General features: G+C 38.2%; 1 protein-coding gene across 2 annotated transcripts; it reads right to left on the reverse strand.

The window, feature by feature from the left end:
• Positions 1-30,740: 30,740 nt before the first annotated feature.
• Positions 30,741-54,806, reverse strand: RBM46 (RNA binding motif protein 46; the record flags this gene model as incomplete). 2 transcript variants are annotated; one of them, XM_079773046.1, is made up of 4 exons in its annotated part: positions 30,741-30,940; positions 51,427-52,209; positions 52,687-53,154; positions 54,656-54,806. In XM_079773046.1, the coding sequence occupies 4 exons, from the start codon at positions 54,804-54,806 to the stop codon at positions 30,741-30,743; spliced, it is 1,602 nt and encodes a 533-aa protein (XP_079629172.1). The 2 variants fall into 2 exon arrangements, with proteins under 2 accessions (XP_079629172.1, XP_079629173.1); XM_079773047.1 differs by lacking the exon at positions 30,741-30,940 and adding an exon at positions 36,727-36,782.
• Positions 54,807-72,089: the final 17,283 nt, after the last annotated feature.

Below are 72,089 nucleotides of genomic sequence, written 5' to 3' on the forward strand. Positions count from 1 at the left end.
AAATACCTTTTTAATTTCACCAGTAGGAATGCATTCCTGACATTAATATGTCATTCAGCAAAGCAACTTATTTCAATTGATTTTATTTCTTTAACACAATTAGCACTTACTGTGTGGCAGATACTACTCTAAACATTATTTCACACATTAATTCATTGAATCCTCTTAGCAGCTTATGAGGAGGTCACTAATATTATCCCCATTGTACAGTTTCAGAAACTGAAGTGCAGATAGGTTAAATCCCTGGACTGTTATAACTAGTATATAATAGAGCCAGGATTCAAACTGAGGCAGTCTGTTTCATAGTTCATGATCTTCACAAGTCTTCTGCCTTTTGGGGTAATAGAAGTGTTTATAGAAGTTACCTCTAGAGTACAGGTTTCCCGATTAGAGTACTAGCTGAATCAATTAGAATACTTAATCAATTAGGACTACTTGGGTTGTAGCTTAACCTGACTAATAATGACAGTCATGATGTCTGACTCTGTACATGAAATATTTTTAAGTAAATGACCAACACAACATTAGTTATCTTTATGCTTTATTAGTACATCAGTGGAGATTGCTGGTTTTTACAAGAGATTATTCGGTGATAATTTAGGCTTGTAGATCGTGTTTCTCCAACTCCACAGTGTAGCCCTTGGGCTGGTAGCCATTTTGAAGTACTTCTTAGGTATGCATAGAATTATAGGACCTATACATAAAGGGACTTGGAGCTCAACTAGTCTAACTGCCCTTCTGAACTTTTCGATTCCTTGTCTACATCATCACTGTCAAATAACTGTGTAGTTTTTGCTTGAACAAAAGCCACTTGGAGGATGTTCACTCTCTTGGGGCAGCCATCTAGTTTCTACCTGTAGAGTCTTCTTTATGTTTAGCAGGAATTATTCTGCTCAAAACTTCCACCAAATTGTTCATCATTCTATGTGGTCATTAAGAGGTAGAAATCCGAGAAACAGGACATGCCCCCACAATACTGTTATATAACAAAAACATAATGTTTCCCAGAGTTGCACACTGCCCTCATGAGGGATGGGGGTCGCTGGAGAAGAGTTCATTGTGATGGGGGTGACAGCTCAGCGAGCCCACAAATGCAAACTCGGAGAAGACAGATCTGTGAAGACTGGTGTAGTCAGGGAGGATTCTGGCAGAGGTGCTACCAGAATGTCCACGTTCATAGTAAGCAAATGGTGAATTTCGTTGATGGATGAACTAAACTGATATTAGGCAACCTGCTATCTGAGCAGGGTTCCTTGATCATTATTCCTGACTTCTGCTTCTGATTGATTTTAACTCAAGACCCAACTGTGAAATGCCCTAAAGGTGGCTAATTACTAATTTCTTGCCCTTTGAGGCAGAAACAGAAATCAGCAAGCCTTGGATGATTGTTTCATGCCTCTGAGTCTGTTCCCAGCCAGCTGCTGATTTGGAATTGCGAGTTGTTGATTGTTAAGTGGTTCACATGAAGCTAGGCTGCTATACATTCCTGAGCAAGGTGTGAATAACAAATTACAGATTTGTCCACGTTAGAAAACCCCAGTCTTAATACTGATAATAAGAATAATGAAAAAAATATTACTAATAAGAATGCTTGGGCAGTGTTTTTGTAAACACTCCATACTTTTAACTCAGATTCACACAGCATGCTGTATGAATAGAGAGAATCACAGACATTGTAATGCTTCTAAAATCAAACATTTAGTAAATATCAGATCTGATACCAAAGTCAGATATTCAAAGATCCAATTCAAACAGTAAATCTAGAACCAACAATGAAAAAAGGCAGATCTGTTCACTTAAGGCTTATGCATTTTACAGAGTAAAAATTGCAACTCAATAAAAATATGAGAGCCAGAAAGAGGTGACTGAGCCTGGAATGAAGGCAAATAGTAAATGGAGAAAAAAATTAATCTATGGAGCATCTCCTCTGAGATCTACTCTTTGGTCATTGGGTTGTGAGCATCATGTTAGTATCCCCAGTTGGAAATCAGGGATCTGCCTTTTATAGATAAAGAACTAAGTCTCAGAGAGGTAATGTGCCCTTCTGGAAAAATCTAACGATCCCAAACAAAATGTAGGTAACTGCAAATCCATGTTCTTTTTATATTACTAGTTTTTCCCAAAGTGTGCCTAGGATGCCACTAGCAGACATAAGATGATGTTTGGTGTAGGTGTACATTCTCTATGTGTTCATTGAATATGAACTTGAGAGGATAAAACAGCTTTATATTTAAGGGCATGATTCAAAATGTCTTTAAAAGTAAATTTGTGAAAACAGATCCAGAGACAGCAAAGCATCGATCACACGGTCAAACCTCAGAGGGAAGGTAGGGGAGGGTGGGGAGAGATTAACCAAAGGATTTATATGCATGCATATAAGCCTAACCAATGGGCACAGACACCAGGGGGGTGAGGGCATGAGTGGAGGGGGTGGGAATGGGGGGATAAGGACACATATGTAATACCTTAATCAATAAAGAAAAAAGTAAATTTGTGTTTTTAAAAGTTGCTTAATTTAAAGAAAAATATTAAATATTACAAATAATCATACAATTGGTTTGCAGATGTGTTACCACATGTTGACACAGCAAAAATCACAGTGGTAGCATGGGATGTCTACCAGTAAAATGTGAAAAACCCAGAGCTGCATCACGCTGCCTCCCCACAGGCAGTAATTAACAACTTTGTCAACAGCTTAAACTGAGCTCCAAACTGTTCACAACATATTCTACACATGCTAAAGGAAGTAATTCCAGAAAAGCTTGAATCAGATTTTTTGGCACAAATGGAACTTTAAGTGATTTCTATTCATAAGTATAAGCCACATAAATTTTTATATATTCTCTCACCTCCTGGCAGGTCCCGTTTGTCTGATTCTGGGTCATTTGATTTGTCCTAATAAGAATGGTGGCCTCTGACGAACCAGAAAGGTTGGGAGATAAAAGAGAAGAATGTTGCCCCATAGACTATCCATAAAAAGTAACAATTATAAACATTAATATTTTTATTGCTGCAACCCACTCAAAAAATAGTAAATGGGCCAATGCCCTCCCCCTTGTGAAGTAGCAATGAGAGTTCAATGATAAAGAACAAAAAAGCCATACCAAGGGGGTTGGAGAGCCCAAGGCACTGAATTATTCACTCATTCAACAAATATTGATTAATGGCTATTATGTGGCCAAGAACTTTCCTATTTGGGAAATGTTCAATGGTGGAGATAAAAACACCTAGTCCTCAGAGTAGTGTACTTGTAAATGTTTTAAATAACCAGCAATCCAGAAAAGGGGGCGGGGGATTTGCCAATTACCGTGGTGTAATACTCCCACCCTGCCTAACTCCAACAATCCATGTGCTGTCCCTAACTGTGAAGCTGGAAAAAGAGCCCACGAAAATTTCTTACAGTTAACTCCAGCACACCATTGAGTCCTTCTCTGTTGACACTTGGAGAAAGAGAGAGACACGAGTCAAAAAATCAGAAGAAAGGGCATTTTATCATTTATTCTTCATCCATGTACAAGGCATTGCGTTCAGTGCCCACCCACATCAGGGAGGGCAATCTGCTTTACAAAGTCTACTGATTTAAATGTTAATCCCATCCAAAAACACCTTACACATGCTACAGGGATAAACCTTGAAAACATGTGCTAAGTGAAAGAAGCCACACACAGACGGTCACATATGCTATGGTTCCATTTATATAAAATGTCCAGAACAGGCAAAAATATAAAGACAGACAGTAGACTAGCAGTTGCCAGGGGCTGGAGAGAGGAAGGAATGGGGAGTGACTGGTAATAGGTACAGGATTTCTTTTCAGTGTGATGAGAATATGAGAATGTTCTTGAATTAGATGGTGATGATGGATGTGCAACTTTGTGAATATTCTAAAACCCCTGAATTGTACACTCAAAAATGACTTTTATTTCAACAAACCTGTTATCTTAAAAATATATAATCTATGTGCTTGCCCTTCTTTAGGGACAGTATGCATTTAAAATCTTATAAATATAGAAATTATTCGGGGGAGAAAAAAGGGTTCAGAACTTGAAACTCCCACCTAAATTCCAATAACATATTTCTAAAGATATTAAGAAATGCATCTAAGGTACAGTGTGAAGGTGTTAAAATTCCTGTTTTGTTGAATGCTCTCATTCTTTTAAAGGAGACTCAAAGTTTAATACAATTCAAGGATTTTTAGGGTCAGAATGACATGAATTCAATTTTTAAAAATTCGATCTTTGGTCACTGGAAGAAAAATAGCTTGTTTGTCACAGAAAATGTGGCACATAGTGGTACAGAGCCCCCATGGCTTCTGAGCCACTTCTGCAAAGCAGAAGTGAGAGGAACACTTACCTACCACCCCAGGGGCGAGGACTGTGCTACTTGGCAGAAGGAAACAGCTAGACACTTTGTTAACAAAGTTGTCCTTTCCAACACTCCAGTCCACTTACGGAGGTGGAACTATTGAATTGCCGAACAGCTCTCCATTTGAACTGAAATGCCTAATCTTTGGAGAATTGCCCATTATCCTCAGTCTGGGCAGAACAATGGAGGAGCCTGCAGAAACAGCCCTCATATCTGATCAAGGACATGTGGTACCAATCCATCCCCAGAAGCAAAAGGAATTATACTGGTAAGGTTCTTTTTGTTGTTAGTGCTTTGAAAAAAATCGCATTTTCCTATGAAATAACCAAATCTATAGGTGTTCACTAAAAACATATAGCCTTTATTTCTTTCTCTGATCAGGAAGATTATGTGAAAGGCTTGTTATACTGCCTGCCTCTACCATATTTGTTCATTACTCTTCATTTTAATGATATAATTAATGCCTCAAAAATAAAAGTAAGCATATTACATGTGATTTCTTGCTTTGTGGACACATATTCTGTGTGTGTGTTTTTTTTAATTACAAAACAACAAAAAGCCCAATATAAAACGGCCCACTGTTCTGGTATTGCAGTCCCACATGTTTCATGAACTAGCTCTGTGACCTCGAGCAAGTCACCTACCCTCTCTAGGTCTCAGTTTCTTTTAACATAAAATAATGAACATGAGCTAGATGCTCTCTATGTCCTGCAAGTACTATGACTTTAATTTTGCATTTTGTCTCAGTGGATGCACACACTGGTTCAAGCCGCGTGGCCTGTGGCCTGCAGGAGGGCAGGAGAGATGTGCTTTGGTGCTGCTTCTAGTCACTGGTGGCTTTGCCTTGTTGTGCTTCCTTCAGAGTCTGTAACAGCAATGAGACAATCACAAGAAGTAGCAGCTCAAAAGGTGCGCGTTTTGCATGTCTTTTCATGTGAAGGGCTTTCTATTGCATTGATTGCTTAGCAGCTCAGAGCCTTATGTGTTCTCCATCATGAAGACCTCAGAGTTGGCCTTCGCAAGGAGAGAGTGTAAATCCTATCATTCAGGTAAGGGGATGGGGTCCTTCCTATGGAAATGGGTGAAATTGTAATGGAGCAACTGGAAGAATTATTGTGAATGAATCTGAAGCCACAAGAACCCAGATCTGACATCCTAATTACTTTTTTTTTTTTTTTTTTTGGCAGGGGTCCGGGGGAGATCATTTATTTAGGCCTGCTACTTTACATTTTATGCAAAATTAAATTCTGAATATATTAAATAACTAAGCAGGGAAAGCTATAAACGTATTAGAAGAAAATATGGGAGAACATTTTGTGATTTTTGGACTGAAGCAAGCTGTCCTTTGTAAGACACACACAAAAATTCACAAATTTTAAAACACGAAAATTTAACTAATTCTTTTATACATAGATGAACTGTGGTTGAGGTTGAAGACAAATAATAAAGTAGGTAAAGGATTTGCCATACATATGATAGGAAAAAAAGGGTAATATTCACAAAATGTAAGTATGGAGCCCCTCAAAGTTGATTGACAGAAAGATAAACTACTTAATAGAAACATGCATCACAATTACTCTTGAATCACCCTCCTAAGAGTCTCTTTCCATCTCTGAATTTCCAAGAAAGTTTGAATTCTATAGTTCCATTTGTCCATTAAATGGCTTTGCTTAGGGATCGTTTGGAGGCCTCAAATTCAACATTCCTAAAACTGAACCTCTTTTCCATCTCCACAACAAATTAGTTTTCCAATCCTTGATGCCAACCTTTGCACATATCATATCACAGGTCTTTCCTTCCCTCTCCAGCCCTTCACTGCTCTGCTCTTTCTGCCTGCACTGCCCATCACCTACTCTACAGCACAGTTTCCTAACAGGCCCAGCCCCAAGGTTGTTTTCTTCTTTCATCCTGCTGCAGGAACCATCTTCCAAAAGCCTAACTTCGATCATGCCACTCACCTTCAACTATCCTTCACAAACTACCAAAATGCACACAGCCTCTCTGAGATGGTCGAGTCCCTCCTTTGCCTGGCCTCAGTCCACTTCTCCAAACAGCCCACTTCCGCTGCAAACACTTAGGTCTTCTCACTTGGAATCTCCCTCCCCTCTGTCTCTAGGAAGGAATTACCTAACTCCGTGGTCGGCAAACTCATTAGTCAACAGAGCCAAATATCAACAGTACAACGATTGAAATTTCTTTTGAGAGCCAAATTTTTTAAACTTAAACTTCTAATGCCACTTTTTTGAAATAGACTCGCCCAGGCCATGGTATTTTGTGAAAGAGCCACACTCAAGGGGCCAAAGAGCCGCATGTGGCTCGCGAGCTGCAGCTTGCCGACCACGGGGGTATACCATTTGATCCCTTTGATTAACGTCACTTACTAAAAAGGGGAAGAACTTTCCAATGTTTTATCTGACTACTGAATATTATTTTCTTTGATTAATGTTAAGTGGACCTAGTATTGGTAAATGCAACATTGGTCTATGGAACCTGCAACACAGCCTGGCCAGTGGGCTCAGTTTGTTGAGTGTAGTCCCATACACCAGGAGGTCGCTGCTTCGATTGCTGGTCAGGGCATATGCCTGGGTTGGTGTGCTGTGCCAGCACGGCCAAGGGTGAACCTGAGTGGGGGCGGTGAAGGAACAGACAAGAGAATGAAAGCTGGGTCTCGGTGGGACGCTGTCCTCTCTTACGGAGAGCCTCTCTGATGGAGCGCTAGCGACAGCGCCATGAACTATAAGCCATGTCTTTATTTTATAGCCAGGTGCCACAAGGCAAAGTAATGGCTTGGTCAAGATGTTTACAACATTCCTGTGGGTTTCGAATCTACTCAATTACATGCACCTGAACTCTATCAAGCCCACATCACTCAGGCACATGGGGCCACGTGTTCGGACCATAGATTCAAGCTTACAACTATAGCTGTTGGCTATAATTGTGCTGGGAGGGCTCTGCCCTCCAAGCTGGGACTTGCACATGGCCATGAGAGGACTCTGCCCTCTCATCAGTCCAAGGCTTGGACCTGTCCAAATACTGTAGCCGCTCTCCACAGGTTGGAGGCTTGATTCCCAGTGTGGGGTGTGCAGGAGGCAGCCGATCAATGATTCTCTCATCCATGTTTCTATCTCTCTCTCCCTTCCTCTCTCTGAAATCAATAAAAATATATATTTAAAAAAAATAACCTTCAATACAACTTTTATCAAATAAATCAATATTTATATGATATTATTTACCTTCTTCTGTTCCATTAACTAGAATATTAAAAGAATGTTTTAATCCTGTGCTTCCAACACCATAAGATTGGTGTGGGAGTTTTGACATGATGATTTATAGCCCTCTGAAGAAAAAGGAAAGGTAATTAATAGTGGATCAGCAAATTACTTATTGCTTTGCCTAAAAACATCTATGATGTTTTTCATATTAATCACCTAATTTATTCATGAGTAATCCAGAGTGATCGCTTAAGTATTTAATTATAAAAAATATAGAAGATCCAAGATGTGGCAGATTAGGTAGAAGCTATACTCACCTCCTCCCAGGACCAAACTAGAATTACAACTAAATTATAGAAAAATCATCCAAGAGACAGCTTTGCTCTCTCAGAAATGGTGACTGGAGAGAAGCCTTATAACCGAGGACTTACAGAGGAGGCCACATCAAGACTGGTAGGTGTGGAGGCACGAGAGGGCTGGCCCAGCACTCACAGGCAGCAGCTGAAGTTTCAAAAAGATGTTTCAGCTGCAGGGGGTTCCACATGAAAAGTGTGGGGCCTAAGCCCCAAGCAGGGCTCCCCTGCCCAGAGCACCAGAACCAGGAAAGGTGCTAACATAACATCTGGATATGAAAAGCACTGGGTTTCTGTCGTTCAGGGAGAGATGGTTAAAAATGCTCGCAGGCACCCTCTTAAAAGACCAATGCACAAAATTTCCTTTGCAGCCACGGACCCTGGGCTCCAGGAGAGAAAGGGCAGAGCTGAATGTAGCCTCATAAGGAGTTTCTAGAGTTGGTGGCTCTGAGAAGAGAGCTGAGAAGTCAACCACCAGGAACCCTATGCAAGTCATTCCCCCATACTGCAGAAGCCATCTTTCTCCTCGTTCTCTCAATTCTCTCCAATTTCTCTTTTCTCTCCTCATTCTCTCTGTTTTCTGCAATCTCTCTGTACTCTTCTCACTCTCTGTTTTCTACATTCTCTCCATCCATTCCTCGTTCTCTCCATTTTCTATGTTCTCTCCATTCTCTCAGTTTTCTGTGTACAGTCCTCAGTCTCAGGGACAGCAGTCCCCTCAATGTAGCAGCAACTTGGGGGGTCGGGGGGGAGAGTAATATCCTCACCCATTGAAATCTCTTCCCCACCCATCCAGTGGAGTTTATCCCTGCTGAGGAGTACAGCTGGAATCTCTTTTAGTGACTGAGCCTAATGGACAGCCTGCAGGTAGAGGCGGATCTTTGGATTCCTTAAGACTTTTGATGACCTGCCCCTAGGCCCAGTGCTAGTAAAAGCAGACCTTCAACCCTAGCCAGTTTGGTTCAGTGAATAGAGCATTGGCTTGCAGACTGAAGGGCCCCAGGTTCGATTCCGGTTAAGGACACATGCCTGGTTTGCAGGCTCAATTCCCAGTGTGGGACATGCAGGAGACAGCCAATCAATGATTCTCTCTCATCATTGATGATTCAATCTCTCTCTCCCTATCCCTTTCTCTCTGAAGTCAATAAAAAATATATACTTTTTTTTTTTATATAAAAGCAGACCTTCATTGGTAGATTGGTCCTTTCCACATGCACCCAGGCCCAGCAGAGGGAGCTACAAGCTGTGGATCACTGACAGCTCCAAAGAGGTTGCCAAGGTACAGTCACAAAGAGCATCTGACATTGGCCTGTATCAGTCTCTCTCCAAAGAGACGAATACACCCAGTGGCCAGCCTCTAACAACAACAGAGCAGTATCTAATAATAACTCATTTCTGGTGGTGGGGGGCTGCAGATAGCTCTTGTTGGTACTCTGGTTGTTAAAACTCACACTAGTGGTGAAATGGAATGGTATGCTGGTGAAACGGAATATACTCCGTTGGTGGCAGTGTCTTAGATATTGGAAAAGTAGGGAGGAAATCATAACTTTAAGAACAATGGAAGTGACATCAGAGGAATGGCCGTGTAAGAGTCCCTCTGGTTTTCTGAACATGAAACACAGCTCTGTTTTTCAGCTCTCTGCCAGGTGGGGGGAAATGGCCTGTGTTCCTTGGGAAGGTGGGCATCTCCTTGGTAGGTGTCTCTGGTGTTCAGGTCACCTTGGTCTCAGGGGACCAACCCCGAGGGGAATGTGGTGGGTGATGGGGTTCCAAATCCTTGCAATCCCAGTGCTGTCCCCTGCGTCTAGATACTGCTGGTAGTGTGGCTGCAATGTTTGGGAGTGGGATGAGCTGGGGGAAGCTGGCCGCTGCCTTTATTGCTTCGCTCTCTCAGAAATGGTGACTGGCAGATCTTTGCAGCCTCCCCTCTGGGTCTCCACCCGACCCTGGGATTAGTTACCGGGTGGGCATGTAGCTCAGGGGAAAACACTGAATCTGTAGTACCAGTTCTTGGGTTTGCAGATAATGTGCTCAGCAACCCGACACTCACTGCTACAGCTTCTTCTGGGGCCTGCTGCTAGCTGGAAAGGGTGCGGGGAAGCAAACTCTGGGAGCGGGGAGGGAGGCAGCCAGGCTCCATGGCTTTGTTTCTCTGTTTAGAATGCTGATTGCCAGGTCACTGGGCTCAGCTGCAGCGCCTACTGGTCACTCCTTCAGGAACGCTCACTGTATCTCTCTGCTTCTCCCCGCTGGACGGAATGCCTGTGCAACCTGATTCCTCCTCTTTCCAGGCTGAGGTCCGTGAGCTCCGGGTTGTGTGTCTCTAGCACCATCTCAGCTCTTCTGTCCCACCTCCCTGGATTGCTCCCACTTGCCCATCCTCATATGTTTCCATGCGCAGATCTCTCAGATGGGTTTGTGTATTAAGCAGGGAATCCTTGGTTGAATTATAGCTGTTCAAATTGTTTAAATTTGAACAAAATGAAAAGACAACCCATGTGAGGAACAGGTTAACAGTGAGGCTCAACCCCCAACACAGATGCAAGGTGCTTGGCAGGTACTGATCACACGAAAGTGGAATTCGCCTCAGCAGGGTTTGGTGCCGGCCCAGACCGCCCTGTGGATACCCTGCTTGTGAAGCTCTGTTAGATGCCGCTCTGTTGTTGTTAGAGGCTGGCCACTGGGTACATTTGTCTTTTTGGAGAGACTCTGATGCAGGCCACTGTCAGATGCCGTTTGTGACTGTACCTTGGCAACCTGTTTGGAGCTGTCAGCAATCCGCAGCTTGCAGCTCCCTCTGCTGGGCCTGAGTGCCCTTGGGAGGGATACCTATGGAAGAGAGGAAAAGGTAGCAGGGAGAAGTTGATCTGTGATGCAGGCCTGCTAGCCTCAGCCAACCCCATGGCAAGTTCTGATGCTAAAAGGGGTCCTCCGTATTATCCTTCATTGAGTTGAAATGGTTGTGCCTTTATATTTTTGCTAGAACAGGCACTGGATCTCAGTACAGCCTTATTCAATTATCTTCTCAAACGTCCCCCTCTCCCCTATATAAAGTGACATTTCAGTTTCTTTCCCTTATCCCTTTTACTTTAGATAATACGTAATAGTTTAAGGTCCTTTTTATTTTAAAACAATGAGGACAGGATTACCTTTTGCCCCTCAAAAAATAAAAAATAAAAAAAAAGGAATCAAGCAGACATATATGAAACTTTTATTTTTAAAATAACATAATCTTTACCAAGCCAAATTGCTGATTATTGCAGGCTTCAATTTTTCTCCTCATAAACTAGAGGGTGTTTCCCCCTGCAGAATAAATCAGGTTATTACAGAAACTTTTGTAGAAAGATACAGCTGAAACAGTCATTATTTTTGTTGGAGAGAGAACATTGACCCCACCTGAAAAGGGATTCTGAAAAACAGCAGCTTGGAGCAAGTGGCCACTGTGCACATTCCCCTGCACAAATTTTAACAAATCTAGGTGAAGAGGATGTGCTTCTTGTTTTCTCCTCCCCATACACCTCAAACCAAAAGAAGCACAAAGCATAAAATTTCCTCCTGGTCTGACCTTAGACTACCCATGGGGTCTTTGTTCATTACAGAGCAGGAAGATTTAAGGAGATGACTGAGAAGATGAAGTAACTTGTCACTGATTTCTATAGCACTGTGATGATTTGAGATTCATTTTATTATTATTACTACGAGCCAGGTGCACGATTCATGCACATTGAAAGGAAAGTAATTAGAAGAAATATTTTAATATCGCTATTTTCCCTTTCTCTATAATGGAAGTGTCAAAGATGAAAGAAAATTAGTAAAATGTATATGAAAATAATATATAAATTGATTAATAAGTAAATAATAACAACATTATATAACAACAAAGACATGATATAAAAACAACAAAAACATAAAAACAACAAACATGATATAAAACAAGAAAAACATGATATAAAAACAAGATTGATAAAAACAATGACTGATAAATAGATTAAACTTATTCTAATATCTCCCTGTATACCACATTAAGAGTAAGAACACTTTCAGAGCCCTAACCGGTTTGGCTCAGTAGATAGAGCGATGGCCTGCGGACTGATGGGTCCCAGGTTCGATTCCTGTCAAGGGCATGTACCTTGGTTGCGGGCACATCCCCAGTGGGAGGTGTGCAGGAGGCAGCTGGTCGATGTTTCTCTCTCATCGATGTTTCTATCTCTCTATCCCTCTCCCTTCCTCTCTGTAAAAAATCAATAAAATATATTTAAAAAAAGAACACTTTCAGAGTGCTTGACTAATTTCCTTTGTGATGAAGTATTTACAACTTTAACTTTAACATCACATGCTCTTCGAACTCTAGAGAAAGCAACATATAATTGACCATGTCCAAAAATGGGTTCAGGTAGGAATATTTCTACTCTGTCTAGAGTTTGTCCTTGTGATTTATTAACAGTTATCACAAATGCTGGCATCATGGTAAACTGTCTTCGAATTAATTTAAATGGGATGCCAGTGTCAGTCAGAGACAAGTCAATTCTTTGAATCAGAACAACCTCTCTCTCCTTTCACAGATCCTGTTAATACTTCAGCTTCGATTGTTAGGTCGAAATCTATTCTAATAAAAGAGGAATATGCTAATTAGACCAGAAGACCTTCCAGAGACCTTCTGGAAAAAGCCATGGTGGTGGGGCCGAGGCAGAGGCAGTTAGGGACGATCAGGCTAGCTGGGGAGAGCAGTTGGGGGCAATCAGGCCAGCAGGGGAGAGCAGTTGGGGGCGATCAGGCCAGTAGGTTGGGGCAGTTGGGAGCAATCAGGCTGGCAGGCAAAGGCGGTTAGGGGCAATCAAGCCAGCAGGTGGAGGCAGTTAGGGGCGATCAGGCCAGCTGGCAAAATGGTTAGGGGTGATCAGGCTGGCAGGCGAGCAATTAGGAGCCAGTGGTCCTGGATTGTAAGAGAGATGTCTGACTGCGGGATTGGGCCTAACCTAGCAGTCGGACATCCCGCAAGGGGTCCCGGATTGGAGAGAGTGCAGGCCAGGCTGAGGGACACCCCCACCACCACCACCATGCACGAATTTCATGCACCAGGCTTCTAATAAATCTAGTATCATTACAAAGAACCCATTTACTATTAAGATTTCTCAGTAGCATGATGATTGCACCTACTTTCAATTTTAATTTATGACATGGCATTCCCAAAGGAGTAATACTATTAAGAAGTTTGATGGTAAAATTTTCCTTTTCTTCATCATACGTTGAATCGATGGAATCATCACTCAAATAGGTGTGAAAATCTCCATGAAGTATGTCAATAATTTCTTCATTTAACTTATGAATGTGCTCATTTTTGGGGCAAAGAATTGCACATTTAAATATATTTTTATATTATCTATAGATATACTATTTCCGAAGGTAGCATCAATAATAGATCCATTACAAATCATTTCATGGGGAATTGCACTAATATCCAATCCTAAATGAAAACTGCTATCAAGTTTGCCACCTCCAAGTTTTACTAACCATTTGCTATAAGCAGAATCCTCTGATCTCATATTTGTTTTACTAGTAAGAGACAACTGTCTGAAACATCCCCAAACATTACAATACTTTTAATTCGTTTGTACTATGGCCGATTGCATAGCATGGGGTACAACACTGAGACATTGTTGAAAATCCCCTCTGAGAAGGAGAACTATCCCACCAAATGCAACATTCAAATTCATAATTTCTCTTAGTAATCTATCTTTGGCATTTATAGCATGACTGGATGCCATGGTGCATTCATCAATAATCAGAAGTTGGGCCTTTTTAATGGTTTTAGCAACTTCACTCTTTATATCAAGTCCAGAAATTGCAATTCATTTAATGGAGTTGGTACTTTATATTGGGAATGAAAGTTTCTTCCACTGAAAAGTAAATTTGCAGCAATTCCTGTAGATGCTGTGGGTAAAACAGTACCACCACAACCTCTAATATAATGTATTAAAACTTTATAAAGATAGGTTTTTCCACTACCACCTGTACCAGTGGTCGGCAAACTGCGGCTCGTGAGCCACATGAGGCTCTTTGGCCCCTTGAGTGCTCTAACGCCACTTCTTCAAAATAGACTCGCCCAGGTCGAAACCAACTTCTGTGCATGGGCCATGAAGTTTCAATCGTACTGTACGTGCGCGGCCGCACATGGTATTTTGTGGAAGAGCCACACTCAAGGGGCCAAAGAACCACATTTGGCTCACGAGCCGCGGTTTGCCGACCACTTACCTGGACCATCCAAGAAAAAGCATTTTGGGTGTACAGTTTTATCTTCAATGGCTGAAGTTATTGTCTGAAAGGCTGCCAACTGTTCATCGTCCAGAGAATTGATCAAAACCTCTGCCCGTTCAATGGAAACTAAAGAGAAAATAAACAAATGGGACTACATCAAAATAAAAAGCTTTTTCACAGCAAAAGAAACCATCAACAAAACAACAAGAAAGCCCACTGCATGGGAGAACATATTTTCCAATGTTATCACCGATAAGGGCTTAATCTCCAACATTTACAGGGAACTCATACAACTTAACAAAAGGAAGATAAACAACCCAATCAAAAAATGGGCAATGGACCTAAATAGATACTTTTCAAAAGAAGACAGAAGGAAGGCCAAGAGACACATGAAAACATGCTCAAAGTCACTAATCATCCGAGAGATGCAAATCAAAATGACAATGAGGTACCATCTCACACCTGTCAGAATGGCAATCATCAACAAATCAACAAACGACAACTGCTGGCAAGGATACTGAGAAAAAGGAACCCTCGTGCACTGCTGGTGGGAATGCAGACTGGTGCAGCCAATGTGGAGAACAGTATGGAGTTTCCTCAAAAAACTAAAAATGGAACTCCCATTTGACCCAGTGATCCCACTTCTAGGAATATATCCCAAGAAAATAGAAATACCGATCAGAAAGGATATATGCACCCCTATGTTCATAGCAGCACAATTCACCATAGCTAAGATTTGGAAACAGCCTAAGTGCCCATCAGCAGATGAGTGGATTGAAAAACTGTGGTACATCAACACAATGGAATACTACACTGCTGTAAAAATGGAGTTCTTACCATTTGCAACAGCATGGAGGGAACTGGAGAGCATTATGCTAAGTGAAATAAGCCAGTTAGAGAAAGATAAATATCACATGATCTCACTCATTTGTGGAATATAATGAACAACATAAACTGATGAACAAAAATAGATCCAGAGACAGAGAAACATTGATCAGACCATCAAACCTCAGAGGAAAGGTAAGGGAGGGTGGGGGTAAGGGGGAGAGATCAACCAAAGGATTTGTATGCAAGCGCTTAACCATTGGACACAGACAACAGGGGGGTGAGGGCATGAGTGGGGGGGGAGGGAGGGAATGGGGGAATAAGGACACATATGTAACACCTTAATCAATAAAGAAATTTTAAAAATTAAATAAATAAAATAAAATAAAAAACTGTAAGCTTAAAAAAATAAAATATGAAAAAAAACCTCTGCCTGTTGTCATATAATGGTACTAGATTTATTATCAAAATACAATTCATCACATGTATTTGTATTTGTTAATAAAGGATAGTCCGGAAGTTTGAGGTATGTTGTGCCAATAGTTGGTCTTTAGACATATTCTGTCGATGCTGCCGCTTTCTTTCAGCTTCAGAATGTCAACAAAAACAACCAAATTCACAATTGACAATGACAGAGCAAAACACATGCAGGTGATTGCTGTTGGCACCAGCAAGAGCTTTATATGTATCGCACATGCACAAGTCAACGTTTATTTTTAAATTGCCAGTGGGTGTTATATGTACTGGCCAGCCAGTCGGTCGGTCACTTAGCCTTTTATATATATAGATAGATTCTCCCATCTCTGAGTGCACATGTTTATGCATTCAACTTTTAACATTTTGTTTGTCATGCACTGGGTATTTTGTTTTGATGAGTCATATAGAGTAAGGGTCTAATGATATTTCTTTTCCAAAGTTTAAGCATATTTCCTAGATATATTTTGACATTTCATCTACACTGCCCTACACAGGTTTCAATCTGACAACTAATTTCTTCAAAGATTAAATTTTCAGATATTCAGTGAGTAATGAATGTAACAGCTTAGTACAAGTGGCTGCCCCATACCAAAGAAATGCTCTCCTACACTTGATACAGGAAACAGAAATAATTCTGGATATTTCAAGCAGAAAGAGATTTAATATAGGAAAATCTCTACCCGCTGTGTTGCCTCACAACATATATTATTTGCATATATTATTTTTCTAGCTGGAATACTATGTCCCCCTTCTCTGCTTAGAGAACAATTTTTCCTAGTTCACATAGAATATTATCCAGAATTACTCATGTAACACCCAAGATCATTAATCACTGTGTAGGACTTCAGTGATTGTAAAGGTAAATTTAAAAGTACAAAGAGCGGCTACTCAAGTGGAATTGGCATAGGACAACTAGGCACCCAGTTCAAATCAAAGCTCCTTCGATGAATAACAATTTGTTTTGCATTCTTCTCTCTAATGTTCTCTGAATGTTGTCTCTCAAACAATAGCTATTGTTGAAGAACGTTCTAAAGAGCCTTTTATAATAGAGTACATATCCTGTAGTTACATAATCAGAGCTGAGGTGCCTTACCTTAACATTTATGCTATGTAGGATTTGTGCAATCTTGATGTTCATCTTATATAGTGAGTACTGAATATTGGTGTGGAATTTAGGGTTCTTAGTAAGATCTGTTATTAAGCAATCTAAAAGCTTTGACCTAGAGCAGTGATTTTCAATCTTTTTCATCTCATGGCACACATAAACTAAATACTAAAATTCTGCATCACACCAAATAATATATTTTTTGCCAATCTGACCCCAAAATAAGCATAATTTTGATTAATTCACAACAGACAGCTATGATTGTATTGGCTGTTGTCATTTTTTTTTTAAATTTTACAATGTAAGGGAAAAGAGGTCAGTGACTGTAAGTAATCAGGTATTGTATGTTTTTAAAATTCTTGCAGCACACCAGTTGAAAATCACTGACCTAGAGGAATCTTTTATATAGTGGTCTGTCAGTACAGACTACTTACATCATCTCCAAGAAAAGAGAAACAATGTATATTCATCACTGTAAACCCAACATTAATTGTAAAAATAGGAATGAGCAGGAAACTACACTAATAAAAGAGAAACATGCAAATTGACCATCACTCCGTTGCACCCACCAGCCAATCAGAGCAAGTATGCAAATTAACCCAACTAAGATGGCGGCCGTCATGGAGCTAGAGCGAGCAGGAGGCTTGGGTTGCCCCTGGCAATGGAGGAAGCCAAGCTTCCCGTCCGCCCTGGCTGGCCCTGGTCTCCACTCAAGGCTACAAAGTTTCAATTATAGAAGATAAATAAATCCCAGATAACTGCTTCCAGCCGGCCCTGACCTATGCTTGGGTCGCCAGGGGCATGGCCGGCCTGCAAACCACCACAGGCCCCTCTCCCAGGCCACCCCACACCCCAAGGGAACCCCACCCTAATCCGGGACACCTTTCAGGGCAAACCAGCCAGCCCCCACCATGCACCAGGCCTCTATCCTATGTAATAAAAGAGTAATATGCAAATTGACCATCACTCCAACACACAAGATGGCTGCCCCAAGTGGACACAAGATGGCTGCCAAAAGATGGCCAGCAGGGGAGGACTGTTGGGAGGGACCAGGCCTGCAAGGGAGGGCAGTTGTGGGCAATCAGGCCAGCAGAGGAGGGCAGTTGGGAGGGACCAGGCCTGCAAGGGAGGGCAGTTGGGGGTGGTCAAACCTGCAGGGGAGGGCAGTTAGGGGTGATCAGGCCATCAGAGGAGGGAAGTTGGGGGCGACCGGGCCTGCAGGGGAGGGCAGTTGGGGGGGGGACCAGGCCTGCAGGGGAGGGCAGTTAGGGGGGACCAGGCCTACAGGAAAGGGCAGTTTGTGGGGACCCAGGCCTGCAGGGGAGGGCAGTTAGGGGCAATCGGGCTGGCAGGGGAGCAGTTAGGCATCAATCAGGCTGGCAGGGGAGTGGTTAGGGGGTGATCAGGCTGGCAGGCAGAAGTGATTTAGGGGCAATCAGGAAGACAGGCAGGCGAGCAGTTGGGAGCCAGCAGTCCTGGATTGTGAGAGGGATGTCTGACTGCCCGTTTAAGCCCGATCCCAGTAGGGGTCCCAGATTGGAGAGGGTGCAGGCTGGGCTGAGGGACACCCCTCACCCCCGTGCACGAATTTCATGTACTGGGCCTCTAGTAAAATAAATAAATATATGCAGAATGAATGGATACAAAGGGTCTACACATTTAATACATAAGATCCTCAAATTATGAGTGAAAGGTGACTTGTAGCCTATTGTTCCTATTTCTCCTGAGAATAGCTTCTATTGCTTATTGCTTATTTTAGAATGTTAGTCTCGTGGTATAAAAGGTGATTGGAAAGGTTTAAATATGCAGAGAGACACCAGACTAACCTGTTTTTACTACATGACCCTGGAATTCTAGTTTCAGTAACATCTATCCATATGTTTTCTAAAATTTTCTGTCTACACCATGTCATATTTTATTTTTTTTATGTTATTTTTCTCTATAGTATTGTGATTTCCTTCAGGACCATATTTATAGGCATCTTTCAAGAACCCAGCACATAGGCTGTGTTCAATTAATACTTATTGATTTGAATGTAAATAATTCTCTCTTTGGGTTATTATCCCTGTGATCCTCTTTCCAGCTAGTCATGAGTCCTCTACATCCCTGAGATAATGAAGCAACTGAGACTTTCACTGATTTTTTCTTTGTAAGAGCTTCTTTTTTGTCTAAGAAGTTGACAAATCCAGGAGATGACTTTGTAAGCTTGTCTCTTGGTATCTTTCCAACTTTATGTAATACCATGTCTTGTCTAGGCAGGATCTGGGGCTGAGATCCTTACAAAAAGTGAATTCAGGTGTATAAATCACTGGGTCATAGAGGGGCTATTTCTTTTTTCATTTATAAAATGTAGCATATATCATATTCTTATCATTTGGTTTTTCACTTACAACATATCCCGGACATTACTCTGTATCAGTTATTAGAGTTTTTTTCTAATTCTTTACAGTTACATAATACTCCATGATGTAGATGTGGCAAATTACTCAACATCTTTTCTATGTATGAACATTTAGGTTGTTTTCCATATTTTACAATTACAAATCATGCTGCAACAAAGAGTTGCACATATGTGCTTTTATTTCCATTTGCCTGTTATACATTTGCCAGCCCCTTATATTTTGCCTTTATGAATCACTTTATTTTGGGTCTGTCTCTTATATAGATACTGTATTTTTCTGTGTATAAGATGTTATTTTTTTTAATCATTAGACTGAAAATCAAGGGGTCTTATATGCAGAAGTCAGCTGAGGATGGAGCCCTGCAGGTGCATAGCTGCCCATACCTTGTCAAACAGGCTTCCTCCAATTATGAGCCTTATTGTTACAGACATCAACTGATGCCATAATTGGAGGTGGAGGTGGAGAGTGCACAGATGCAACAGGGACTGCAGTGTTTGAGCCCATAAAGATGTCAAAAAATAAAAATATAAATACCTGGTAAGCGATTGTATTACTCTGAAAAATGCAAACTGGATGTAATCAGCTATGCAAAAGAGCATGGAAATAGAGCTGCAGAGAGACAATTTGGACCTCCTCCCACTGAGTGTATGATCAGACAGTGGAGAAAACAGGAAGAACAACTCCTTAAGATACCAAAAAAGGCCTTAAGAGGAAAACCAGCAAAATGGGCAAAATTGGAGCAGAGACTTAAGACTTAGATTATGGAGCAGTGCCAGAGTGGCTTATATGTGTCAATCGAGCTTATTCAATGACAGGGAAGAATGTTTGCAAGTGAAATGAACATTGTTGATTTTACAGGAAAGACAAAATGGCACTTCAATTTCATGAGGAGAGAAGGGTTGGCCATGAGAACAGGAAAAAAGTTAGCTCAGAAAATGCCACCAGTTTATGAGGATGATCTCACATATACAGACAATGACTCAGAAGACAGCAGTGATACAACAGAAGTTGAAGAAATTGATATGTCTGGAATAGTGATGAAGAAGAGAGCAGTGATGCAACAGAGGCTGAATAAAGTGATATCCTGCATAAATCATAGTACTGGTATGTAAACATTACCTGAGGTAATTATTAAATAAAAATGTGTTCTGTTTTATTTTTAAAATATTGATTTCTTAATTTGGGGTTGGAAAAATGGGGGTGACTTATACATGGGGCATCTTATACAAGAAAAATATGGTAATAGAGTTGAAATCGGTTTTGTGAGCCAATTTGAGATAAGCCCATTCACAACAATCTTACTATTTTAGGATATACTATAATTCCTATGTGCATTGTTATATTTATGATTTTGCTTTTCTCTACAAAACGTGTTTTCTTTGTTCTTTTTGTTTTAATATTATAGAAGGTTTGTAAGTCTTCTCTGATGGTTATCTCTTTACTTACATATTTTATAAACTTTTAGTCAATAACTGACCTTGACACTGTACAATCTGGTTTAGGTCAGTTATTAATGGCATCCTCTGATTGCTACCTATCATTTATACACAAAGAGCTTAGTCTTCCTTCCCTTTTCCTTTCTCCAAATTTTAGTGTCATTTTTTCTACTTTGTTAAAATATATATCTATATATATAAAAGCCAAGCAACCAGAATGACCAGTCACTATGATGTGCACTGTGGCTGGCCAACTGACCTGATGAGGACGGGCTGGCCGGCCAACCTTCCTCCTCTCATCCAGCCTGGCCCCCGTTCGGCACCCCCCATCCTGATCTGGGGTGGGGCCGGCTGGCCAAGCTCCCGCAGTCCCTCCCCCCAACTGGCTGGCCCCCATAGGCCAAGATCGGGACAGGCCAGCCAGACCCCACCCGTGCATGAATTCATACAATTGGCCTCTAGTAATATCCTATCTAATAAAAAAGTAATATGCAGATTGACCATCGCTCCAACACACAATTTGGCTGCCCCCATGTGGTCAAAGATCCTGCCCCCATGTGGACACAAGATGGCCACCACAAGATAACAAGCAGGGAGGGCAGTTGGGAGGCACCAGGCCTGCAAGGGAGGGCAGTTGAGAGGGACCAGGCCTGCAAGGGAGGGCAGTTGGAAGCGATCAACCCTGCAGGGGAGGGCAGTTAGGGGTGACCAGGCCGGCAGAGGAGGGAAGTTGGGGGCAAACAGGCTGGCAGGGGAGCAGTTAGGCATCAATCAGGCTGGCAGCGGAGTGGTTAGGGGGTGATCAGGCTGGCAGGCAGAAGCAGTTAGGGGCAATCAGTAAGGCAGGCAGGAAGCAGTTGGGAGTCAGTAGTCCTGGATTGTGAGAGGGATGTCCGACTGCCCGTTTAGGCCCGATCCCAGTAGGGGTCCCAGATTGGAGAGGGTGCAGGCTGGGCTGAGGGACACCCCCTCCGTGCACAAATTTCGTGCACCAAGCCTCTATACTAGAGGCCTGATGCATGAAGATTCGTGCAAGAATGGGCCTTCCTTACCCTGGCTGCCAGCACTGCCTTCGTTCCAGCCGGAGCCGCCTTTCCGCCTTTCCATGCTGCCCAGAGGCCCAGAGCAGCTGGGGCAGTGTGGAACACCTGCATCCCGCCCTGCCCCCGGGATATGCAAATTAACCCACCATCTTTGTTGGGTTAATGTGCATACTCACTCCTGATTGGCTGGTGGGTGTCGCAAAGGTATGGTCAATTTGCATCTTACTCTTTTATTAATTATATTATGTTTTATATTATATTATATTATATTATATTATATTATATTATATTATATTATATTATATTAAATTATATTATATTATACTATACTATACTAGAGGCCCGGTTCACAAAATTCGTGCACTGGGGGGTCGGGGAGTTCCTCAGCCCAGCCTGCACCCTCTCCAATCTGGGACCCCTCGGGAGATGTGCAACTGCCAGTTTAGGCCCGATCCCTGTGAGACCGGGCCTAAACCGGCAGTTGGACATCCCTCTCACAATCCAGGACTGCTGGCTTCCAACCACTTGCCTGTCTTCCAGCCTGATTGCCCCTAAACACTTCTGCCGGCCAGCCTGATCACCCCCTAACAATTCCCCTGCCAGCCTGATCGACACCTAACTGCTCCCCTGCCGGCCTAAGTGCCCCCAACTGCCCTCCCCTGCCAGCCTGATCGCCCCCAACTGCCCTTCCTCCCCTGCTGGCCTGGTTACCCTCAACTGCCCTTCCCTGCTGGCCTATTACCCACAATCGCCCTCCCCTGCCGGCCATCTTGTGGTGGCCATCTTGTGACCACATGGGGGTGGCCATCTTGTGCGAGGGTGTGACAGTCAATTTTCATGTTACCTCTTTATTATATAGGATTATATTACCACTGTTAGCCTCCCTTTTTAGCCTTAGATTTACAATTAAATAGATGAAATGCTTAGCATCATTGCTTTTGCTAAGGTTTCCTTGGTCATATAATGGGTAAAAGCTCATCATCCATAAGATGCCTCAAGAAGCTTCAGGAGGACATTGCCTGAGTTGTTACAAGGTGGTTTTTGTTTTTCCTCGAAAATGCCAAATGCATGAGGATATTTCAGTTTAGTGTGTAATGTAACTGTTTTCTGCTATCTAGTGTTTGGCATTTTAAGAACATTTTCATCAGCTGAGATACTTTTTCATTTTTTTATAGTGGCTTTGTAAAGAAGCAGATTGCTTATATCTATTCATTTCACAGATAGGGTTGGCAATTATGAGTGGTTCATAAGATTCCAAGTTTAAGAATGCCCTCTGATCTCAGTGTAGTCAAGCACAATTTCTTATTGGATTGTTTTTGTCAGTGCTCAGGGTCAGATGCCTTTTCTTTTTGTGGTTCTCATTTGCCTCGCAGGATCCTGAATTTCCACTTTTGCTGTTTTTTTCTACCACACAGAATTCTTTTGACCCTCCTATCCCAGAAGAGACTGCCTGTATATACCAAGTTTTCCCCCCCACTATTTCACAGTTGAGATGGACCATTAGTTCACCCTTAAGCCCTCTATTCCTATTTTTTTCCATGCAGTTTTCCAGATGCCTTAACACATCTCTTCCATTTCACCAAGGTATGCATCAAGAGCTCAAAAATAGCTCTTCATGAAGAACAAAACTGCAGGCATCATGCTTTCTGATTTCAAACTATACTACAAAGTTATAGTAAAAATATATATATATATATGGAAATGTCACTAAAAACAGATACATATGTCAATGAAAACAGAATAAAGAGCCCAGAAGTAAAGTCGAGCAGTTGTTCTGGTCGTTCCAACCAGAATATATGGTGAATTAATTTACAACAAAGTAGCTAAGAATAAGCAATGGGGAAAGGGCAGTTTCTTCAAAAATGGTTTTGCAAAAACCAGACAGCCACATGCAAAAAAATGAAACTGAACCAGTAACCTAATACAAAAAGCTATTATCAGCAAGAATACAAGGATGCCCACTCTTACACTCTTATTAAATATAGTCTGAAGTCCTAGCGAGAAATTAGATAATAAAAATAAGTCATTCAAATTGGAAAAAACAAAAAGACTGTTTCTATTTGCATATGACGTTTTTTTATGTATATACACTAGAGGCCTGGTGCATGAAAATTCATGCACTAGAGCAGGAGTCCCTCAGCTGGCCTGCCCCCTCACAGTCCAGGAGCCCTCAGGGGCAGGAGGTGACCCAGCAATCAGGGGAAGGCGACGCTCCATCACACCTCTGCTGCTACCACTGCCGGCAGCAAAAGTCTCGGCCGGCCCTGGTTACCTGAGTCTCGGGCAGCCCTGGACAGCTGGGCAGCCACCATCAGAGGCTTGTCTGCACCTCAGGCTGGCCCTGGGTGGCTGGGGGGCTGAGGGGACTGGGTGCTGACATCTTGTAGCTGTGGGTGCCGCCATCTTTGAGGGCAGGGCAGTCAATTAGCATATTCCCTCCTTATTGGCTGTGGGCGCTGCCATCTTTGAGGGTGAGGAAGCAATTAGCATATTCCTTCCTTATTTTTTATATATTTTATTGATTTTTTACAGAGAGGAAGGGAGAGGGATAGAGAGTTAGAAACATCGATGAGAGAGAAACATTGATCAGCTGCCTCTTGCACACCCCCTACTGGGGATGTGCCTGCAACCAAGGTACATGCCCTTGACTGGAATCAAACCTGGGACCCTTCAGTCTGCAGGCTGACGCTCTATCCACTGAGCCAAACCGGTCAGGGCAGCATATTCCCTTCTTAATGGCTGTGGGAGCTGCTATCTTTGTGACAGCTTGAGGGCCAATTAGCATATTCCTTCTTTATTAGCTAGGATTAGAGGCCGGTGCACGGGATTCATGCACTGGTGGGGGGCGTGGCCTGTTGGGATGGCCCGCTGTGGGAACGCCGCTCATCCCAGTAAGCAGAGTAGTGCTCCCACTGTGGGAGCACACTGACCACCAGGGGGCAGCTCCTGCATTGAGTATCTGTCCCCTGGTGGTCAGTTCACATCACAGCGACTGGTCGAGCAGTTGTTCTGGTCGTTCCAACATTCAGTTGCTGGGCTTTTATTCTATAGGATAGGATGATTCTAAGGACTCCACCCAGAACTGTCAAAATAAATTAATTCAGGAAAGCTGTAAGATATAAAATCAATATACAAAAATCACTGCATTTAAATACACTAAAAATGAACTACTAGAAAGAGTAATTAATAAAACAACACCAGTTACAATTGCATCAAAAAGAGTAAAATACTGAAGAATAAATTTAACCAAGAAAGCCAAAGACCTATACACTGAAAACTATACAGACATTTATTAAGGAACTAAAGAAGACACAAATAAATGAAAAGATATTCTTTGTCATGGAAGAATTAATATTATTAAAATGTCCATACTAGCCCAGAGCCATACACAGATTCAATGCAATCCCTAATTAAAACAGTATGGTATTGGCACACAAACAGACACATAGATCAATGGAACAGAATAGAGAACCCAGAAATACAGCTATGCATGTACGAACTATTAATTTATGGCAAAGAAGCCAAAATTATACACTGAGTAAAGGATAATGTCTCTAATGAATGGGTTTGAAAAACTGGACAGCCACATGCATAAGAGTGACATTGGATCACTATCTTACAACATACACAAAAATCAACTAAAATGAAGACTTGAATGTAAGAACTGAAACCATAAAGCTCCTAAAGAAAAGAAAACCATTAAGTTCCTAGACTTCAGTCTTCGCAATATTTTGGATATAAAGCCAGAAGCAATGGCAGCAAAAGCACAAATACACAAGTGGGACTATTTCAAACTAAAAAGTTCTGTACAGCAAAGAAAACAATCAACAAAATAAAAAGACAACCTATGGAAAAGGAGAAAATATTTGCAAATCATTTATCTTGATAAGGAATTAATACCCCAAATACATACTCATATATTTTTATATAGACTTACACAACTCAATAGAAAAAAAACGAAGATGATTTTTAAAATGAGCACAGGATCTGAATAGATTTTTTACAAAGATATACAAATGACCAACAGATACCTGAAAAGTTGCTTAACATCACTAATGATCAGAGAAATGCAAATCAAAACCATAAGGTATCATCTCACACTTGTTAGAATGGCTATCATGAAAAAGACAACAGCTAATAAGTGTTGGTGAGGATGTAGAGAAAAGGAAAGGTATACACTATTGGTGGAGATGTAAATTGGTGCACCCACTATAAAAACAGTATGGAGATTATAAAAAAATTAAAAACAGAACTACCATATCATCCAGAAATTCCACTTCTGGGTATTTATGAAGGAAATGAAAACATTAACCTGAAAAGATATATGTACCCCCATTTCATTGCAGCAATATTATAATAGCTAATACATGGAAGCAACCTAAGTGTCCACCAATGGATGAATGAATAAAGAAAATGTTATTTATCTACACTAATAAAAGAGTAACATGCAAATTGACCATCACTTCACTACGCCCACCAGCCAATCAGGAGTGAGTATGCAAATTAACCCAACAATGATGGTGGCGCCCCCGCCCCCCAGCCACTCCGGGTCTCTGGGCAGCACACATGCAGTCATGGAGTGGCCAGGCGGGGCAGGACGTCTGCTATGAGGGGGAGGGCTGGGGGGGGAGGGAGCTACAGGAGCTGTGCTCCAGCCAGAGCAAACACTGAAGGTGCGGCCAGAGGGAAGGCCTGGGTCCCAGGTGCCAGAGGAAAACCGGTGCCGGCAGCCAGGGGAAGGCCTATTGCACGAATCTCTTCGTGAAATGGGCCTCTAGTATATTATATATATATTATAATATATATAATTTATAACATATATAAGTTATTTATAACATAAAAATTCATAACATATATAATTTATAACAAATTTATAACATATGCATTTATAGAAATTACACATAACATATAAATTATAACATATATAAATTTATAACATACATAAGTTACATATATGCATTTCAACCATAAAATATATATTTCAACCATAATAAAGGAAATATTGCCATTTGTGACAATATGGATAGACCTTGAGGACATTATGCTAAGAGTATAAGTCAGAGAAAAACAAATAATCATATGATCTCATTTAGATGTGGAATCTCAAAACAAAACAAAAACATGGGCTAATAGATCCAGATAATAAATTGGTGTTTGCCAGAGGTGGATGAAATGGGTCAAGTGGCTAAAAAATACAAACTTATAGCTATAAAATAAGTTATGAAATGAAATATACAGCATGATAACTATAATTAATACTGCATTGTATATTTGACAGTTGATTATAGTGTTCTCTAGTTATGCTGATGCTGCGGATCATGTGTTGCCTTATTTTTGTTATTATTCTATATAGTTGCTAGAAAAATTTGTCGAGATTTAGTTTTTGGTGACTTCCATTCTCCTTAGAATACTAGGTTCCAACTTTTTCCCCTTAGCGAACCTATTTTAGCAACCCTCTTGTTAAGAGAGATTGAGTAAGGGATGGCAGTATGGCATAGAGTCTTCTAGACTGTCATACAGCATTTCCTCTTGAGTGGTGCTGCTGGACATGCTCAACTTTATTTGGAATCAAGTAACACCCAATTCATGAGGGACAGTCTCCATTAAGCCTAATCCCTGGCTAAGAGCTGTTTCTCATGAGGTGAATTATTTACCTAAGACAGTGGTCGGCAAACTCATTAGTCAACAGAGCCAAATATCAACAGTACAATGACTGAAATTTCTTTTGAGAGCCGAAAACTGACTTCTGCACATGGGCCACAAAGTTTCAATCGCACTGTGTGTGCCCGCACGTGGTATTTTGTGGAAGAGCCACACTCAAGGGGCCAAAAAGCCGCATGTGGCTTGCAAGCTGCAGTTTGCCGATCACTGACCTAAGAAAACATGAATTTGTTCCAAATGAGAGATTATACATGCTTCACACACACATCATAATTAGTGACACATTTCAAGTACATTAGGCCCATTGAGTCAAAAGTACTGAAGTACATAGCTGCTTGCATTGCTGTATTTACCACCTGGTTTATTTTATCCTGGATCCCTACTTGAAACACATTAACTTCTGGTCACTGAGTAATAAATAGATCAGTGTCGGTTTCCCTAATGTGTTTCTGTTCAGATTATGGTTCACTAGAGATCATTTTGTTTCTGAGAAGTTATGTTTTTTTTTACCTTAAAAATTTTATATAGATGACAGATTTATCATTGCACTGTCTCCAGTAAAGGAAACCTGTAAAGTGTTATCTCAGTAGCTTTCCTCATAATCACTTAGTTTTTTATACATACTTCGTTTTGTTTGCAAATATAGGAACATACACATTTTCTCCCTCTTCATCCAAAATACAGCATAGTATATTACACACTTATTTCTGAACCTTACTCTTTTTCACTTAACACTAACTCTATATTAGGTATAAAGAACTGTCCCTATTCTCTTTTGTACAACTTCTTAATATGCACCAATAAATGTGTTATTTTATTTAGTCCTCGAATGATGGGTATTGAGTTACAAATATGTTTCAATGAATGGCCTTTTACATACATCATTTCATATGCGCACATGCAAATATATCCCAGAAGTAGGGTTTTGGGTCAAAGATTTAAGTATTTGTAATTTTGGATGACAGCTGCCTAATTGCTCTATATACCATTTTATAATCCCACTGGCAATGTATGCAAGTGCATCTCCTTAAAGGCTTACCAAAAGTTTGTCAAACTTTAAAATTTCTGCACACCTAAACTTTTAATTTGCATTTCTCTTATTAGGAGATAAATCATATTTTAAAAATATATTTAAGGGTCATTTGTCAGCTGCCAATTCATGCATTTTATCCATTTTTCTCTTGGGTGGTCTTTTCTTATTGGTATTTGGAAATATTTTAGATAAGCCTTTTGTGAAATGATTTCCAATTATTTTCCATGTTTACCACTTGCTTTTTGATATAACCTTTGGTACTTTCTAGCCACTCAGGCTTTTCTTTTTAAACTGGACCTACCTACCATTTTTATTATGGCTTCTAGAACTTGAATCAGAGAAATCTTTTCTACTCCAACATTGTAAAAGCAAACTGGAGAAGAGATAAAATCAAACTTTCTGTACAAAATTGCACAAAGATTTTGATAATGGGATATCTTGAGAAGAGACATCAATAATAACTTGTGATCAACTGACTAGGGAAGCCCTCACTTGAATCAAAGACATTTTGTAAGAATTAAAGCAGCAGATAACTAGTAACTATGTTCACAAGCCAAATGGAAGTTTATATGCAGAATGACAAAAATTAACTGCTCAACCACAATATCATAGAAAGGGACCGTGTTTGACATGAATGTCGGAATTTCTAGATTTCTGGTTGAAGGGAACAGAAGAGATGAAAAACTAGTACAATTAAATGAATACTACATTCTTTACACAGGGAAGGTTTGTAGTTGTGAGTACCCAAACTGTTTATTCTTGTATTATTGACTACAATGTTTCCATACGCACAACTGTAAACCCACTTTTGCCACACCTTGTGTAATCATACCAAAATAGTATCAGCTACCACTTGAGTGCCTTCTATCTGGCAGGTATTTTACCTTTAACATTATAAAGTGTTTATCACCATTTTACAGATGTAAAACTTTGTCCAAGTTCAAAGAGCTGTTACTTGGCAGAAGTGGTCAACAAATCTGATATTAGTTTCCTATCACATTACCAAGGAACTCTAAATATACAGTGTGGTTGGTAAGCTCTCTCAATTGTTTATTTTTCAAGGTGAAAAAGCAATGTGGAACTTGTAATTATTATGATTTGGGCCATTCCCAACATTCCTATGAAAAATTAATGTCTTTTTCTTTCAATTTGGAATCTGAGTCACCTCTGTATCCTAAGGATATTACCACAGTAACTGACATTTATTGTATGTTTGCTGAAGGGTGATATGAACCTGAGTCATGATAATTGTAAAATTCATGCAATTCACACAGGAAAAAATTAATGTTAAGTACAGTATATGTTCTTATTTAAATTAGAAAACCTAAGGTAGTAACCTGGAAAGTTAATTACTGCATTTGGTTATATGAAATGGACCTTCTTTAGAGGATGAAAAAAAATGAGACTAATTTATTCTCTATAAAACTTGTGCTAGAAAATACTAAGTTTCTCCTATTAAGGAGAAATATTTGTAACCATTTAATATTCTATGTATGCAAATCCTGTGTCATACAGCTACACAATGAGCTGATCAACAAAGTTAATGTCAGTATCAAAGAATGTATTTTTGTCTCTATTGATGATGCAGACCATCATTAGAAATTCATTATAAATGTACACTACTAAAATATTAAACAATCAAATGACCAGGTTCATTAATTATTTAGGAAACTTCATTGGGTTCATCAACAAAATATTTCCATTGGCCTCTGAAAAGGAATTTTATCACTGTATTTCATAAGACCAACAACTTTCTGCAATATCCTTTGTTTTGGTCCCAGGAAGACAGAGCCTATGACTATACACCCAGTAAAAACTCTTCTCAAAAAAAAGTCAAGCTGATTGTGAGAGCTAATTTTTTGTTCATACTAATAAAATAAAACACATGCATATTCAAACATCACATATTTAATGTCAAAATTTTGAATTCAAGTACAAAAATTAAACAACACATGATTTCAACATTAAATAACCATAACACTTATTACTCAAACAACTATACAGTGAATATCAAAAACACAAGTATAACCATAAAAACCTTAACTATATTAACAGCAAAATTATGATTTATTTCTATAACAAATAATTAACTAAAATATTAATAGTTCAAGGACCACAATGGTTAATTGCTTTTTTCTTTAGTACTGAGTAAAATTTGTATCTCTTTATCTCCTTCATTTCTTTCTACATAATAGTTAGATGCTTCTGGTTATATAACTGTTCTCATCTCTAAGACAGATAGTGATCCTTGGTAATCAAATCCAGTGTAACCATTGTCTGCAAGTGCTTTAATATTGCAAAATGCTATGTAGCGAAGTTATTATGCAAAAATTTTAGCATAAACTAATGGGTTCTATTGCTTGCTCATGAATTAGAAGTATTTAAAGTGGCAAAAGTTTACATTTTTATAAGTTCTACACAATGGTGGATTATTCTGAATTATGGCTCATGTTGTTGAAATTAATATATATCTATCATTTTAAAACCAAAAGTGCAAACCCAATTCTAAAATAGAACAGTGTTTTAATTAGCATGCTTTACAAAGAAACTTTCATACTCATGTTTACAGTATTTCTTCAGAAGAATGAGGCCTGATTGGAGATATACAGTCGCTGTCCAACATGGCTGCCATTAGCAAGTGATATTGTTGGTGATAAGGGATAGCTTGGATAAGAATAAGGCCTTGAAGTATAAGGAAGCACGCTGGGAGTCCCAGAAGAGAGGGTAGCACTAACAGGGGAAAGACTATTTATTGAGCTGCGACGGAAATTGTAGTCTGTAAATAAATACATGAACAATTATGCTGCACATCTTTATGGATACAAATTTAATTCAAAGAGACAAAGCATTAAAACTATAATCACCATTTAACATAATGTTCTAACACTCAAAATCCTGGCAATACTATATTGCTGGTTAAGACTGTGTCAGTATTCACTGCATGGCAAATCCTGACTGTTTTATCAATCAGTATTATGTTTCTTTCACTGACAGTGCTTTAGAGATCTTACTAAAATACATTCTCGGATATCTATTTTTTGGATATCTATTAATTGTTTTGTGTCTTTTTTATCACAAAAAAGCTCTGATTTCTAAAGATAAAAACAGCAAATTCATATTTGCTTCTCTTTTGGAAACTGTATTAGGTATCAAACCAGCAAAAACATTCACCCCTGGACCATAAAACTAACTGTCCAATATTTCATTATTTAAATACTAATATAAACATTTATATAACTCAACACATCAATTTAATATTAGCATCCTACTGGTACCATAAAACAGTAAAATGAATCATCTTTATAAAATAAACTTCAAAAAAACATTATCAACTTATAGTATAGAAAAATCCAAAAATTTAACCAAATTTTTTTAAAAAAACAATTACATTTGAAATATTACTGCTTCACAATAAACATTCATCTTATGCAGCAATAATTTCCTGCTTCGTTAATTGTAATGTTTATAGATGTGTGTGAATATTAAAGACCAAATTTGTAAATCCCATATTTTCCAAAAACTCAACTATGTTCTTTAGTACAGAATAAGCCATAGGTGTGACAATAACTATAAAATGATTATTTATAGAAGTTGTGTTTTTAAGAATGAATGAAAAGGAATTAGGTCATCTAATATACAGATAAAAGTTTGTTTCTATATTTCCTAGAACTATATATGAGGCCTAAAACAAATGAGCATTAACTTAATGTTGTCATGGGACTTAATATTTAGCCAACAGGAATGAGATCAACTGCAGAAGAATAAGCTCAAGCAACATCAGAAAGGACCTAGTTAAGAAAAAAAATGGAAAAATAAAAATCAATTAAACATTGGTTTGATTTCCAGCACTGTAAAACACTAATTAGAATAACTTTATAACCTTTGTATTTTTATTAATGGTACCACAAGATTAGTAAAAGCAGTTTGTTCCAAGAAGACATAAAGACATTAAAAGCATCCAGTTCAAAATATTCCTAGTATTTGAAAATTGGATAAGGAATTACTTTGATACCAAAGTAGGATAACTGCAGGTATCACAGAATTCTTCTCTTAAAGGATCCACTTTGCCTGAAGGGTTATGGTATTAAGTATAAACAGAAAGTTAGTGCTCCTATAATTCAAATCATTACTTTAGAAAAAGTTCTGGTTCTCTCCTCCTAAAGATAATTACCCCAATCCAGTCGATTTCTTTTGAGCCATGTGGCTATGACACAACTAAAAGCTCTTTCAATTTCAATAGACAAGACTGAGAAGAGTAGATCTTTAGTAGGAGGGGAAATGTTTCACAGAGAAACCACTTTCACTTTGGTTTTATATCCATTCAAGAGCTAACGCAGCCTATTCATGAAATGTGGACAGAAGAGATACCTTCAGAGGAAGATTTCTCAAACATAGTCAGAAAACTGACTAATGACATATAGTGCTTAGGTGTGGAAATGTGCATTTCTGATAGTACCACAATGTAAGCCTTTAATTTTAAAAATACTCTACTCAACTGTTGTATTCTCACATTTTTAAGGAGACTTAATCAAAATACAAAATTAGAAATTGACACTGATGACTTCATTCATACAGGACAAATCAAGAGAAGAAAATATTCCCCAAATACTACAAAGATTAGAAAACAAAAAGCTTCAGATGTTTATAAGATTTGTAAGTATTTCATAAAGTTGTGCAACCCACACCAATATAGAGAATACTTTCATCACTCTAAACAGAAACCCAGTACCTATTAGCAGTGACTCCCTATTCTTTCTCCCCCAGCCCCAGCAACCACTAATTTTTATGTTTCTATAGATTTGCCTATTCTGGATTTTTCATATAAATTGAACCATACAATTTATGTCATCCTTTCTAACTGGCTTCTTAGCATAAAATGGTTTCAAGGTTCAACCATGTTGTAGTATGTACCCGAACTTCTTCCCATTTTATATTCATTGTATGTATACTATACAACATCTTATTTATCTATTAACTAGTCAATGGTCATTAAGCTTGTTTCTACCTTTGGCTACTATAAATAATGCTAAGAAGTAATTTGTACAAGATTTTGCATGGACATATGTTTTCAATTCTCTTGAGTGAATACCTAGGAATTGAATTGCTGATACATATGGTAACACTATATTTAACTTTTTGAGGTACTATCAAACACAGCTTATACCATTTTACACTCCCAACACCAATCTGTAAGAGTAAAGCACCTGATATTTTGATCTATGCAATACATTTCCCATTCCTCATATTTTAAGCATTTATTTCCATTTTGATGGGACATTAAAATTTTTTAATGTTATTTCATCATTTTATTATTTCAATTGCTAATATTCAAATAACCATGATTGAAATAATTCAATAGTTTTTCTTCACTGGGCCACTGAATTTCATCTGAAAAACAAAGTGTTTTTTAAATAACACTGTACATACCCAGAAGGTAAAGTACAGCTGGGTTCAAACATAGAGTTTTAAAAAGTTCATCTATATTATAAAATATAAATAACATTTATCATTTATTACTTTGTACTTTCCATCCTAGTACAGAACATCAAAAACTAAGTGTAAAGTAGAAGGGAGATTTTTTAGAATTGCTAGTTATTAAGCAACTTAAACCTATGAAATATTTAAAAAGCATTAACTAGAAAATTTTAAGTGATACTTTTGGCTGAAATACATTAGTATGATCAAATTCACTGATTTTTTTAATCTCATTTACTTTACCTAATAAAATTATATTTTGACAAAATTTAAAAAGATAGTTTTTATCCTCTACTTGATTTTTCCTATCTGGCAACTGACAGCAAAGGGCAAGAAGTAGATATTAAATGGCCGATGTTTTTTGTTTGTGTTTTTTCTAAGACTAAGCCCAGAGTAGTTTAGGTCAGTCTGTTTTAAGATGATTTAGAGGAGGCTTTGAGTATGCTAATCTTAGTAATAGATAGCTGGATAAAAAAGGAAGTTACTGTCTCTGGTTCCTTATAAAGTTCTAGTTGGTTAATTCTCTATTTTTACTAGAGTAATGGTATTTTTCAGATTCAAATTCAGAAAAAATTTCATCTGCATTTGATTTTAACTAAATGGCTTTTTAAGTTTACAATATACCATCCCATATAAGTTTGAAACAGTGATATCTATAGGTTTATTTTTAAGAAACTGTTTGATTTTAAATTATCTGAAGATTATAATTTAAATATTCAAAAACAAGGATTTGAAATTCTAAAAAATGCAAACCAATCTATAGTGACAGCAAGCAGATCAGTGGTTGCCTGTGAAAGAGAGGAGGAATGAATTACATTAGGGGTGGTGGAAATGTTTATTGATTGTGGTGTCATTTAACAGATGAATATATGTCAAAACTGACCAAAGTATAGTTTTTATTTTTATTTTTTATGATTTTTTAAACTGACTTTTAGAAAGAAAAGGGAGAGGGAGAGAGAGAAACATCTGTGTGAGAGCAAAACACTGATCAGCTGCCTCCTGCAGGCTACCTACCAGGGATCAAGCCCACTCTCCCTGGGAATTGAACTGGCCACCCTTCAGTGCATAGGATAACACCCAACCAACTGAGCCACACCAGCCAGGAAAAGTGTGGATATTAAATATGTGCATTTTATTATATTTCAATTATATCTCAATAAAGTTATAAACAAACCCAACTATTTCTCTTGAGTTAATTCCAGTGTTTCCCAAACTACATCCCATACAATTGAAGTACCTCAAAAGAAGAATCCCTTAGCAAAAAAATAAAAAACCTTGGAAAAATTTAGGAAAGATAAGTTTGACAGTAAAACAGACTGCCACCACAATTATTCAATATGCTAATATGCATTATGATTTCCCCAGGGGAGTACACAGTACAGTTTTTCCCAAATTTGTTTGGCCTTAGAAACAGTTGTGTCACTGAAGAACTTTATAAATCAGTTTGGCAAGAACTTTTAATAGGAATAACATATAATATGAAAACTTTAAAAGCAAAACAAAAATTCTTGAAATATATTAAACAGAGTGATTACAAACTCAAATACCTCCAGAGGCCAAGATGTAACAAACAAACAAAACTCAAAAAGAACCAAGTGGAAATAGTATGCATCTAGCTATTTGTACTGAAATTAAGCCTAGTTGCTTTCCTTTCAAAAAGCTGAAGAGACCAAACAAATCATATCTAGTGCTTCCAATTTGCTACTTTGTATTAAGAGATTAATTATGTCAAATTTCTTTTAATGCTAGTTTCTAAACCACTTAGAAAGACAGTAATAGAACGGCAGCCTATAAGAGAAAAAATTATGATCTGAACTGCAACAATCTAGGCTTCAGTAATAGCTCGAAAACTGTAGCTCACTAGAAATAATATTTGGGCAAAAGTGAATAGAAGATAAAATCCTTTAAAAAAGAACTCGTTTCAAGTTTCATTTCTATCAGTAAAATTAGTCCTCATAATTCAAAATTTCAAATATAAGAACCTATAGGGAAAGGTAGTTCTGAGAATACCATATATTGGAATTTTTATGCTAATACCTATAAAAACAGTTATGTCTAAAGCATAACAAATATATTTCTTTGAATCTGCAGCATATTAATAAAAGCTATTATATGCTGAGCACTTACTATGTGCTAAAAATAACTATACATTATCAACACTATTTAATCCTGACAAGGTAAGTACTATTATTTTACTCTTTAACAGGATTAATTGAGGCACAGAAGGGTAAAGTAACCTATTCAAGAACACAGAACTTGTTAGTATATGGTTTGCTACCCACACAACCACAACATTTTTTGTTGTTGTTGTTGTTAATCCTCCCCTGAGGAAATTTTTCCATTGATTTTTAGAAAGAGTAGAAGGGAGAGAAACATCAGTGTGAGAGAGGCACATCGAATGGTTGCTCCCGTATGGGCCCCAACCAGGGCAGGGAATCAAGCCTGCAACCAAGGTATGTGCACTTGATTGGAATCAAACCCAGAACCCTTCAGTCCGAAGGATGATGCTCTATCCACTGAGCCAAACCGGCTAGGGCCACAACATTCTTTTTGCCTCTATATGTAAAAAGGAGTTTATATAGTAATAATCTTTACTCAAACTACAGACTACCTTTAATTTCCTATTAAAGCTTATCCTTCTCAGTTCCATGTTAAAAAAAACTATACAGTGAATCCTCATAAATATAACTTTTATTCTAAATCCTATCAACAATAATTTTAGATTACTAAATTTGAAAAGAATTAAAGTTCTATTTTCGGGTAAGTTTGAGAAATGCTAGATAATCTATATACATAACATACCCATTCCAACTACATCGACCTTAACGTACAATTTACCATTTTGGTGATTTACAATGTACACTAGGCATGTTAAACGTGTTGAGAACACCTGAAATATGGAAACCAGTTTAACTTTTTAAAACTTTGCTTAATGGGTTTATAATTAATAAAACTATAATAATAAAAATATTTCACAAGGTTTTATTGGAAAATTTTAATTATTTCTCCTTATAAGAATAACTTAAAGTTGGCTTTCTGGAAACTAAATATATAATTTAATATTCCTAAGAGATTTTCTCTTACCTTTTATTTCCTCCAAATTCTTCTACATAGGTCCAGGCTGAAGAGATTGTGTTCCCTGTCTGTAAGCAGTGAAGACAGAAGAGAATTGAGACTTTAAATTGATGTTATCCCTATCTTGGGAGTGCATGGAATCCTTGATAATTTTAGTTAAAACTTTTTATCAGTAAATAGGAAAATAAATTTAGAGAAAAGGAAACAGGTGACAAATAGTTATCATTTTTGAAGTTCTGTGAAGATGAGCAAAGACAACAGTATATTGCTACTTGAATGAAAATTATGAGTTAATACATTACCAGAAAAAGAACATATCTTTCTGTACAAATCAAGTCCTTCTTAGTTTGTTTTTCTAAGGACTACTTTTACTAATAAAATAAAGGATTTTAAAAACAAATGAAATTATCTAGTTTCTATAAGCAGATAGCCAAAGAATCTAAATGAATTTGATAAAGATCAGTACCTTTTCCTTCGGCCTTAAAAAGAGATGAATGGATGGCCAAAGTAACACTAAACTTAAAAAACATTTTTAACAGCTATACTTTATTTACTTGAAGCCTAATTTAACAATATACAGTACAACTCTAGACAGTCATCCATTTTAGGCATTCATCTCTTTATGTGCCTTAAAGCTTTCTGGTAGAAATGTATATCCAAGTCTATACTGAGAAACTGTACATAAAAGTATGAACAAATGAAAAATATTTGATAATCCACAGAAAAGTGTAGATTTTTTAAATAGTCATCTTAAAATTATAACTCAGTAGAAAAAAGTCACAATGTTTTTTAGTTTTACATGATCAAATAGGCAACTAACTAATCAATCCTCCCAGTGAGAACTTGAAAATGTAGACAATTATTATAAAAGCAAAAATATCTACCTGAAAGCATTGAGAATGACCAAAGCAGTAAAGAATTGTGGGACTGAGGCCCTAAACAAAGAAGAAAACTCAGAGAAGTATGCACATCTTTTGAAGGAGTGTTTCCCCTGGAAGGACGGCAAATTCTGAAGAGGGATCTTTGAGGCAAGAAAAGATGACAGTAAAAAGATTTAACATATGTGTAATTGGAGTACCAGATAAAGGAGAATGGGACAAAAGTAATACTTGAAAACAGAATAACTTAGAACTTTCTAAAACAGGTGAAAAACATTGATCTATAGATTTTAGAAGTAGTGAAAAGTCCCAATTAAGATAAAAACTAAGAAAGTACATATAAGTCTATCATAGTAACATTTCTGAAAATCACAGATAAAAAGAAAATATTAAAAGTAGCAGAGCAAAAAAAATAGTTTATGTTCAAAGGAATAATAAGTAAATATCAGCTGACTACTCAACAGAAACAAAGGAAGCCAGAAGACAATTAGTGTAAGTATAACCTCGAAGGGCTAAAGGAAAATAACTGCTTATCAAGTAAAAATACTATTTCAAAAAGCTGGTAAATTAAAGAAATATTCAGGCAAATTATACTGAGGTTATTTGTCATAAGCATATCCAAAGGAAAATAAAAATGAATGTCCTTTGGTCAGAATAAAGAAACAATCATAGTGGGAGCTTGGAAGTGTAGAAGGAATAGAGAGCAAAGGAAATTATAAATATGTAAATGGTAAATGAGTATAAGTGTATATTAACTAAAAACTATTACCATTCTGCATAGTATCTGATGGAGAAAACCACATATCACCTGCCATGTTGACACTATGCCTCCCAGTGGCAATGCTTGTCCAAGCACAAACCTAAAATCCCAAAGCTACCTTGTTAACAAGATTATGTTCATAAGATCTTTGTAACTTATAATGATTCACTTAGGATTCAATCAGATGTCCTACGTTCACAATATACTAGAGTGGTCTGGTTTACAAGTTTGATGGGGATAAAACTGTTTCTGAAAAGGAGGTAAACATGGGGGGAAAATCCCATCTCAGTGTACTTTAATTGTTAGAAAAATAACTTGCCAATAATGTCCCACATGTTCACCGTGTGTTATCAAATGTTTAACATAAGACAAAGGTCAGTTTTTCATTAGAATCATGTGAAGGTAGAAAGAATAGTAGTTAAGAACACACCTCTTAGCTAACTGGGGTTCCTGGGCTAATTAATCTACTAAAGCCTCAGTTTCTTTATTCGTTAAAAAAAAAAGTATAGACATTAAAATAATATTCATCTCTGATATTATCAGGATAAAGTATTAAATAAAGGCATTTAGCACAATGCCTAACATATTAGTGCTCAAAGAATCTTAATTATTATAGTAGTAATAATATTTATTATTAATTATAGAAAACTCCAATGTTTTGGCTTTGTTTTCTGAACACTATTCTTCAGTACTTATATGGCACATTTTAAAATAAAAAAGGCAGTGTTGTGGGCCTTTTACATAATTTTAAATAAGTACATGTAATTATCCTATGAAATAAATAGTTACTATTCCCATTTACAGATGAAGAAACTGAAGTTCAGGAAGGTTAAAGTAACTTTTCCAAGTAAGTAATAAAGCTGGGATGTGAATCCAGGAATTCTGAGTCTATGTGCTGTACTAAATTTAAAGTACTAAATCTCCTTTTGCTGAAATTCTTTCTAAAATGCAATATTCTAGTTCCTGACCCTCTCATCTCAAATTAGGTCAGATCATCTAATTATACATTCTCATAACAGCCTGTATACTTCAGTGTTTATCAGAACTGTAACTGTAACTGTAAATAACAGTCTCCCTCAAGAGAATGTATACGCTATGAAAGTAGCAACTGTGTCTGATTCACTACGGTGACCCTCTGGACTGTATACAAAGCAATTTTCAGTATTTGTTAACTAACATATAGAAAGTGGGGCAAAAGTAGGTTTATCATTGTTCATATAGAAAATAATACAAAAATTAATAAATAATAATACAAGAATAAGCTCTGTGTTTCATGTACTGGAAACCTACTTTCACTCCACTCTGCATTAACAAGGATTAACAATCAGCCAGCTGCCAGTTAATAACCTACAATGAGAACAGAAAGACTAAAGGAGTAAATAATAAACAAAAGAGTCATGAGAATAATGCCAAAAACAAACTTCCTTAAATAACATTTTCAAAAAGCAATTTTTCAGAGGACTTCAAAATAGCAAGACTAATGTAATATACTCCAAGAGGTGTAAGGAAGATAATTCTGAATTTTAAATCTAATACAAAACCTTTCCTTCTCCCATGCATTTATTGAACAACATAAACATATTTAAAATAAATCATAAAAAGTTAGGTTTTTTTTAGTAGTAGTTTAAAAGCTTACATGGTCTGGGTTATATAAAAGCATAATCTACCTCCCTGAAACTTTCCTCAATAGACTAAATTCCAAACCCTGGAGCTTCATATTAGTCTTTTTTCCATGTGCCAACTCTTCAAACATCTGAAGATAGCAATCATATTCCCCCTGTAAATATTAGTATGTACAGGTTAAACATCCCCAAATACTTCAGTTGTTCACTGTCCTACTTCATATAACAGTTTTCAAGTCCTCCATAGCTGTCAAGGTTTAATTAAACTCTGATGCCCAAAGCAAACATAATCCTAGACAACCTTGGCCAGGTAGTTCATCTGGTTGGAGCATCGTCCCTTATACCAAAAAAGGTTGCACATTCAATTCCCAGTCAGGGCACATACCTGATGCCCTGGTCAAAGCTCGTAGAGGCAACTGATCAATGTTTCTCTCTCACATCGATGTCTGTCTGTCTGTCCCTCTCTCCCTTCTTCTCTCTCTAAAAATAAAATAAACAAACATTCAAGATATACTCTAAGCAGAATAAAATTTAGTCCGAATATTGCATAACTTTTCTAATTTGCATTTAATTATTGTAATACTAGAAGCCCGGTGCACGAAATTCGTGCACGGCAGGGGGTTGTCCCTCAGCCCAGCCTGTACCCTCTCCAATCTGGGACTTCTGGCTCCCAACTGCTTGCCTGCCTGCCTTCCTGATTGCCCCTAACCGCTTCTGCCTGCCAGCCTGATCACCCCCTAACCACTCCGCTGCCAGCCTGGTTGATGCTTAACTGCTCCCCTGCCAGCCTGTTTGCCCCCAACTTCCCTCCTCTGCCAGCCTGGTCACCCCTAACTGCCCTCTCCTGCAGGCTTGATCACCTCCAACTGCCCTCCTCTGCCGGCCTGGTCACCCCTAACTGCCCTCTCCTGCAGGGTTGATTACCTCCAACTGCCCTCCCTTGCAAGGCCGGGTGCCTCCCTTGGTCCCTCTCAACTGCCCTCCCTTGCAGGCCGGGTGCCTCCCAACTGCCCTCCCCTGCTAGCCATCTTGTAGTGGCCATCTTGTGTCCACATGGGGGCAGGATCTTTGACCACATGAGGGCAGCTATATTGTATGTTGCAATGATGGTCAATCTGCATAGTACTCTTTTATTAGATAGGATAGAGGCCTGGTACAGGGGTGGGGGCCAGCTGGTTTGCCCTGAAGGGTGTCCCGGATCAAGGTGGGGTTCCCTTGGGGTGTGGGGCGGCCTGAGAGAGGGGCCTGTGGTGGTTTGCAGACCGGCCACGCCTCCTGGCAACCCAAGCAGAGGCCCTGGTATCTGGAATTTATTTTCCTTCTATAATTGAAACTTTGTAGCCTGGAGCGGAGCCAAGCCTGGGGCTCTGGCAGCCATTTCTGTGGCAGTTAATTCACCTTCTACAATTGAAACTTTGTAGCCTTAAGCGGGTGGGCCCGGCCAGGGTGTGCGGAAAGCTTTGCTTCCCCTGTTGCCGCCAGCAACCCTGGCCTGCTCTCTCAAGCTCCATTCTGCCGCCATTTGTTTGAATTTGTTTTTCTATAATTGAAACTTTGTAGCTTGAGTGGAGGCTTAGGCCTGCAACAGCTATGGAAAGCTTGGCTTCCTCTGTTACCTGGGAAACCTTTTTCTCTGTGGCTGTAGCCATCTTGGTTTGGGTTAATTTGCATACTCGCCCTGATTGGCTGATGGGCGTGGCTTGGCTGATGGGTGTGGCTTATGTAGCAGAGTGATGGTTAATTTGCATATTGCCATTTTATTAGAGAGGATGAGAATCTCTAGAGTAGAATGACTCAATCTGGCTTTGATATCCTAGATTCATTTCAATGCAAGAACTTAAAAATCTTGAGTCTACTATTAAATAAATCATATGAAATAAAGAAAAAATCATGACTACCTCATCGTATTTGTAAATACCCCTCAGAAGCTAAGAGAATGCTTTCACAGGGTAAGTAATTCTACTCTTGCTTAGTATCTCCTCTTTCCCTCTAGTTCATAAGACAAAAGAAATAACTTTCCAATGCTCTGTCATTACTATTTCTATGTATGACATACCTATAGTTCATACCAAGGAATCCCTCAAGGGACTCTTGATCACTCAAGGAAACAATTTGTGATCTCTCAAGGAAACAAATGTAGACACATAATATACACAGGTGAGACTCATTTAAATTAACACTTCCCTGCTTGAATTATTTAACTCTTGCTTTTGGTAAAAATTATATAGTTCAGAATACAATTTTAAACCTTTTTACCAAAGATTCATAATGACTCACTTTGAGCCTTATAATTCTGTGCCCAAAATAATCCAATACTTTCATAAATCCTCAACTACAGATTTGATCATCCTTGGACCAAAAATTAATATAGCAGTAGAAGAAAAAAAAGCCCAACACATATATGACACATATACTGCAAATTGATTTGTTTACCCCATAATATAACTAGCAAACAAGCAGACTAGTACAGATAGTCCTCGGGTTACGTCGGACTCGATGTAGTTTCGTGGTTACATCGCCATTTCCCCTATATTTATAAAAAAGAAAAGTTCCGTCATTTCGACGTATGTACATATGTGCTTTATGTTTTTTATTATTTATTTACCACAAGTAAAGGTCAGGAATTATTATCTTTCTTTTAAATATTTTTAACTGTTTCACTTCATTACTGCTGTGTATGTGCTCCATGTGAGTGACATGTAGTTGCTTATGTAGGTGGGGTTCCGACTTACGGCGAAAATCGTGTTATGTAGCGCCGTAGGAACGGATCTCCGATGTAACCCGAGGACCTACTGTATATTGCTGAAACAAAGGTAACAAGAAAAAAGTTAATGACCTTGCAGTCATAATTATAACAATCTATCTAGAAAATAGAATTATGAAGGTTTTAAAAAAGTGAAGTATCTCTAGTAATATCCTTAGAAAAACAGTAAAAGAAAATAAAAAGCTAAAGAAAAAATGAAGGTCACCCTGGCTAGGTGGCTCAAACAATTGGGGCATTGTCCTATACATCAGAAAGTTGTGGGCTCAATTCCAGTCAGGGCAAATACCTAGGTTGCAGGTTCAATCCCAGTCAGGGCATATAGGGAGGCAACTGATGGATGTTTTTCTCCCTCTCCTTCCCCCTCTCTCTAAAGTTAATAAAAATATATTCTTGGAAGAGGATTAAAAAAAAGAGAGAGAGAAGGAAAAGTGAAGGCCAACATAGATATCTATTAAAGAAGTTGGATTTGAACATACCAGTTTACATTTTTTATTTATTCAAGAGTCAGAGTGCCAATAGAATTAATTTTTGTATAAAAATCAAGCTATACTGTTTAAACACATAACAAAAGAGGTATTTCAGAGTAAACTCACCAAAATATCAGGCATTACAGATTGATGTTTCTAATTATTGCATTCCTATATACTTTTTAACCAAAGTCATAGATACAATTATAGTATAAACTAGAGGCCCAGTGCATGGGATTCATGCACTGGTGGGGGGTGTGGCCTGCGGGGATCAGCCTGCTGTGAAAGCGCTGCTCATCCCGAGTAGCCGAGCGGCACTCCCACTACTGTGTTGAGCGTCTGCCCACTGGTGGTCAGTGCACATCATAGTGACTGGTTGACCAGCTGTTCTGGTTGTTCCACCATTCGGTCGTTGGACTTTTATTATATAGAATTATTATCAGTGTTGTATACAGATTATATTTACTGAATCACAGCAATGCAGGAAGGTATGTAGCTAGTCAAATAAATCATTTTCATAAAATATGTATTATGCATATAAAGTCTACATATAGGCCATTTTTAATAGCTCAAATATCAATTGCCATGAGATAAATAATGGCACAAAAGTAACTAATATATGTTTAGCCAAATACTACAAATTCAAGAAACAAGAAAAACCAAGTAGTTATTAATATTCTGGTTATTTAAAGCTTCTAATTAATTAGGGAAACTAAAGTTTATTTTGTTTGTTTGTTTTATTTAAATCCCCAAGGGAAGTTCATCATTCTTGGAGGTACTGCACTACCAGGTCTTAGATAAAGGATGTATTACTCCAGGATAAATAATATAATTGAAATTAGCTAATAAAGAGTAGATTCTATATTTAATCTTAACCGAAAGGCACAGAAGCAACTGACATGGAGTAATTTTAAAGTGGTTAAAGTATAGATGGTCACTTGAATAAATTTCACCGCAGTAAAACCTATTTTCCAAAACAACTTCTGTCTCCATTTACTAGTTCATTCACTAAATTATACTGCTGTAGTATAAGCAATCACTATCTACTAAAGTAGGAAGCAGAGATAAAGGTGTCATAGGCTGAAGGCTATGTGCAGCTTCTCACACAGACTTTATTGATTCTAAATCCCCCAAAATAAGCAAACCATAGAAGAGAAAAATCAATACAACACTGAAATTCTATTTATAGCCAGGCTAAAAAATATATTTAGGTGACACCATGTGGCAAAATTATGCATTGCTATTGATGTATAAGAACGGAACATATGAGGCAAATTTTATTGTGACATTAACTCAAGAGGGGAAATTTTACAAAACATTATTTTCTAAAATATTAAATGACAAAATCAGATGTTGTATTTATAAATAAATAAAGCAGTAGCAACTGTTAAAACTGTTTTATTAATCAGAACAAGTATTTTAGGAAAGTATTAGTTAAAGATGTTGAAAAAATTATAGGATAGAAGATCAAGCATGATTAAACAAATGTATAAAAGTAAATGAAATCACATGATCACTTTAGCCAGTTAATAACAACTATGGAAAAATATTAGTCAGATGATATGTTTTAATATACATCATTTTCCTAGATTCTGTTTACAAAAAGAAAATTAATTTCAAAACTTTTAAGTAATTAAGCTGTTTTATAAAATCTTGGTTTTGATTATAATTAACAAATTTAGATAAGAAAATAACCAAAAGGCATTACATGTTCATACAAATAAAACAGGTGACTGACTGAACCTTTCATTTTTTAATCTAGTTGTTCTGCTGTAAGGTAGACAGATACAAGCTTTGAACTGTATAAAGTAAAGAATATTAAACTGAGAGTTAATTCATGCAGAAGTAGCTCTTAATTTTCAACTATTTGAACTTAAGTATGTATCTTGGTAGACAAAAAAATTCAAGTATTATTTTTGGTCCTTCATAAGATTTTTAACCGTACTTTAAACAAAACCATTAATTGGGAGGATAAGAGAGTACTTAAGTTCACCAAATAAAACCCTCATATGTGAAGGCACTGAGGTCCACAAAGAGTAAATGATTCATTTGCCATTCCAAGGTCATAGTTTATTGGTGGCTGAGACTGTAGATTATTGTACTTCTATTTGATTACTCATTACTATCCTATATAATAAAAGGCTAATATGCAAATCGACCAAACGGCAGAACGACCGGTTGCTATGATGAGCACTGACCACCAGAGGGCAGATGCTCAAAGCAGGAGCTGTCCACTAGTGGTCAGTGAGTTCCCACAGGGGAAGCGCCACTCAGCCAGAAGCCAGGCTCATGGCTGGCGAGCACAGCAGCAGTGGCGGGAGCCTCCCTCACCTCCACAGCAGCGCTAAGGATGTTCGACTGCCGTGGGGGTGGGCCTAAGCTGTCAGTCGGACATTGCCTGAGGGTTCCCGGACTGAGAGTGTGTGCAGGCCAGGCTGAGGGACACCCCCTTCCCCGAGAACACGAATTTCGTGCACCGGGCCTCTAGTATTAAATAAGCAGCTTCTCTCACAGTACTAATCTATAATAATAAAAGGGTAATATGCTAATTAGACCAGACGCCATTCTGGACGTCCTGCTGGATGAAGCCGGGGCCAGAGGGAAGCCCAGGGAAGGAAGGCCTACTCTTGCACAAATTTTGTGCATCGGGCCTCTAGTTCCATAATAACTATGGTCTGTTAATACAAGTGTTAGTAGGATAAAAATTATAAGGAATACCACATGATGGCCTGTTAGAAAAAATATTTAAATTTCAAGAGGAATAGAAGTATATTTTCATGAATATTGGGCCCTCATGGAGGGTCAAAGACACATAGTTGAGTTAATGGAAATTTCTTCTCACCACTTGATCATATGGAAACAAATTAAAGTATAAAATGTTGATGCTGATGCTACTTCTTGTTTAAGTGAATTTTAAAGCAGACTTAGCAAATTTTGTTCTTTAATATATCAGTCTGAAATACTATCATAATGGTCAAATCTGTGATTAAAACAGGAAAGGAAAGAATAACTTTCTAAAACTATCATTTTTCTTCTAATAATTTGTAATTAATTTTTTCATTATAATACAGTACCATTATATGGTACCTAGCTTAAGAGTCTCCTAAAATTATTTCTTAAATTAAAAACAACAACAACACTGAAAGTTTCTCTTTCTTTCAATTTATTGGCAAATTTCTAAAATCAAATTTGATTTTTTGTATTTCTGCCCATCAATCTGGAAATAATGACAGCTCATAAGAAAAAAGCACCTTATTTTTCACAATTAAACTTCTCAGAATACTATTCCTTTATCCTGCTGTCTTCTATTTTGTAACTTTCAACCAAGTTATAAGTGATAACAGAAATCAAAATCTAATTTAAATATTTAAAAAATAGAACAAATAGTGATCATAGTTGGAATTTATATACTAATATTTTACCACTCACTGTCCAGAAAAAAGTAAAGATTCTAATAATGTATGTAATTACAAAGTCAAATATGAGAAGTAATATGCATGTCAGCCATAAAATTAATATTGAAAAAAGAAAATACAGGAAATATTAAAAAGAAGAATATTCACACATACAATGGTCCACACAAACCAGAATAGATTAATCTAGAAAAAAAAGTACTTGCTCAGAGGAAAAGCAAGTAATATCAACATAGTTGTAATAAAAAAAATACAGTACTTGTAAAGTTTTAAAAAGCAGAACTGCTGAAATTTCAATTAACTAAAGTCCACTTACTTTTAATTTCCAATTATTAAAATCTAACTAAAATTACCAAAACAAACATTATATACAACTCTGCCATTAACCCACCACCATGCTGTTTTTCTAAATGTTCTCATGTGGTGTCCCTCTCTGACCATAAACTCTTCTTACCATTTACAACACAGATCGGGTGTGAGGTGTGCCCTTTCCTTTGTACTCCAAAATACCCTATGCTTGCCTTCTTCAGTAGACTGTGACTCCGTTAGAGCAAAAACAACGTTTTATTTATCTTTAGCTCCAGATTGCTTAGGAAGTACACTTAGCACAGGAAAGGCATTCAAAACAGATTTGTTCTTTAATTAAAACTTCATCAGTCATGGCCAAAACAACAGAATACTCAGATTAAATTAAATCAATGGCATAAGCTGGTTTGTAACAAGAGGCTCTTCATCCCTATCTTAAAACTTTAGGTGGTCATACAAGTAAAACAAACAAACAAACAAAAAACCTACTTCATCAGTATTGCAAACATAGAAACAAGAAAATAAATGCCTTGCCTGAATGAGTTGTTAATAAATATCTCTCAAGGTGAATTATCAATACACACTGAGGTGACCTCCCTCCTTCCAGTAAGTATTCTCCAAGACTTTCTTCTTCAAAATTATAACTCTCCAGAGCTTTTCTTTACCTCCTTGATTTTGCTTATTCCAGTCCTAGATGATGAATAATCCTCCAGGAGAAAGTAGTGGCAATAATGGAAGGCCCCAATTAAAAACAGAGGCAAAATTTGAAGAATAGCAGAATTATTCATACTCATAGTCTGATCTATTATTAAAGATACAGTATTTTGAAACAGAAGTCTTATTTAAAAGGATGATATTAAATGACCCAAGAAGTCTCCATACATCAAATATTTGGTATAGAGCTATCTATCTCCTATGCCCCAATTCTGTATTCCACCCATTAAATTCAATGATTATCCCACTTATTACAAGTTCCTAAATATAACCAGTTAACACAATTTCTCATCCTATCGATTGAGGTTAGAGAGTTTATTCTCTGACATTATGAGGATGAAGGTAGTCTCTAACTTTGAAGTAAAAGAAAAATGAGGGTTCAATTTTGGCATTAATTCCAGCTTTCCTCCTATGTAAGGGCATTTTGCTTAAAATAGAGCTCACTTTAAATGGGAACCAAAAATAAATAAATAAATAAAAACCCAAAATATTTTAAAAATTAATGTTAAGGGACTATATAACAAGTGCTTTTGGGATTCTGGTAAGAGCACTAAATGGTCACTAAAAGTAAACTCTCAAATTTCTAGTACTCATTTAGATGCCTAGTACCCTTTAAAAAACTATTTTCCTCATAACACTAATGAGAGTCTTAATTTAACTAAATAAAGTCTACTTTTTTTTCAAACTTGAAAAATGAACATGGTAATGCCAAAACAAAGTGGACATTAAAAGTATATTCTTAAAGAGCTCTGAAATAAAAAGCTAAATTAACAAAACTCATCAAAGTAAGATTAAATAATGTTCAAAATAGCATCAAACTAAAAAAAAAATAGCATCAAATTGAAAGACTAGAAGTGTATTAAAGTAATTACTACACTCTAAGAGATCATCTTAAAATAATAGTTAATTTCACTAACTAGAAAATTATATTCAAATTCTTTAATAAAATAAGAGCCAAAGGTTATTTAATACTTAATGAACTCCATTTGAGGGACTCCAGAACAAATCAATAACCTCTCAAGATCTTAGAAAAATCCAAGGCTTGAAACATGTAAATATTTAGCAGGATAGCAATAACAAACACAACACCCCTTCCCCTCTAAGAACACAACACTACCACCATTATCTCAACCCTGAACATCCAATTAAACCCTGCAAACTTTATCTAAAGGAAACTTCATGTAAAAACACATTAACTTTTTAAAAGTCCAGACACTCAAATATTAATAAATGGAAAAAGCACATCAGATCATCACCACAATGACATTAACTCTATCCTTTACCTGCCATGTGGCATCTTATAATCTCCTGGCTGTCTACGGCACCTTAAGTGACTTAAATAATAACTGAAAGCCTGACATTTGTTTTTCAATCACACATTCCTAGACCCCTGATCTCTGACTCTTCCACATCCTGAATTCTCTCTCTCCTTCTCCTCAGTTGCCTCTAACTCAAACTTTACTCATATTTCTAGACAATTACAATAAGGAATTTTCTGTTACTGTCTGTAGACAAGGCCTCAGGCCTTGTATACTGCATCCAAGCAAGCCCGTAAAGTTTAATTGAAAATTTTGGCTTATATTTGGCTTAGCTCTTTTCTCTAATGGTGAATAGAAACTGGAAAAATATATAAAACACAAATTATTCAAGTTTTTATTATAAGAAGCTTTAATATAAAGTTGATAAAATCTAAAATAGATAACTATAAAGCAAACTGCCTGTGCCCTCTAAGGATTTCATTTATTGAAGTTTATTTTATTCCTAATTAACATAATCAAGCTAGGAATACTGTACCTGAACAGGGGTTTTCTTTGGGAACTAAAAGCTACAAGTTAAATATGGTCCTAGTACTCAAGTAAAAAAAAAAAATCATTTTAATATTAAATTAAAAGCTGATGAAAAACCTCCAGTTTCATTTAACATCTGATCTTCTTTATGGGAGAACCAGATGGAGAAACCATGTCTAAATAAAAAAATCTGACATAAAATAAACTAAGGAGACTATGTTTTAAGAATCATATTTAAGTTAAATTTGTAAGTAAGTGAGGATAGAAATAAAATATATTTCAGCATTACCATGTTGGATCAGATATAAGTATCCTGGGAAAATCTTGCTCAGCAACTAATTATCTATATTTACTCCAAAATAATAATTTGATCCATTTTTCTCTAAAAATCCTAATTTGAATTATTTGCTACCCACCTAATTTTATATTTAACTTTGTCTTTATTAAAAGAAAAATAAAAGGTTCCTATTATGTACATTGATGGAAACCATACCTAATAATTTATTAACTTAAATGACTAAATTTACCAAATATTTCCAAAGTAATAACTAAGGACAGTACTGAAAAGTTTCTTTGAAGGGAACTCTACCTTCAGTCCTAAATTTATGACCAGTTCTCCAAATCAGAATCTCCTAAAAATTTTCATAATACCATGGGAGTGGCTATAATGGATAAGCAAATCTAAATAATATGTAAAAATTACTTTCCCTTTTGGCAATATTTTTCTTTTACTATCTTAACAAATTTAAGGATATCAATTTTAAATGGATATAAGCTTCAGTAGTACAGTTCTGCAATCATATAACAAATCAATTTTAAGCTTAGCGAGTTTGACAGCTACAATAAAAAACACATAGTTATAATCCTTAGTAGGTAAACTTTCCTTTTTATAGTTGATTTTCAAGAAACTACTATTCTTCTAATAAATATTATTTGGGGTACAAAGTCATCACCAACTGAAATATATAGCTGCAATTTGAAAAATGAAATAAACTGATGGGAAGGGGGTAGCTAACAAAACACTAAAAAACAGAAAGTAGGGTAATACCAGAGCAATATTTCATCTCTTCCTTCACAATGCCAAATATTTAGTTAGCATATGGCCCAAAGTCTTTCTTTTTTTATGTCAGAGGGAAAAATGTGAAGATGGAACAAGGTTTGTGGGAGGCACATCCCACACAAGAGTGTGACCACCCAATCATCATACTTATGAACTACAAAAGGATCCAAAGCCTTTAACTATCCCACAAATGTTTTAGAGAAAGTTACTTTTATCAAAGCCTGAAATTAATGGTCATAAACATCTTTTAATTATGCTTTTTGTCTTTCATGAGTAATTTCCAGATTGGTGAGCATAAAGCTGTCTACAAATGACCCATCTAAAATGCCTCTGATTTTACCAACTACCTACCCCCACACCCAAAAAAGATTACGGGGTAGGCTTCCCCAAAGAAATTGGTTTAAGTAACAAACCCTGTAACTTATATAGAAATTATTTCAAATTAGGATCAGTCATTGCAAAACAATAAACTAATGAAACAGAATCATAAACTCTAAAGTAAATACGCAATGTTTCAAAAAACTAAATAGCCCTGGCTGGTGTGGCTTGCTCAGTTGGTTGAGCATCCTCCCATGCACCAACAGGTGTCCAGTTCCATTCCCAGTCAGGGCACATGCCAGGGTTGCTGGCTTGATTCTGGGTAAGGGGTGTGCAGGAGACAACCAATGGATGTTTCTCTCTCATACCAATGTTTCTCTCTCTCCCTCTTACTTCCTCTCTCTCTAAAATCAATAAAAACATACTTTAAAAAATAAATAAGCTAAACATAGGAAGTCTCTATAGGATTAAAGTCTCAACAAAATTTACCACAAATTCATAAAACTGAGGTAAAATTTATGCTAAATACTCACCACTAAAGTTGAATTCAAAATAAATAAATTTACAAATAACCTATAATATTCCATATTCTACAATATTATTTAAAGTATTTTTAAACTTACCCAAATGAAGTAATGTAAACTGGGCTGCCAGTTCCTTTGCATCTTCTAACGTAGTGCAGAGTTTGTCTGGCATGAAGTAACTCTGGGATCCATTTGCAATAGCAGGAATAACGATTTTATATACCAAGAGGACTTTGCCATCTTGACTTGTTGTTGAATATAAATAATATTCTGGTGGTGCCCAATTATTTTTGTTGCAGTAATAATCCAAATGCATTACTGCAGAATTGAAATGATTTGATTTTAAAGAATACATACTAATTGGAGTAAGCTTTGTTCCAGGAAAAAATGGGTAAGTGCATCTATCGATTTCAGAGGGGCCTGGGCTATGCTGACCATTGAGACGAGCTGGAAGAGCTGGTGGCTTGCCTAGAGTTTTTGGATGGCTCTCTTCTTTGTTAGCAAACACAATCAAGTTTTCAGAATTGGGGCTAATCTGACCATTAAGATGCTGTCTCCAAGTATTTTCTTTATTTACTGGTTTTGCCAGTGTTACCTCAATACTTGCTCCATCAATGCACTTCCCATTCATAACAGACATAGCAGCCACTGCATCTTCTCGGTTGAAAAAATGAACAAAAGCATAATCTCTAAGTTTCTTTACTCTTTCAACTGCACCAGGTTTGAATTTATTGAATTCTGCTTTAATTGTTTCCTCTGCAGTTGAGATCATTAAATTTCTAACATAGAGAACTTTAACTCTCTGCATGGTTTCCTCATCAACCTCTTTCTCTGGGTCAGCCCAATCTACTTGAATGGTATGGCCCCATAGTTGGAATGTTCCTACAAAAAAGAATAAGTTAATCTGAAGACAATTAAAACACAAGTCAAATATTGTTAAGTAAAACTGTTTCTCCAAAGAAGCAGAAACTCAAATACATATCAATATATTTGGTTAAGTATTATAGTTTCCCACTCATGAAAATTTACTAAGGCAAAACTAATCAGAACTTATGGTAAAATTAATTTTAAGACTAAACAAAACAAATATACTTCAAAGAAAGATCATTAGAAGAATCAGACATTGTCTTTTGAATTTTTATCAAGCAACAATTAACTTATAAATATATCATCCATTAATCAGTAAGTTATAAATAATTATTAATTTCATATAAACAACTTCATTTACTTACTAACTTAATCCTTATTCCTCTAAAGGCATTATGTATTTTCATAATATTCATCTATAAGGTACTGTCATTTTTAAATATTTACAATTGAGGGAATATGGAAAAATAACCTTAAAAAGGATAGGCTTACCTGGAATTAGTTTTCTCCGGGCCATAGCAGCAGCTCTGTGAGATTCATATTCAACAAATGCAAAACCACGATTTTTAGTCTTATCAGTTGCACTTGGATAAACAATGACATCTACAACTCCTTCTGTAACTTTCTTCATTTCATCCAAAATTTCTTCTTTCTTCTTTTCCTTGGGAATAGCTCCAATAAATAATCTGCAATTATCCAAGCTTACACATACACCAATAAACTTCCCTGGTCGAATCTCATAATTATTAAGAATTCTGATGGCTAACTGGGCTTCTTCTTTTGTAGTGTACATGACAAAAGCGTAACCTCGATTTTCACCACTAAATTCCATCATAAGTCGAAATTCATATATCTTCCCAGCTCTTTCAAATACAGGGACTAACTCATCTTCATACATATCACGAGGTATTTTTCCTACAAAAACTTCACAGCCTCTAGGTGGAGGTGGACCTTCCCAACCTGAAAGACAAAAATACAGATAAATTTTAATAAGATATTTATATTCACTATTCATTCGTTCATTGCACAAATGTAGACAGCCTTCTTTGTATCATGTACTATTTTAGGTGCTGGGGGATCCAAGAGTGAACAAAACAGAAACCTCTTCCCTCATGAAGCATATATTCAATACAGAAAGAAGACTGAGTAGTAAGTGCTATAAAAATAGAGCCACAGAAGGGTTAAGTTTTTGTAGTCAGGTAAATCTTGTCTGATAACATGAAGTTTAAGCAGACACCTCAATGAAATGAGGGAATGAGCTCTGAGGATATATCAGGAAGAAGAAAAAGCAAGTGCTTTGTATATTAGAACTCAGAACACGCAGGCTATATGGCTAACATGTACTTGAGGGAGGAGTAAAGTAGTAGGTAATGTGGTCATCAATGTAACTGGAGGCCAAGATTTCATTTTAAGTCTGATAGGAAGTTAATTGGAGTGTTTTGAGCAAAGAAAATGCATTGGCTATTGGTAGAAAAACAAAACATTATATCTAACCAGAGGCTCGGTGCACGAAATTCATTCACTGGGGGAGGAGGGGTCCCATCAGCCCAGCCTGCATCCTCTGGCAGTCCGGGAGCCCTCGAGGGATGTCCGACTGACGGCTTAGGCCCGCTCCCCACAGTCAGACATTCTTAGCACTGCTGGGGAGGTGGGAGAGGTTCCTGCCACTGCCGCTGCACTCACCAGCCATAAGCCCGGCTTCTGGCTGAGCGGTGCTCCCCCGGTGGGAGTGCACTGACCACCAGGGAGGCAGATCCTGCGTTGAGCATCTGCGCTCTGGTGGTCAGTGCGCGGCATAGCGACCGGTCATTCCGCTGTTCGGTCGATTTGCATATTAGCCTTTTATTATATAGGATTATCTGTTTGCATCTGATTTGCATCTAGAGTAGACACCACTCCTTCCTCTACTCACTGGTCTTTCAAATTCCTCCCAAAGACCTCCCCTTTAATTTCTAGAGGACCCTTTTCCACACTGACTCAATCCTGACTTCTTTCTAAACCAACCTAATTTCTTTCTCAACTGCTTCTTAATGCAAGAGAATTAAAAACTGTAATGGTAAAACATGCCTAACATTATAAAATCTACCTTCTCCCTAACATTAAAAATTACTGCTGCCCTAGCCAGTTTGGCTCAGTGGATAGAGCAATGGCCTGTGTACTGAAGGGTGAAGGGTGCATACCTTGATTGCAGACTCTATCCCCAGCCCTGGTCAGGGCACATGCAGGAGGCAACCAATCATTGTTTCTTTCTCTGTGTCTCTTCCCCTCCCTTCCACTCTCTCTAAAAAATCATTGGAAAAATATCCTCAGGTGAGGAGTAACAAAAAAAATTTATTGCTAAGGTCTAAAAGCAGTTACAAAAAATAGAGCTACTGTTTGGGATACTTGTAAAGATATATACATGATGAAAATGACTACACTAAAGCTTCGATTTTTTTTTTTAACATAAACAAATCCACACCTGGAGGAGGACCACCAAATTTCCTTTGCCCATTTTCTTGAACCATGTTGTAACCAGTCTTTTCCATCAGAGCAAGTAATGCTGCTTCATTCTGCGTACCAGTTCGGACTTTACTGCATCCATTTGTTCCATCTATATTTTCTTCATTCATGGCTGCAGTTCCTAAAACAAAGTATTAAAAAACAGTGATTATAACATGGAGCATCAGTAATCTATGAAGCATTTCTTTGGGATGCAAGAAGTCAAGGATAGTTATGGCTGCTACATTTGGTGACCACTGCAGTCCTGCCCCCCAAAGTTCTCTACAATGGATGCTGCAAACTTCTTTTAATGTCAATTAAGCAGTACCTTTACAAGGCCTAAGCTATAAGAAAGGTAGGTGAAAGTGAAAAAGAGAACAATAAAAGGAGCAACAAAAACAAGAATGGGGAAACAGAAATAAGTGAGATTTGGAAAAGGAAAAAGAAAGCAGTAGGGGGTGAGGGCATGTTTGGGAGTGGGGTGTGTGTGTGGGGGGGGCAATGGTAAGATATGTACACATATCATTCCTTAATAAAGAAAGGGAAAAAAAAGGAAAAGAATACTGTTGTCAATGAATATATGATCTATCCATACAGCGCAAAGTTTAAGTCTTGTCCCATTATCTTAAGCTTCTACTACAAATCAAAACTAATGGGGGAAATCAGTATATTTATTTTTTAAATCTTAGAATCAAGAAGACTCTTCTAAAAAATAAACAGAAAAACTTCAAAGGAACATATCTGAAAAGCAAACACACACACACACACACACACACACACACACACACAAATCTAAGAAAATTACAGAGCAAAATGATCTGCAACACATGCAATAGAAGGCTTATTTCCTAAAATTAAAAAAAAGCAGGATACAGTATAATTAAGAGCAAGCTCAGGTTACTAAATGACTGCTTAAATGTGAATCCTAGTTCTTCCTCTTACTAGCTGTGACTCTGGACAAGTTTGGCCTCAGTCTACTTGCCTCTAAAAAATGGATTATAATGGTTTTTACCTCACGGGGTTGTTGTCAGCATTGTGCATAAAGGGCTTAAAATAGTATTTTGCACCTGGCCAGTATTACTCAGTGGCTGAGCATCAACCCATGAACCAAGAAGACACCAGTGCAATTCCCAGTCAGGGCACATGCCTAGGTTGCAGGCTCAATCCCCAGTAGGGAACATGCAGGAGACAGCTGATTGATGTTTCTCTCTCATGGATGTTTCTATCTCTCTATCCCTCCCCCTTCTTCTCTCTCTCAAAAATCAATAAAAACATATTTTTAAACATATAGTATTTCGCATATAAGCACTATAAATGTACTAATATATAATAAAACAATATATGATATTAATTTCTGATAAAATAATACTGTCCAATTCATAATAACAAAAGGGTAATATGCTAATTAGACCGGATGTCTTCCGGATGTCATTTCGGACATCCTTCCTGACGAAGCCAGGGCTGGAGGGAAGCCAGGGTCCCGCCCAGGTCCCAGGTGCCGAAGGGAAGCCTATGCCAACAGCCGGGGGAAGAAAGGCCTACTCTTGCACGAATTTTCGTGCATTGGGCCTCTAGTAAATTAATAAAGCAATAAGAAAAGTACAAACTGTAGAACAGGGACTTCAAACTCAAATTCATTCACTTGTTCAACAAATGTTTATTAAGCATCTACTGTGTGCCAGGAACTATTCTTTTATCTAGGATATACATCAGTAAATAAAAGACCAAAATTCCTCTCTTATATAACTTCTACTCCAGTGGAAAAAGCAAATGATAATAAAAGCAATAATATATGTTAAAAGCAGTTAAAAAGTAGGGGGAAAAAGAACAGGGATAGCACACATAGGGTGAGGGAGGAGATTGGTAGGAAAAGAAAGGGTGCGATTTTAAAAAGGATAACCAGTACAGGCCTCACTAGGAAAGTAACATTTGAGTAAAGAATTAGGGAACCTAGTCATGCCATTATTTGGGAAAAGAATTCCACACAAATGGAAAAATGATAATAAAAGACCCAAAAATGGAAGTGTGCATTGCACACATAAAGTATAGCAAGGGGAACAGTATGGTACAGCCAGGGGGAGAATAGTAAAAGATGAATTTAGTGAGGTAACAAGCTGCCACATCACACAGAATTCAGCTTTTATTCTAAGTCAAATGAAGAGCCACTATAGATTTTGAGCACAGGAATAATATGATCTTTCATTTTAAAAGGATCATCTGGCTATTGAACTGAGAAATCAGTAGTAAAGGTGAAAGCAGAGATCAATTAGAAGACTAAAATTCAGGTGAGAGATGATGGTGGCATGGACCAGGGATGTTGTGGTGGAGGTAGAAAGTAGTTTCTGATATGAGAGGTATTTTGAAGGTATATCCAATAGAATTTCCGGACAGATTGGATATGGATTTTGAGATAAACAGAATAAGTCAAGGATAATACCAAAGTTCTGGCCTGAACAAGGAAAAGCAGAGAAGTGAGGAAGGTTGAGATGGGGAAGATTTTAGGGGTAAGATCAGAACTCAGTTATAGACACATTAAGTTTGAGTATCCACAAAAAGATCACCTCAAATGCCTACAAGGCCCTGACAAGTAATGTCAAATGAGTGGAAAGGCAAAGTACAACACTCTAAGATGTGCTATGGACTGTGCTTAATTAATTAGAACGTCCATGTATCATCAGAAAAGGGCAGTGGCTACTCAATTTTAGCAAACTATTAGGAGGAAATCCAGTTTGCCTAGTTATGCCAGTTTCCAATTTTATAAGAGAAGCCAGAAATCTGCATATTTTTATGTGAAATCTCTATTTTTAAAATTTGAGAGCCAAAGACCTGCATGTACATACTACAACTGCATAGCTACATAAATGGCATTTACATGTTCACACTCACAGGCACAAAAATGTAATGACCAAAACTTAATCTTGTGGAAAATCATGTTCATACTTTAGTCCAGGATATATTTAGTTCCACATCTTAATTCAAAACTTAATGAGTCAAATTTCACAATTCAGTTCAATTCTATACAGATTTACTGAATGTTTCCCATGTCCAGTCATTTAACTGGATTTTCAGTCATATTGCTAACCATAAGGGGTAGAACTACAACCACAAGTGGAGAGCACCTGGGACAGAGTATGCCTCAATATAACTTTCTACTAAGCAGAGAGGACTGTACAATATTGGAAAGGGCTGCCACAGATGGCAGCTTCCTGCCAAAATAAAAGCATTCAAACATGGACTGGACATGCTGCAGAGAGTAGAGCAAAGGATGTATTGCTAGACCACATGGCATTTAGCATCCCTTCCAAAATTTAATACAAAGAGAGTTGAGCCATGAAGAACCTTTTTCTGCCAAGGGCCATTTGGATATTTATAACATCACTAGAGGCCCAGTGCATGAATTTGTGCACCATTGGGATTCCTAGGCCTGGCCTGCGGGATCAAGCAGAAACCGGCTCTCTGATATCCCACAAGGGGTCCCGGATTGCGAGGGCGCAGGCCAGGCCAAGGGACCCCAATGGTGCACGATCGGGGCTGGGGAGAGACGCGGGAGGTTACCCAGCCAGGGAGGGACCGCAAGAGGGCTGCAGGGCATGTCCAGCCCATCTAGCTCAGTCCCGATTGACTGGACCCCAACAGCAAGCTAACCTACCAGTCGGAGAGTCTGCCCCCTGGTGGTCAGTGCATGTCATAGTGAGTGGTTGAGCGGCCTTAGCATATCATTAGCATATTACACTTTGATTGGTTGAACAGATGACTGGACATTTAGCATATTAGGCTTTTATTATATAGAATTCGCAGGCCATACAAAAGTATCAATTTAAAAATTAGCCTGTTATATTTGGTCAAACACTTAACTCACCCCTAATGCCAGAAAAAATGATTTCACAGGATGGATGTTTCCCACCCCTGCTGTAGACCCTGCCTTAAAAAGACTTACAATCCAGGAAATATTAATATCATCATCATCATCCAATTAGATGCCTTCTATGCTTTAAGCCTGCATTTTGGAGAGCAGTATCTCTATAAGACATTCATGGTTCCCTGAAAACAGAGTATTGCAAGGTCAAAAAAAAAAAAAGAGAGAGAGAAACTAAAAATTAATACAATGAAGGAAAAAAAAACAGTAATAAAAACTGTATAAACCAAACAAAAACACCTGCAAACTTTCTATGGTTTAAAATCTGGGTTGCATGAGGGCAAAGATTCCCATCTACCCAACCCACACCTACATTACCTTACAGACATATCTTTTGGGTTAATCCATGTCTTTTATGTTATACTAGAGGCCCAGTGCATGAAATTTGGGCACGGGGGGTGGGGTGGAGGTGTCCCTCAGCCCACCCTACACCCTCTCCAATCCAGGACCCCTCGGAGGATGTCTGACAGTCAGTCTAGACTGGCAGTCGGACATCCATCTCACAATCCTGGACTGCTGGCTCCTAATCGCTCACCTGCCTGCCTGCCTGGTTGCCCCTAACTGCCCCCCCCTGCTGGTCTGGTCTCTTCTAACTGCCCCTTGCTGCCAGCCAGGGAGCCCCCAACTGCCCCCTCCCTATCGACTAGTCGCTCCTAACTGCCCCCCCACCGGCCTGGTCACCCCTAACTGCCCCCCCCACTGGCCTGGGTGCTCCCAACTACCCCCCTCTGCCAGCCTGGTTGCCCCCAACTGCCACCCCTGCTGGCCTAGTCACCCCTCAGTGCCCCCCTTTCCAGCCTAAATGTCCCCAACTGCCCCCCCTGCCGGCCTGGTTGCCCCCAACTGCACCCCCCCGCCAGCCTGGTTGCCCCAACTTCCTCCCCTGCTGGCTTGGTCGCCTCCAACTGCCCCCCTGCCAGCCTGGTCGCCCCATGCAGCCTGATGTTCAGACATTTGGTTGTCCCTCACAAACCCCCCTGCCAGCCTGGTCGCCCCACGCAGCCTGCTTGTTCAGTCATTTGGTTGTCCCTCACTAACCTTGCCGGCCTGGTTGCCCCACACTGCCTGCTTGTTCAATTGCTTGGTGGTCCCTCGGGTCAGCCCTGGGCAGCTGGAGGGCTGAGGGGACTGGGGGACTCCAGAGGCAGGAGTGAGGAGCGTGCCGTGCCTGCCAACTCGGCGGGGCTGAGGGGACTGGGCGCCGCCATCTTGTGGCTGTAGGCGCCACCATCTTTGAGGGTGTGACAGTCAGTTAGCATATTCCCTCCTTATTGGCTGTGGGCGCTGCCATCTTTGTGAAGGCATGACGGTCAATTAGCATATTCCTTCATTATTAGATAGGATTTTTAAAGATATTATCCAGGGTCTATGTTGAAATAATAGACTGGTTCCTACAGTAAAGACTCTTTTACTAAAGAATGTAAAAGACTAGGTATGCTAGACTAAGTATGTGACAAGAAATATCAATCAAAATAGTATAAAACTTTAAAAATCACGTAAGTACAAAACACAATGGTGAGTCATCAATCTCATTTTCCCCCTTAAAAAAGAATGTGCCCTTATCTTAAAACCTCCAAAAACAAAAGTAATATATACACAAAGCCCTGACATGGTGGCTCAGTTAGTTGGAGTGTTTCCCAAACACCAAAAGATGTGGGTTCAATTCCTGGTCAGGGCAAATACCTAAGTTTCGGGTTTTATCCCTAGTTGGGGTGAGTACGGGAGGCAACCGATCAATGCTTTCTCTCTCTCTCGCTCTCAAATTAATAAAGATATCCTTGAGTGATTAAAAGACACACAAACATATACACATATCTAATTAACAAGGTTTAAATATATCAACTTTAATACAATACTTAGTCAAAATACATTTTTAAAAGAGCCAAAATTCAAGAACCTCAGATAATTATAAATCAAGTCTAAAAATGGCATACAATATCTTATATTTATTCTAAAATATTCTAGAATCAATCTTAAAATTACCAAAATTCCAATCCTATAAAAATCCTTGAAGAAACCATAGGCAGAAAAATCTTTGACATGTCTCATAGCAATATGTTTAGCAATACATTTCCTAGGGCAAAGAAAACTAAAGAGAAAATAAACAAATGGGACTACATCAAAATAAAAAGCTTCTGCACAGCAAAAGAAACCATCAACAAAATGAAAAGGGAGTCCACTGTATGAGAGAACATATTTGGCAATGATACATCTGATAAAGAGTTAATATCTGAAATATATAAAGAACTCATACAACTTAACAAGAGAAAGACAAACAATCCAATTAAAAAGTGGGCAAAGGACCTAAATAGACACTTTTCCGAAGTGGACATACAGATGGCCTAAAGACAATGAAAAAATGCTCAAAGTCACTGATGATTAGAGAGATGCAAATTAAAATAACAATGAAGTATCACCTCACACCTGTCAGAATGGCTACCATCAACAAATCAACAAATGACAAGTACTGGCAAGGATGTTGAGAAAAGGAACAACAGGACATTGCTAGTGGGAATACAGACTGGTACAGCCATTAGAGAAAACAGTATGGAATTTCCTCAAAAAATTAAATATGGACCTGCCATTTGGTGATCCCACTTTTAGGAATATATCCTAAGAAATCCGAAACACCAATCAGAAAAAATGTATGCACCCGTATGTTCACAGCAGCACAATTTACAATAGCTAAGATGTGGAAACAGCCCAAGTACCCTTCAGTAGATGAGTGGATAAAACAGCCCTGGTACGCCCTAACCAGTTTGGCTCAGTGTATAGAGCATCGGCCTAAGGACTGAAGGGTCCCGGGTTGATTCCGGTCAAGGACACATGCCCGGTTGCCGGCTCGATCCCCAGTAGGGGGAATGCAGGAGGCAGCCAATCAATGGTTCTCTCTCATCATTGATGTTTCTATCTCTCTCTCCCTCTCCCTTCCTCTCTGAAATCAATAAAAATATATTTGGGGGGGGGGGGGGAGAAAGAAAAAGAGATACAATTTTAGCAAAATATAAAAATAAAGGAATTTGTGTCAAATCATTCAAACTACTTAAATTGAAACTTCATCTTCTGAATGACTATAAAAATGTATGAAATTGTGAAAATGGACACAGTAAGTTTTACTATAATTTTAAAAAACTGAACACAATATTAAAAACATTAATTTTTTAAGGTATCAGAACACTTTTATAGAAAGTACATTAAATCTTTATGGCATTCCTTAAATTACATGGTATTAAAATGCAGATTTGTTAGTTCAGATGTTACTGAGTATGGTACACGAGGCCATGGTTGCCAGGTCAATGGAGATTTTCTTAGTGGCAACTCATTTTAATGACAGATTGCACTACAGCAACATGGTTGGAAAATGGAAAGATTTGGTTAAAACTATAATGATGTGTAAGTCAAACACTTCAAAATAAGAGGTGTCGATGGATTAGTTCAATTCCCTTTTAAATTATTTTTATTAAAGAATGAGAACATATTTTTATTCTTGTAAATTAAACATATATTTGTAATATATAAAAAGTTTTAGTACCAGGTGGTTCACAACCTCTAGTAATACTATAGAGGGAAGGTTTAAATTTAAAAATATTTTTAAAAATTGAACTATTTTATAAGATAATTGTAACCAATTTTTTAAAAAATATTGCTTAGAAAACAAAAGTATAATGCTCTTGGAACTTGGGATAAAGATAGACCCATAGAACCAAAAATTCTTATATTCAACAAAATAGTGCACTTCTATCCCTTACATGGTTTTCTACAGTCTGTCATCAGAAATCTGTTAAAATTTGAACATAGATATATTTTCTTCACTGTTTTTCTTGTTTAACCAACCACCAGATAGTAAATTGAAATGAGAAACAATACCTGGCATTACTATGAAAATTTGAGATCTTACACCAATTATATAATCTGTATCACAAACCCTACTTAAACCTACATGTCTATTTTCCTATCAACAAAAATGACACCATTAAAAATATGAGGCTTAATATCAGCCCATAAATTATATAGTCTTATGAATTCTTACCTCATAATATGTCCAGTAATACATATTTCAAGTGTTTATACCTATTATAATATTTGGCAAGAATGTTGGAAGTCCAATATCTCACCTTCTTAAGTGAAGATTAGCAATTAAAGCAGTGTCTTACACAGAAATTAAGGTACTGCTAATATTTAGTAATTGCACACTAATAGTCATCTTCATATCTATAATGGCATATAGTTGCAAACAAACTAATTTTAAAATGGAATGTTTTAAATGTGTACCCTGGCAGGAATTTATTACAGCCCATAAGATGCTTTAATTCTGAAAGGCTCCAAATGTAAGTTTGTCCAACTCCTGGTGATGCTTGAAATGAAAATATCTTCCATTATTTAAATAAGCAAAATTCTACATGTTATTTATGTTAGTGTTACACATGCAACATATCCTGCTTCCTGGTTTTAATGCTCTACTCAAACACAAAGAGGGAAAGTTAGTAAGGAAAGCCAAGACTAAACGCTCCTGCTGATATACCCTCTCCATTGGCCTTAGTAGAATCACCATATATTATAAAAGCTATAGAGTATTTATCAAGAATGTGAGAGCTGCGCCCTAGCTGCTTTGGCTAGGTGGACGGAGCGTCAGCCTGTGCACAGAAGGGCCCCGGGTTCCATTCTGGTCAAGGGCATATGCTCGGCTTGCGGGCTCAATCCCCAGTAGGGGGAGGAGGCGGCCAATCAATGATTCTCTCTCATCGTTGATGTTTCTCTCTCTCTCTCTCTCTCCCTTCCTCTCTGAAATCAATGAAAAAATATATTTTTAAAAAAAGAATGTGAGAGCTTCAAGAAACTTCAACATTAGCTAAACTACGTTCACACAACTGGTGCCAAATAAATCAAGGGGCTTCATGAGGATCTTAGAAGTAAATACCAATGCCAGGATTAAACTCGAGGTCTCCTGACTCCGGGTTTAATGGTCCTTTCAGTACCCCAAAGAAAATATCCTACAAATCAGTAACTCAAAACTGTCTGTCGTTAGCAAATGGAGATGGTACTACTGGCTGTACTGCCGTCCAAGGGGGTCCGCTATCTTTCTGGTATGCCCGCCCGCAGCCTTCCTCGGAGAAACCGGACGAGAGTCCATGGCAGAGGAAAGTTCAAGGCTCATCCGCAGTTAGAACTCAGTAAAAACCACGACGTGGTTGCCAAATCTCACCCAGCAGTCAGGACGTCCTGACCGACCGTCGTCCCAGAGCCGGAGGAAACGCGAGCGCGACAAAGGTCGTCTGTCTGTCCGTCCGTCCGGCGGGGAGGTGAGGCGGGTGGCCTGCCCTGCGGTGATAGACGGAGGAGGAATGTTAGAACATGGAGGGCAGCAGGCGGGAAGAGGCCGGAAGGCGGCGGGGGAGAGCGGAAATCGGGGAGAGGGCCGGGCGCTGTGGAGCGGAAGGAGCTGCCGAGGGGCCCGGAGGAGAAGGGGCGCTGGGGGCCCAGACGGCCGGGAACACGCGGCGCGAGGGGTGATGGTGGGAGCCTTATGGTCCAAAGATGCCCGGTCGGGCTGGGAAGCCGCGCCTATCACTTGCCCTCCCGCTACTCGACGGGGTGACCTCCGCAGACACCGCCTCCAGCGAGGAGTGGGTCCTCACTGCGAATCGGGCGTGAGTGACTCAGTCAAGGCTTTCTGCGGCCGGGAGACAGGGTCTCCAGCCGTTACCCGCGGTGTGGCGGCGAGCTTGCTGCCCCCATCCCCTTCTCACCCCTTTGGGTCTTCAAATGTTGGTCCTAAATCTCCGGGACCAACGACCACAAACCGCCGCCACCGTTTCAGAGACGTGTCAGTCGGCGCGGGGGTCGGGGAGTCCACACGGTGCAGCTCGCGCGGGTCCTCGCGCCTAGACTTGGCTCCCAGCGGGCACCGCGCACGGTGGCATAAACAGCCCCACGCGGAGCGGGGCCTGGACCAATCAGTGACCGGCCTCGGGGAGGAGCGAGGGCGATTGGACAAGACCATCGTTTAAATCCGAAGGCGGCTCTTGGGGGAGGAGCTTAAGAGTGCTTGGAGTGACAGGCACTTGAACCAATTGGAGCAAGGAATGCAAATTTTGGAGGTTGGGTGGTCTCGAAATGATACTAAAAGAAGGTCCTGCTCGTCTTGTTAAGGCGCTTAAAAACAAGGGCTATGATTTGAACTTCTTTTAGAAGAATATATAGATACTTTGTTGTAAAGATTCTTTTTCTCCTTTAATGTTTTCAGGTGTTAAACTACTAGTTTGACCCCAAATAGCCATGTCATAACTATGGACCTTTTAAAATAAGGATCTGGGGGTGGGGCGGAAGAGGGGGCTGATGATAAGGCTAAAAGTCCTTGCAAATGGCACTAGACTATAGAGAACAGTATTTTAATAATAGGCCGACGCTGCCTCCAGTCAGTTTATAGAGAGATCTGGCTCTGGCAGAGCTGAAGGACCAGTTTCTATGCTTGTGTAAAACCAATTTTCACGGATACGGTTGTGTGAAATTTTGCTTTCTGTAAAAATAGAGCTCACGATTAAATGGCAGACAAAGAAAAAGACTTTAGGAACCAACTTTAGGTTCATAGACTTACAGAATATTAGAGCTGGAAAGAACCTAGATCATGTAGTTTCTCCTTTAACAAATGAGGAATATGATGCCCAGAATAATCCACTGGGTTACACAGTAACACATTCGGTCTCCTCAAGGTACTTTCTTCCACAATAACTCATGATTTTAGTTTGCTGTCACCATATGTTCACGGCACTAATGAATGTCTTTTTATTTTTAACATACTCCAACAGTAAGGAATTAGTGAGGACTTTGGAGTCAGACAGAACTGGACTCGAATCCCTATAGTATTACCATTTTGTGGTTGGGACACCTTGGGCAAATAACTTCTCTGAGCCCCAGTTTTAAATGGGAATTGTAGGGGTTAAATGATTTAAAAAAAAAATGTTAACAAAGAATGAGTACTTACTCTGTGCCATAAATAACACTAAGGAATTTTCACCTATTAATTAATTGGAGGCTCACAGTAGCTTTGGCAAAGGTCCTAGCCCCATTTAGCCCCGTGTTACAGGTGGGGAAACTGAGACACAATCTGCTTTCTGTAAAATAGAGCTCACAATTAAGTGGCAGACAAAGTAGCTCAAGCTAATATAGCAGCCGCAGGTTGGCTTTAAAACCTGCAGACATAATCACTATGCTATACTGTCTCAAAATGTGTCCAGAAATAAGTGGTATAATACCTAATGCACACATGGAGCTCAACAAATATTATTTCCTAAACTCTCTGCCCTTCAGTCAATGAATACCATCACATTTATTGAGGCTGCATGCATTCAAAATAAAGTCACTAGAAAACCTAGACTGATTATATACCTAATTTTTTTTAATGTGTGATTTCTCCACCTCAAGAACTACAAGTATGGTAATTGATCTATCTTACTGATTAACATGTGTGGCTGCTTGTTTATTTCCCCACAAAAAGATTCATGTTGGTGCCTTTTCAATTCCCAGTAATTAATTCTAAATACACGTTTAAGTTAAACTAACTGAAATTGAGTTAGACATATTTGTCTGAAAAGTTCAGAAAAACATTTTTTTTTTTTTTTTTTTTTTTTTTTTTAGGATTTGCTGTAGGATCCTTAAAACATCACTAGGTGGAGATATTGTGAGTTGCAAAAGAGGTTCTTGAAGGGTTGTTTTCTATTTCCAGTTTCTTCTCACCTCCCGACCTCCCTGCAAGTATAAAGAAAACCAAATAAACAAAGGCTTCTCAATAGGCATTAGAGTCAGGCCACAGAACCCTGCTTTAGAAAAGACAGTATTATTTAAAGACCATTCCCATTCCAGTACTTAACATTGCATGTCCTTTGGGTCAGATTCCTTCTAAATCTTATATTATCCATAGTCTATAAATAGATGTATTTTTCAAATGCCATAAAAACTGTATTCTCTACATGTAAAGTTAAACGAATGACTTTTAATTTTATTTCTCAAGACTCCTAGAAAAGAGGATCTAAAATACTTATACCAACTAGAATTCTTTTTCAGGAATAAATCTCAAATTAGGGTTTGTTTTAAGTTTATTTGCAAGTTTATGGGGAACGGTGATCCAAATGAATAGAAAGAACAAAGGTAAGATCCACTTGTATGTGCAATCTCTGGGACAACCCTTTTGCCAGCTTTTACTTATTTTACTTCAAATCTCATTCTTTAAAAATGAGATCCGTTTTCATTTCAACCTGTGTCTTAGCATCACTCAATTACTAAGCCCTTATGACAAAAAAAAAAAAAGGAGTCTTGTTCTGTCATAATAACATATTAAAATGTAAACTGTGGAAACAATTTAAAAATTAGAGGTAGCTTATTTTTTTTCACCTCATAAAAGGAAAGTAATTTCTATATAATTTTCCAAATTACTAATATGTAGAAGGAGGGAGATGGAGATAAAGTAGTGTACTTATTTTCAAAATATGACTGTATTCATAATGTCAGGGTTTAGAGAAGTTATAGCTAAAGTTTTTGAAACTGGTAAAAATTTGACTCCAAAGTTAGCTTTTGGACTATTTATGCTGCTCTGTTTATTTATCCCTTCATTTGAAATTATGGTGAAGCTGAAATTCTTGCAGACCCTAAAGGAAATTTTCCAGCCAGCCTTCTCTTTAATCTCAAGGTGTGTACTTAACTGGCACAGTAGAGGACTCTATCCTTTCACTAACCCCAGAGTAGTTCAAGGGCATGGGCAATATTGTTAAACAAATATTTTTCTAACACCTACTGATTTCTAAGCATTTTAGGAGGACTAATGAGTTGTATTTCAAAACATTTTTTTTCCGTCAGAGGGACAAGGTGGATTAAATACAGTGGTCTTTGGAATGAGACAGTGTAAATGCCAGCAGTGTGAGTTTGGAGACAAATTATTTAGCCACCCAACGTCTCCATTTTCACATTAATTGTATTTATAACAACATTTCCTGCCTTGTATGTTAGTTGTCTAGATTAAATAAGGTACTGTATCTGTTGGGATAGGCTAGGTTATACTGCAATAATAAACAATCCCACAAATCTCAATAATAATTAAAATAATAAAGGTTTATTTCTTTAAAATGATAAAGGTTTATTTCTCTCTTGGGTTACAGTAGCTGTGGCTCTGTTGCCATTCCTCAGCTCTTCACTCAGCAACCCAGAATGATGGAGCATCAGTAGCTGTTACAATGCAAGCGGCCATGGCAGAGGGAAAGAACTCTAGACCATCTCACATGGACACTTACATGCCAGATTCTAAAATGATACCTGTCCTTTCCAATAACATTTCATTAGGTGGGACTGGCTACATGGTGCCACCAACAAAGGGGTCTAGGAGGTATAATCCTAGGTACCCTGAATGTGGCATGTTTGCTGAGCTGCATCAGTGACCATCATGGATATTAAATGTAAAGCATCTAGTATAGCATCCACCTCACATTCATCCCTTTCCTCTCTCCAAACTACTCCTTATATGCCTTCTTGTTTATAAAGTAGCGATACCTATATTTCAAAATCATTACCCTTAAATTCTCAAACTGTGTTCAGTACAATGCTTGAACCAGAAAGTGTTCCTTGAAGTAAATAGTAATGTTATCAAATTAATTTGAAAAACACCTCAGATCCCTTCTTGGAGATGCTCAGCGCACAATAGCTTAAACAAGTTCAGAGATGTCCTAACTCCGTGATCGGCAAACTGCGGCTCGTGAGCCACATGCAGCTCTTTGGCCCCTTGAGTGTGGCTCTTCCACAAAATACCACGCCCTGGGCGAGTCTATTTTGAAGAAGTGGTGTTAGAAGAAGTTTAAGTTTAAAAAATTTGGCTCTCAAAAGAAATTTCAATCGTTGTACTGTTGATATTTGGCTCTGTTGACTAATGAGTTTGCCGACCACTGTCCTAACTGTTTAACTCAAGGCTTAACTTATTTAATCACCCAATGGGCTCATGCAGTGCCTATTTATAACCTGAGAAACACCTATTGAACACTTGTTGGAAAATGCTGCTCTAATGAATGTAAGACTAGCCTCATTGACTTTCCGTATGACAATGAAAAAGGACCTAGCATTAAAAACAAAATGTTACTCTGAAATTTATTACAGATGTTCTAGTATATTTAGTTATTTAAAAATAGTTCTCTATCAATGTATAAATAAAAGAATATACATTATTTAACAACTGTTTATTGAGAATATAATTCTACCACTAGTGCTACTACAAATAATACTGCTATTCACATTTATTAATTACCTCCTGGAAGACCAGACAGCAGGCCTGGTGGGGTATCAAGTGATAGAAGGCATAGAGTTGCTAGTGCTGGTCCATGCGTTCAGGCTTTTAGTTAGAATGACAGAAGTGTAAGATTTATTTGCTCATCTATTTTAAACACCAGATACAAGATTTAGGATAAAGTCTAACTTGTAAAAAGAGTGTACAACGGTCTATGGTTGCTTCTGGGTTAAGAAAGTATTTGGCTCATAGACACAATAGTAGGGTGGTTACCAGAGCGGGGGGCGGATAGTAAAGGGTAAAGAGGGTCAAATATATGGTAACGGAAGATTTGACTTTGGGTGGTGGGCACACAATGCAACGTATAGATAATGTATCATAAAATTGTATACTTGAAACTATATGATTTTATTAACCAGTGTCACCCCAATACATTTATTTATTTATTTATTTTTAAAAAGAAAGTCTTTGGAACTTCACGTTCATTGTAATGGCCACAGTAGCTAGCTATAGTTGGCTGGTTATGAATTTGGTCCTGTGATCAACAGACTCACCTGACAAATATAGGTCAAACATAGGCAATATCAGGTTGCCATACTGTTATTAATTTTGGAGATGTTAGAAGCAGAATCTGGCAAATGGCTAATTTGAGGAAAGTGATTCTGTTTTTCTCCTTTATTAAAAATGTCACAGCCTGGCTGGCATGGCTCAGGGGTTGAGCATCAACCTATGAACCAGGAGGTCATGGTTTGATTCCTGGTCAGAGCATATGCCCAGATTGTGGGCTCGATCACCAGTGTGGGGCATGCAGGAGGCAACTGATCAATGATTCTCATCATTGATGTTTCTCTCTCTTCCTCACCCTTTCTCTCTGTAATCAATAAAAAAATATTTTTAATGTCACAGAATAGGTTTTAAAAAATGTATGTAATAGTTTCACAGTGTTTTATCATCTAGTCAGAAACACAGAATGAAGCTGAAATATTTAACAGAAGGAAGAATTACCAGTCACAGTTATATTTTTTAATCACTTTGTTTAGGCATTGTGCTTAAAACTTAAATGCTTTTCTGCACTGCAACTTGATTTCTTAGAAGTACTATTTTTATCTCCATTTTACAGGGAAGAAAACTAAATCTTAGTTTGTTTTGTTTTTCTGACTTCGATGTTGCTACTGATATTATAGATTTGAATTTAGCAATCACTATACCATCTTCGTTGACCTATGATACTAATTATAGAATCTCTGGCACACAGAGCAAAAGGAAAAGATGATAACTTGGGTAAGACTGATAGGGAATATAAAAATAGAGGCTACAAGAGCTGGATTTCTTGCACCCTTTTAGAAAAGTTGAATAATCCATGTCTTGAAGCATGCAGGTGAGTCACTGAGAATATTAGATCATTAATATATATCATCCATGACTTCTGAGCACCACAACTTTTCATTCAAATCATTGGCATTTTATTAGCATAATTATCACAATTATTAATTGATATATTGTTGGAGGACATAGAATGCCCAGGAACTTGGAAATTTACTTTGTTGATAAAACAATGTGTATATGTCCATATTGTCTACACACACACACACACACACACACACACACACACACACCATGAAGAAGCATTTAATTGCTTTGTGTTTAGAACTGATTTTACTCCCCATGAGGCTAGCAGCACCAAAGGACTTAGTAGGAATATGGGACTCATACTTCCCTGATAACAAAGTCTGGAAGGGACTCTAGAGGCAGAACCACCACCACATTTGAGAAGCTGTGGTGTCACAGCTCATGGTGTGGTGTGGTTTATTTAGGACTTTCAAAGCAGAATTTGAAAAAGATTTATCTTCCAACTATTTCTTAAGCCTCTCCACAAGAAACATCTTCTCTGATAGCTAAAGGAAGAAAATTAGGAGTAACACAGTTGACTTTCCTTACCCACATATTATTCTGTAGACTTTAATGGACTGTCTCCTATTGTTGGTCATGGTACTAAACCCTGGGCAATACAAGCAAAGGTATAAAGTACACAATCTACATCTCTGATTGGTCCAAGAAATAGTTGTAAAATAGTGGTTCCTAACTTTGATTGTGTTCAAGAATTATTGTAGGTGGTTAAAAATGCAAATTTTTAAAACCCCCAAAGAAATTTTGAATCAGCATATTTTTTAAGTGAGATTAGGTGAACTGCATAGAAAAGAACACTCTAAATAATTCCAATTGCCTGAAGAAATTAGCAGCTTATTTCCTGTGGAGGAAGACAGTCCAAATCTGATATGGTATCACCACGGGCACCCAAGGTTCCTTCTTCCTGCTTCAGCACCCTGGGTGCCTGACTTCCATCCACAAGGTCACCTCATGATTCAGAATGGCTGCTGGCACTCTAGCCATTGTGTCTGCTTCCAGACTGGCAGCAAGAGAAATGGGAAAAGAAAAAGTGCCCTTCTTCCCTTTCAAGGGGCATTCCTGGAATTCCTCCACAACACTTCTGCTTTCATTAGATTGGTCAGAACACTGTCACGTGGAAAAGAAGGCCAGGAAATGTAGTATTCTAGTAGGTGTATTGCTAACCCCAACTAAATAAAGATCATGTTACTAAAGAGGAAAGGAACAATAATGTTTTGATATTCAACTATGGAGTAATCACTGCTCCATTGCATGTGGAATGTGGCCCAGGAACCTGCAATTTTAACAGATTTCCTGAATGATTCTGATGCAGGTGGCCAATACAGTGCTCATTAAGGAACAGTACTATAGGATATCAGAATATGGGGAAACTTATAATTGCCTGATATTAAGGTTTAAAAAAAAAAGCAGTTTATTTGATGAAGGCAATTAAACCTAATAAAATGCATACTGTGAAAAAAAAATACTCTCATTATTGAGAATGCAAGAAAATGGGGGGGGGGGGGAGATGTCAATAAAAAAATTTAGTTGGCTAATATTTTCATACCATTATATATGGATTATTATTTCCAAGTATTTAGAATAATCACTGAATGCACATGCATACATTCCATGGGTGGGGGGGTGCGGGGGGGGGTTGTTATGAAGCCTGGCAGGAACCAAGTAAAGGCCATATTCAGAGAATCACTGCTCTAAGTGTCTTTGTTTCTCTACCTATCACTCAGTTATAGGTGGAGAACACATGCAAAAAGTGCATTTTCTCTAAATCTCTTTTGAAAAAATATCTCACTTGGTTCCAGAGAGGTTAGGAGAAGGAGCACTAACAACGAG

The sequence above is a fragment of the Cnephaeus nilssonii genome, assembly GCF_951640355.1.
Source record: "Cnephaeus nilssonii genome assembly, chromosome: 5".
NCBI classification, from domain to species: domain Eukaryota; kingdom Metazoa; phylum Chordata; class Mammalia; order Chiroptera; family Vespertilionidae; genus Cnephaeus; species Cnephaeus nilssonii.